The sequence below is a fragment of the Cinclus cinclus genome, chromosome 11 (assembly GCF_963662255.1).
Source record: "Cinclus cinclus chromosome 11, bCinCin1.1, whole genome shotgun sequence".
Taxonomy (NCBI): domain Eukaryota; kingdom Metazoa; phylum Chordata; class Aves; order Passeriformes; family Cinclidae; genus Cinclus; species Cinclus cinclus.
In genome coordinates this window covers 17701533-17762480 of record NC_085056.1, presented here as the reverse complement: position 1 = coordinate 17762480, position 60948 = coordinate 17701533, and the positions used below count along the sequence as shown (strand labels likewise).

Sequence of the window (60948 nt, the reverse complement as noted above, 5' to 3'; positions counted from 1 at the left end):
AGGCACCACCAAGTTGTAGTTTATCAGTGTGGATCTGCTGGAGGGCAGGAAGGTTCTGCAGAGGGATCTGGACTGGCTGGATCCATGGACTGAGGGACAGCAAGGTGCAGTGCTGGGTCCTATCTTTGGGTCACAAACCCATGCAGTGCTACAGGCTGGGGGAAGAGTGGCTGGGATGCTGGTCAACAGCAGCTGAACCTGAGCCCAGGAGTGCCCAGGCAGCCAAAGGCACCTGGCTTGTATCAAAAATAGTGTCACTGGACCAAGGCAATGATTGTCCCTCTGTGCTGGGCACTGGTGAGGCTGCACATTGAGTGCTGTGTCCAGTTCTGGGCCTTTCACAGCCAGAGAGACATTTTGGTGCTGGAGCCTGTCCAGAGAAAGGCAGCAGAACTGGGGAAGGGTCTAGAGAGTAAGTCCTGTGAGGAACAGCTGAGGGAGCTGGGAAGGGGCTCAGCCTGGAGAAAAGGAGGCTCGGGGGGAATTTGTGGCTCTGCACAAGTCCCTGACAGGAGGGGACAGCCGGGGGGGTCGGGCTCTGCTGCAGGGAACAGGGACAGGAGCAGAGGGAACGGCCTCGGGCTGGCCAGGGTACATTCAGGCTGGAGATCAGGAGTAATTCCCTCACTGGAAGGACTGTCAGATATTGGAAGGGGCTGCCCAGGTAGACAGTGGAATCCCCATCCCTGGAGGTGCTGAAGCAACTGGACATGGCACTCAGTGCTCTAGTCTGGTTGGCAACGTAGTGTTTGGTCAAAGGTGGGATCTTGGAGGACTTTTCCGACTTTAATCATTTTGGGAGAATCATTAAAGACATGGGAGATAGTTCTCTGTGAACTTCTCCAGCTTGGCTCCATCTCACAAGCAGCAGTCACACTGCACCTGCTGCAATGTGAGTCCCTCTCAAAACTGCTGGGACCTGGCTTTCTCCTTCCTTGGGCTGCAGTCCTCCAAGGACAGGCTGCTCCAGCCTGGGAGCAGGGCCCTCTGTCCCCCGGGTCACCCAATGGGTCACAGCCTCCTCCAGGCATCCACCTGCTCCAGCATGGGATGGGCACCTTCCCCACGGGCTGGGATGGACTTCTGCATCCCCACGGACCTCTGCATCCCCATGGACCTCTGCATCAACATGGACCTCTGCATCTCCATGGATCTCTGCATCCCCATGGACCTCTGCATCTCCACGGACCTCTGCATCTCCACGGACCTCTGCATCTCCATGGATCTCTGCATCCCCATGGATCTCTGCATCCCCATGGACCTCTGCATCTCCACGGATCTCTGCATCCCCATGGACCTCTGCATCTCCACGGATCTCTGCATCCCCATGGACCTCTGCATCTCCACGGACCTCTGCATCCCCATGGACCTCTGCATCTCCATGGATCTCTGCATCCCCATGGATCTCTGCATCCCCATGGACCTCTGCATCTCCATGGACCTCTGCATCCCCATGGACCTCTGCATCAACATGGACCTCTGCATCTCCATGGACCTCTGCATCAACATGGACCTCTGCATCTCCATGGACCTCTGCATCTCCATGGATCTCTGCATCCCCATGGATCTCTGCATCCCCATGGACCTCTGCATCAACATGGACCTCTGCATCTCCATGGATCTCTGCATCCCCATGGATCTCTGCATCCCCATGGACCTCTGCATCCCCATGGATCTCAGCATCCCCATGGATCTCTGCATCCCCATGGACCTCTGCATCTCCATGGACCTCTGCATCCCCATGGATCTCTGCATCCCCATGGATCTCTGCATCCCCATGGACCTCTGCATCCCCATGGACCTCTGCATCTCCATGGATCTCTGCATCCCCATGGACCTCTGCATCTCCATGGACCTCTGCATCAACATGGACCTCTGCATCTCCATGGACCTCTGCATCTCCATGGATCTCTGCATCCCCATGGATCTCTGCATCCCCATGGACCTCTGCATCAACATGGACCTCTGCATCTCCATGGATCTCTGCATCCCCATGGATCTCTGCATCCCCATGGACCTCTGCATCCCCATGGATCTCAGCATCCCCATGGATCTCTGCATCCCCATGGACCTCTGCATCTCCATGGACCTCTGCATCCCCATGGATCTCTGCATCCCCATGGATCTCTGCATCCCCATGGACCTCTGCATCCCCATGGACCTCTGCATCTCCATGGATCTCTGCATCCCCATGGACCTCTGCATCTCCATGGACCTCTGCATCTCCATGGATCTCTGCATCCCCATGGATCTCTGCATCCCCATGGACCTCTGCATCTCCATGGACCTCTGCATCAACATGGACCTCTGCATCCCCATGGACCTCTGCATCCCCATGGATCTCTGCATCCCCATGGACCTCTGCATCCCCATGGATCTCTGCATCCCCATGGATCTCTGCATCTCCATGGATCTCTGCATCTCCATGGATCTCTGCATCCCCATGGATCTCTGCATCCCCATGGACCTCTGCATCTCCATGGACCTCTGCATCTCCATGGATCTCTGCATCCCCATGGATCTCTGCATCCCCATGGACCTCTGCATCTCCATGGATCTCTGCATCCCCATGGACCTCTGCATCTCCATGGATCTCTGCATCCCCATGGATTTCTGCATCTCCGTAGATCTCTGCATCCCCCAGGGGCTGTGGGTGGATTTCTGCATCCCCATGGATCCCCACCCATTGTCCTGCTTCCAGGTAGCAGGTGGGAGAAAAATTCACTGAAATTCACAAACCCAGAATATGTGGGAAAAGTAAGGAAGAAGAAAAACAAAACCTTGTAATTCTTCATTTTTCTGTTAACAGCAAGAATAGAAATAAGTGACTTTTAGCAGCCTTTGTACCACATGAAAGAATGAGATCAAGTTCACGGAAGAAAAAAACATCAAAAGCACAATCTGACCTGTACATCTGCCTTAAGGTAACTCAAAATGCTTAAACTGGCAGAGGCTGCAGAGCTTCTGTCACGTACCTCCATGAAGAACTTGCTTCATAAATTCCAGTGTACTCAGTGGACAGTATATGGACATTGTAAACCTTTAAAGCTTGTACCTCCTGCAGCAGTCAGCAAAACAAAGGTCTGATGTCTTCTCTCCAGCTGGCACGATTTGCATAGAAATCACTTCTCACATACCAGAGCTCATACTGGAATCAAGCTTCCTGTTCACAAGCCTGAATTCAAAGCTTTCAGGATGTCTTCTATCCACAATAACTGAAGAGCCACAAAACCTTTTTGTGATTCTAACTACTGGTTCTTGTGAAGGTGGCACACTTGTTCTCATTTCTTTCCCATACTCGGCACAGTTTTCATCACACTACAGAAAAGCCAGAATGACTACAAAATACCTTTACAGGAGGATTTACTGGGCCACTACTGCCAGCTGATGTTTTATTAAAGGTGTGCAACTTCATAAGAATTTGAAAATCATGGCTTTGCCTTGTTTCATAGATAATGTGCAAAATTAGACGAACAACACTAAAGAAATTATTTTACTGTCTTATTATAGTACAATAACTCTATCCATGCCAATTTATCCTTTTTCTGTTACCCACCTGACAACAGCAACTTGCTATTTTCCCTTGACCACTGCTGACAGAGCATCCTGACTCTGTAATATTGCACCTGCCTTCCAGTTACAGTACCTTCCAGTCGGTAAATTGAAACCATGAAGTAGTTTCAGCTTTCTTTCATAAGACAAGACAAAAACATTTTCCATTTCTGCCAAGGAAAGAAGAAAGAAAAATTCAGGATTTGTGGAACTGTAGTCACATAAAGTTTCATTGATGAATTTACAGAGCATATTCCATCCATAATAACCGAATATAATTTTGCCAGAATTCGGAATAAATAACGTGATTATATATTCATAAAGCAAACATTGCTATCACCTTTTCAAAACCAAAACAGGACAATTTGGAGTGAAAGGAATGAGGCACTGGTCTTTACAAACAAACTGGATCTGCTGGTAAATAGAGCTAGATACTGAGAGATAAAAGAAACAATGGGAAGGATTCCACTGATTGATAAATGGAATGAGAGAGATTTTCCTCTGCACACAAACTGTGGGTCTGCTGCTAAGTCAAATTGGGTATTGAGAGATGAAAGAAACAATGGGAAGAACCACAAATTCCATAAGGAATTCCGCTAATTGACACAGGGAAAAGACAAAGGTGGGGGGTTAGACATTAGGAGGGAATCTTAGGTATTAAGTGTTTTGGGAAGTCTGCACCTCTCGAGTACCTCAGCCAGTGGGGAAAGAGAGAGGGAAATGCAGCCGGGAAATCAGGATTAAAAGGAAACTGTGTCCTCCAAAAATCTGAGAGACCCCAGGGGAAAACCCCCATGGCCTCTCCGTTTATTAAAATGAAGTTACCGAACTCTTCTGTCTCCTTTTTGGACATCAGCCTCTGGTGTTTGTGGGTTAATTTTCCTGAGAGCTGTAAATCCCAGGAGTTCCAATGCATTTGCCAACTACAGCTACCATAGCAGCGTTACTTCTCGCTCCATTATCAGAACAGAGCGCTTCCTGCTCTGAGTTTGGGTTGTGTAAATGGCAGGGAGAGTGGCACTCAGCAGTCACATCAAGGTAAGTGGGGACCAATGTTCTGTGAACTGACAGAGCATTGCTGTCTGCTTACCTTAGCTTTTTTTTCCCAGTTTCTAGAAAGTTTCCCCCGACCATTAAGAAGTCATTTAATCCCAGATGTTTTCTTTTCTTCTATTTTCAAACCAGAAGGATGCTGCTTTTCAGGCCAGGAGATTGCTTTTCACCAGCTCAGAAGGTAGAACCTCCTAAGACTTCTTCACCGGGAAAAATTCATGCCACTATCCTGGCACATTGCCTCAGGAGTTCTAAGATCATTTCCCTTGGGACTACAAGTCCTTCCTTGGGCAGGCACGGCTCTTCCATTTAGGAGAGTTCTAATCACTGATCCTTCTCTGCAAATCTAGTGTAAATATGGCAAAAACTCCCTGATGTCAATCAGCTTGAATCTAGAAAAGCAGATGCACTTTGAAGGCTTCTTTATGTTCAAAAATGTGTGGTTTCTCAGGGAGTAAGATCTCCAGATTTTCTTAGTCCTGAATTATTTTCTTCTGTACTAAATTTATTTCAACATACCTGTATAAGCACATGTTCAGATATGAAATATAGAAATAAATATATTTTAGCTATTAGAATTGTTTTATACATTAAATATTTGGCTTTGGTAAATAAAATCCCTTTAAATACATAAATTATTTTAGAACATCCTTAGGAAGAGATTTCTTGATTTTTTTTTTTATTTTTGGTGACTTTTTGGATAGAATGACATACCCAGCATTTACGAGTTTATTAAGAGTATCTAATTAAGCTCTGCTTAAAAAATACAGAAATAAATCTGTCATTGGACTAAAGACTGCACTATTCAGACAGGTCTGGTACAAAACCTTTTGCAGACCTGAATATCTTTTCAAAAGCCTGAGTTGTCACACAAGAGAAACAATTACGCTGTAATCAAGAACTAAGTAGGGAAAAAAGATGGGTATTGCAAAGATCTTGCAAACCAGTAGCAGAACCCAGCATCATCATAGCTATTAAATAATACAAATTCTTTATATTCCACTTGCAGCATACCTGCAATTACTTAGAAAAAAAATATTTAAAGGATGGCAGTACTGAGATCAAATCTTAGAACATATCTAGTAATGGTCAGATTCGAAGAAGACCAAATGCAAGGAAACACACTGGTCCTCTCATTAAAATGAAATAACCTGTGTGCAGGGAGGTTAGAATGGAAAGTAGCCACTCCGAGATCCTGCTAAGCTGTAATTAAAAGCTGCAAGTTAGGATGATCCTTATCATTTGCTTTAGTGTTGGTCAAAGCAGAAATGCATGCCTGGAAGCAATAAAACCAACCCTAACAAACATTAACCTTTATTCACTGTAACTAATGATAATAAAATGTGTATTTATGTACTGTGTCCTTGTTATTTCCCGAATTAAAGTTGAAAATTACTTTTTACAATTTAATTGGAAAATAGCATTTGAAAAAGTTCAAACTACAGTGTTTAGACAGGACCAGCCCTCCAAGTATTTACCTCTGTAGTCCCTTGGAGTTTGAACTCATCCATGTCTTCATCTGTGTAGCTATTTGAGAGGGAAGGATTCTTTTCCCACGGCTGTAAAATGTCATTTCTCTTGTCTATGAAGAAAATAATATTAGAATCCTTGAAATCATTGTTTATTTTTTTTTCCTTCAGTGGCTGAGGAAAAGAAGGATTGCTAGTAAAATTAAAGATCTTTTAATAGGTTTACAGCATCCCAAGAAGAGTAACCCCTAAAACAAACTGGTCAATAAATGAAGATACTTTTCTATTTTTATAAAGAAACACAGACTAGTTAAGGTGAAATCAGTGCAGAGACTTAAGACACGTATTGAACAGGTGAGAACTCTCCAGACAGACGTTCCAAGTTGACTAAAGAGACCAGTTGCTTAGGCAAAAACTCAAGCAACATATTTTCAGTGTTGCTTTTATGGCATCTGAAGAAACAAAATGGAGCACAGGTCTGAAGGAGAAAGAAAAAAACAACTGACACATACATCTACACAAATAAATCAAAGATTGCCTGCACTAAATCTAAGAAAAATTCCTCAGCCATACTTTGCTTAACAGAATATTAAAGATTACATACTCCTTCATTCATTTTGGATTTTTTTTTGGTTGTTCTGTAAGTTCCAAGGTAGAGACAATGTGAAAGATGTGCCTGCTTCATTTCAAGGGATAATCTATAATAAGATCCCCCCTTTCTTTTTTTTCTTTGCACGTTATCTATTTCAATAGTCTCTGTGGCATTTCAGGAACAGCACAGGTATGATAAGATTACAAAACTTCATTTCAAAATTATTGGAATAAGGAACACAGAAGTACATTACACAATATCTGATCCCAAATGAGGTATGTGAAATTGAAGAATATGAAAACGTTGGTTAATTTTGTCATACATCACAATTACCATGAAAAATATTTTTAAAGTCCTTGTAAAACTTGCAGAAAAAGGAATAAATTGTTCATACCTGCCTTTTCACGTGGTGGTAGCAAGACTATAATTTTAACATGTTTTATTCTCTTTATCTGTAGGTAAAAAATCCAAAACAACACAACAACAACAAAAAGAAGAAGACAAAAGACCCCAGAACCCCTTTCTGTCTGGCCATACTTACTGTGGCAATTTTTCAATAAGAAGTTATTTAAGATGGAAGAACTTCTCTTGTATCTTAACCCTATTTCTGTGAGAATTAAACAAGAAAAACAAAGAGAGGAAAAATCCAGTGACTAAAAAAGTCCAGTTTTGATTTTGTTTTCCGTACCAACCTGACTTTGCAAGCTCAATCTTGGAGAAAAACGTTCCCAGCCCAGTCTGGCTCAACCATCAGAAAACATGGCAAATATAAACTAACAAGTGTGTCACATGTTCTGAAGAGTCCATTTTCTGTCACGGATTTACATCATCATTGCAGAGGGAGTTCCTGTTGATCAATCCTGCAGGCTTAAGAAGTTTCTTTAAAAGTGGGGAAAGCAATTGTCAAGTAGTGCTTATTTTGTTGATGTTTTGTTGATATTCAGGCACAACAGTTTGGTCTTATTTCCAGCCCTGTACTGCATGTTTATGAGCCATTACCTCACCAAGGCAACAAATGTTAAATGTTAATATCAGGAACCAGTACCTGAACATCTTTTAACAAAAGATATTTATTGAAATACTCAGCCGCATTTCGAGGGGATTGGTCAGGACTCACTGATTTGAATGTCATACAGCAAAAGAGTTGTACAACTCCATTTCTAAAAACAATTAAGTGATTAACATGATTAAGGGTATTTTTGCAAGTGTTTCAGGGATGACTAGCTCAAATAAAAGCAGTTACTTTATTACAGAATTCAGGATAATCATACTTTTTTCCCCCTGGATATACGACTGCATAGAAACAGAGAATGGCATTTTTCACTGAAGCAAGATCTTTAAATATTTACAAAAATGGAAAATATTTCTAACTGCAAGCAAAGGGAACACAAGCTGCCCACTCAGCTGCCTCAGGTTAATGAAAAACAAAGGAAATATTTTTGCTCATGCTTCTCTACCTTCTTAAGATAAAAACAGCAACTATTATTAATAGAATTCAAATAATATCTGAGCACATGGTTTTGATGTGCCCATAATGTGACAATTACTTCAAGGTTATCTTTCCAAAGCATTTCTAAATTAGCAACTGCTTGCTGTAAAGATCATCAGAACAGGATCCCCAAATTATGGTTTACTCTCACTATGTAATGACACTGCTTAGGCACTGGACAAACATTCTCACAAATGGAACAAAGATGGATTTTCTTGTTTTTAAGGATAAACTAATTGGACTATCAGTTTACCTGTGGTTCCTAACTCAAAACTTCTTGGCAGAGAATAGGTGTAATGATTAACTTTTATAACCTCTGTACTTAGGCTGCTGCTTCTTCTGCATATTCTGGTTTCAGACATGGGCATGCCTTGCTTGTGACTGGCTGGGAAACCTAACAAGAGAAATAACACTTGACAAGGATTCCTGGAGCCGATTAACACCAAAGAAATATAAACAAATAAGGTAAGTGGGAGCAAGAATTGCTAAAGATAACCACTGAAGCAGCTGAAATAAATGACTTTAAAGAAGGTGCTGGGCACAAAGCTACAATGAAATTCAGCCACCCAAGCCCTGCAATTTTCATGTGTGCACTTTTCTATCATAAGTTTAATATTAAAAGCTGTATTCATTATGGTTCTTTAAAAAATCCTTAATTCAAAAGATATACTTGATGTCTTTATAGCCTAAATGTTTCTGAAGACCAGCAATACTGAGATATGTGCTCTGTCAATTTAAAATGCTGCAGTTTTTGTACCCAGTTACTACTTAATTTAAAAATAAACAAACCCAACTTATGTTGCCTAAACGTGATGCCTTCCAGAGTTACCATCTGTATAAAAGCATAAGGATCTTCAGCATTGAAACCCAAGGTTTTAGAAGAGAAAAGACTTTTGACTGAATCTACTTTAGAGACTCAGGACCTAACCCCATCAATTTCCTTCAGTGTCTCAGACTGCATTTTTAGCCCAATACTAGGGAAAACAAGCAAAATCGTAAGTCTGAATTTAAATCTGAAAACAAGCTCTTCACATTCCAGATCTAAAAAAAGACAAAACGTTGGGTGGAAGAGGTTCACCCCGAATCAACCCAGAGAAGATTGGTGACTCTTTCAAAGAGCTGCTGAATAGCTAATGGCAGTAACCCACACTCTGCTTAGCAGATAATTCCATCTCCAAGGAGCTGATGAGAGGCCAATTGAATGAAGAATGGAAAGCAGGTCTCCTAGATAAGAAGAAAACAGCCTAGCTTTTGGGAGGAAGATAACATCTCCGGATTTTTGGAGGAGTTCAAAGGAAGGACTGGCTGCAGAAGCTGGATTGTTCCAGTAAAGGCATCCTGGAAACCGAATGTAATCCGGGGCTGGAGACGCAGACATTCCCTCGCCAGGTGGGTGTAAAGAAAATCCACAGCAAGTCAGAGGATGAGGTGAAGCTGACAAAACTTCTCCTCTGCCTGTTCTCCTCTGAGCAGTTATTTCGATGGAATATGAGCCAGTGCTTGCATGGTTTTGTTTTCTGGTAATATTTACCTATTCTACTTTGTACCCACATGCATCGGCCAAAGCCAAGCGACATTAATATGCTAGAGTAAGATTTTGTTTTTATTTCCTTAGAAGTTTCAACAAGAATAACAAATGGGTGAAGAAAGCTTGAGGAAAAGAAGAGGAGATGACAAAGGAAGAGAGGACGGACAATCCATTCAGAGCCATGAACCCCAAACGATGAACCTCCAAAAGCAGGCAAACCTTCTTCTTCCCCCCCTTTGGTCCCCGTGGGAGGGGTTGGCACAGGGAGGCAGGAGGGGACATTTGTGCACCTGCATCAGCCTACAAGAACCACTGCTGTGTCCCAGTTTAGCAAAAGTGTGCTAATATCTCAACAATGTGGCTGGTTCGCATTTTCAGAAACTGCTAATTGATATAAACAGACTAAAACTCCAAAAATATGTCTTTGAAGTTATCAGACATAAAAATAATTCAAACACTTTCTCTGAGTTGATCAACTGAGGCATTTCATCAATTTTTTTTTTTTTTTTCACATGTACTTTCCAGAAGTTGTAGTGGGTTGTCTAGGTCATTGTTTCTGAAAATTTGTTAGTGTTTGTAGCCAGAAAATAGGCACTGGAACTTGAAAAGAAGTGAAAATCTGTCTCCTCCAGAAAATTACAGATGCTTTAGAAAAAAGTTGTGGCACTTCCTCTCAGGACGGAGTGACATTTCTTTTAAAATTAATTTAAGTAGCCTGGAAAAAGATTATCTGTGTGGTTTTAGTTTGGTGCCAAGACTGGAAAAATACTGATGTTTTTATAGTAGCCATAGCTATCAGAAAATATTGAGTAGCCCATGCCACTTGTTTTAGTAATACGTGCCTCAGTTTCAGTGGTTTTATGTAATATTGTAGGTCACTATAAATTTAGGAGAACATGATCTTATCACCACCTAGATGCATCAACACAATTCCTAGGCACAAATAGTTAAAGCAAGGAGAGGAAAACAGCTGTTCAAGAAAATAAACCAAAAACCCAACCCTAACCGAACTCCATCCATGAAAGACAATTTCTGAAATTTTAGAAAATTCAGAATTCATCAAGTGCTTGTAAAAGAATGTTATAGCTTAATCAGAGAGGAAAGGGCAAGTTCACCCATTCAAGGTGATATTTGAGACTCACATAATCCAGAGGACAGTTTAATGAAGGAACTAGGCAGGCAAACCACAAGTAAGTGTGCTTTTAAAAACTGCAGGAGTACACCACAGGCTAGATACAGATTTTGGAAAGAAGAGTGAAACTTTGCAAAATTGTTTAATATATTTCTTTCTAGAACTTATATATTGAAAGCCAATAAAAATAAGTCAGTAGTGGTAATTACTGTTGTTCTGCAATATTGAGAAGAAAATGGTGAATTACTAGAAATTGCTTACAAAACCATCTCATTTTATTTCAAGGTGGGCCTCGTTAGTGGAATCTGTATGATTGTTGGTACAATTATTGGCTCAGGTATTTTCGTCTCTCCAAAATCGGTGCTTGCCAATGTTGAAGCTGTGGGTCCTTGTTTAGTAGTCTGGGCAGCCTGTGGAGTTCTGGCAACACTAGGTAAAAGACTCGACAAAAAATCTGAATCTTTGCCTTAAATCTTTATATCTGCTGTTTCTGTGCACTACTCTCATTTCACAAATTAGCTAATAGCACCTACACCAAAATCAGCTAAATCCTGTTGTATATATGCATGGCAGTACTCAACCATAAATTTGAAATGGGGTGTTTATAGAAGACAAACTAAGCTTTAAAACTGTAGATCACACTCAATTTATTTTGAAAGAAAGTTTTAGCTTTTCCTGCTTCATCCACTGACACCCACTGCAGTAAGGAGAACAGTCTTATACTTAAATAGCTGTCAATATGTGAAATTCACTGCTAGTGAGCTAGGTACTTTCTGTTATCTTTCTACTTCTAATTCTAATTCTTTTATCTGAAAGTTTAGCACTAAGCACCTCAAAATATTTAAAGAAGTAAAACAAATAAATTTTTGAGCATTGTATCAAGTAGGGCAGCATACAAGCAAAACCTTGAGATGCCACATACAGTGATAGAAAAGGAAGTATCACTGTAATTTAATGTTGACTTAGCAGAAGTTTTATTTCAAAATTGTTCAGGAAGTCTGTTTTTTTGTGCAGAAAGTCAAGTTTCTTAAAGGTACGTCAGCCAGTTCAGTTCTCACTTAAATGTTTCATATAGTGCTCATTTCTTAAACAGAAATCAAATTAAATCATAAGGTTTGCTTGTACTGGTTTTGGTGAAGTCATAAATATCAATGTAATCAAAGCAATTTTAAGACTGCATCTGAATAATTTCAGGGTATTTTTTTCAATTGCTTACGAGTAATTAAAGTTTTATTTTGCTTCTAGCAGTAAAATATGCAGAAATACGAAGAGAATAATGGTGCACTATACAGATCAATTCCCTTAACTTTTCCACCTATTAAGAAGTGTTCAAGCAGTCCTGGGTTCAAAAGTGTACGAACTAAACCTGCTTTTCTTGTTATTCAGGTGCACTTTGTTTTGCTGAGCTTGGTACAATGATCACAAAGTCTGGGGGAGAATATCCTTACCTTATGGAGGCATTTGGTCCAATTCCAGCATTTTTGTTTTCTTGGACAAGCTTGCTGGTTACAAAACCCAGTTCATTTGCAATCATCTGTCTCAGCTTCGCGGAGTATGCATCAGCTCCTTTTTATCCAGGCTGTGATCCCCCCCAGGCTGTCATCAAGTGCCTTGCAGCAGCTGCTATTGGTAAGAGTCACACTTTTTAAGACAGAGCAGATCCAAAACTGCACAGCCACTCGTGTCTGGCCCCGTCAATAAGTGCAGTTCAGTACCCTGGAACTTCCTTAGGTTCAACTTCACAAAACCACCAGAAATCTTTAAGACAGCCCAGTGAGTCCTCCCCACAATAACTAATTAAACAGCATCAAAATGATAGGTCTAAAAATGCTTTTTTTCCTTGTCCAAGGGTTTTTTTTAAATTCCTCATTAAGAGAGATACAGCTGTATTATGAATGCTTATCTCTAGCAGAAAATATTTAACAGCAAAAATACTATTAAATACTATATTTATTAAATACTATATAAAATAGCAGAAATACTATTTCTTTATTTATCAGAATGCTGTGCTACTTCAAAATATTTTTTATTAAAGCTACTATCAAAATCTAATTAATAAATCTTGTTTTTCCTCACTGTTTTAAAAGTTATCTAAACACAGTAAGTAAAAACTGTATATAATATAAACAAAAAGCATGACACACAAGCAGTGCAATAAATAAGGGGAGGGGCAACTTTTCTTTAAATTCTGACAGTGCAAAATTTAAAATTTTATTTCTTTTAGTGGTAATTACAATTGTGAATTCACTGAGTGTGAAGCTGGGAAGTTACCTTCAGAATTTTCTCACAGCTGCTAAAATGATCATTGTCACAATCATTATTGTAAGTGGAATTGTTCTCCTTGCACAAGGTAATAAATTATATGTTATTTGAAAAAACTATTTTAACTTTTGCTATGATCATTTAAAAAATTCCCCACTGACAGAAGGGACACAGCAATAAGGCACAGCCCTGAATCTCTTTATTCAGGGTTTTAGTTATGCATCTCTTGGAAACTGTGGTATTTTCTTTTAGAAATGGGGGATGGGTAGAAAATGCAGCACTAAGCATTAATTAATACAAAAGGGTACTAATTAATTTTTATAAGTGAAAAGTTTCAGAACATGAAACATGTTGGAATGTTTTTTTTTTATCTGATGGGGATTACAAGAATTAATTTCAACACTGATCAGTAATCTTCTTCTTATTTGCAGGGAAAACTGAAAATTTCAAGGATTCTTTTAAGGACAGTAAAATTTCTGTTAGCTCTATCAGTTTGGCATTTTATAATGGACTCTGGGCATATGATGGATGGTAAGGAATCTTTATTAGCCTTAACAGTTACAGTTTAACAGCCTTTAACTGGTTTACTCTTGCCCTGTAGAACTCTCTGAAGAAGTTAACAACTGACTTTTATTAAGAATGTCTGAATGAATTCTGGAGAAAGAACACTAGTTTGGTCAAAAACCCCTCTTTTAATTGCTGTTTGTTAGGGAAAGAAAATATATTAGATCCTCAAAGCACTACTACTGCTGCTTCGCTGCTGAAGGTGCTCAGATACTGTAGTAATGAGGAGAATATAGCACAGCTTAATTCCATAGTAATGAGGAGAATATAGCACAGCTTAATTCCATAGTAATGAGGAGAATATAGCACAGCTTAATTCCATAGTAATGAGGAGAATAGAGCACAGTTTAACTCCATAGTAATGAGGGGAATATAGCACAGCTTAATTCCATAGTAATGAGGAGAATATAGCACAGCTTAATTCCATAGTAATGAGGAGAATAGAGCACAGCTTAATTCCATAGTAATGAGGAGAATAGAGCACAGTTTAATTCCATAGTAATGAGGAGAATATAGCACAGCTTAATTCCATAGTAATGAGGAGAATATAGCACAGCTTAATTCCATAGTAATGAGGAGAATAGAGCACATCTTAATTCCATTGTAATGAGGAGAATATAGCACAGCTTAATTCCATAGTAATGAGGAGAATAGAGCACAGCTTAATTCCATAGTAATGAGGAGAATAGAGCACAGCTTAATTCCATAGTAATGAGGAGAATAGAGCACAGTTTAATTCCATAGTAATGAGGAGAATATAGCACAGCTTAATTCCATAGTAATGAGGAGAATATAGCACAGCTTAATTCCATAGTAATGAGGAGAATAGAGCACAGTTTAATTCCATAGTAATGAGGAGAATATAGCACAGCTTAATTCCATAGTAATGAGGAGAATATAGCACAGCTTAATTCCATAGTAATGAGGAGAATAGAGCACAGTTTAATTCCATAGTAATGAGGAGAATATAGCACAGCTTAATTCCATAGTAATGAGGAGAATATAGCACAGTTTAATTCCATTGTAATGAGGAGAATATAGCACAGCTTAATTCCATTGTAATGAGGGGAATAGAGCACAGCTTAATTCCATAGTAATGAGGAGAATAGAGCACAGCTTAATTCCATAGTAATGAGGAGAATATAGCACAGCTTAATTCCATAGTAATGAGGAGAATAGAGCACAGCTTAATTCCATAGTAATGAGGAGAATATAGCACAGCTTAATTCCATAGTAATGAGGGGAATAGAGCACAGTTTAATTCCATTGTAATGAGGAGAATAGAGCACAGTTTAATTCCATTGTAATGAGGGGAATAGAGCACAGTTTAATTCCATTGTAATGAGGAGTATATAGCACAGCTTAATTCCATAGTAATGAGGAGAATAGAGCATATCTTAATTCCATTGTAATGAGGAGAATAGAGCACAGTTTAATTCCATAGTAATGAGGAGAATATAGCACAGCTTAATTCCATAGTAATGAGGGGAATAGAGCACATCTTAATTCCATTGTAATGAGGAGAATAGAGCACATCTTAATTCCATAGTAATGAGGGGAATAGAGCACAGTTTAATTCCATTGTAATGAGGAGAATAGAGCACAGTTTAATTCCATTGTAATGAGGGGAATAGAGCACAGTTTAATTCCATTGTAATGAGGAGAATAGAGCACAGTTTAATTCCATTGGAATGAGGAGAATAGAGCACAGTTTAATTCCATTGGAATGAGGGGAACAGAGCACAGTTTAATTCCATTGGAATGAGGGGAATAGAGCACAGCTTAATTCCATTGGAATGAGGGGAATAGAGCATAGTTTAATTCCATTGGAATGAGGGGAATAGAGCACAGTTTAATTCCATTGGAATGAGGGGAATAGAGCACAGTTTAATTCCATAGTAATGAGGAGAATAGAGCACAGTTTAATTCCATTGGAATGAGGGGAATAGAGCACATCTTAATTCCATTGTAATGAGGAGAATAGAGCACAGTTTAATTCCATTGGAATGAGGGGAATAGAGCACATCTTAATTCCATTGTAATGAGGAGAATAGAGCACAGTTTAATTCCATTGGAATGAGGAGAATAGAGCACAGTTTAATTCCATTGGAATGAGGGGAATAGAGCACAGCTTAATTCCATTGTGTCAGACAAAAAAGCTTTCCCTGCAGATTACCCCATCAAATTCCATTTCTTTTGAAATATGTGGTGGTGTTTGATTAGTACAGGAGGGCATAAAAAAAGGAACATTTTATCAGAAATTATAAGGTCCAATTTACAGATTTTTTCTTAGGCAATGTCAGTTGGCATAGTGGTCTCTGATGGCACAAATCCATTGTTATTCCTAAATGTACAAACTGCAAACGTCTACTTGCAGGTCTGTAATTTGGAAGCAAAAAAAAAATATAATATTGATCTACCACGCAGCAATTCCCATTTAAAAGCTTTTGAAACGGAATTTATTTAAAATAGATTATTTTTTTAGGTTCTGTTTCCAAGCTTGAGTGTCTCAACTCAGGCATGTAAGTCTGCTAATTCATGCATTCATGTGGACTTTTTAAGAGGGCAAAGAAGCTGTTCCCTAAATAATTATTTATGTATGTAACCACCTGGCACTAACATTTCAAAATTTGCCTTGAACTGTAAACACTAACTCTTCAGATTTTCAGAGTGGATGAATATAAAAACCTTGCTCCAATTGGTCTACATGCCCTAACAGAAATGGGTATTTAGAAATTATAATTCGGATAGGTATAATAGTTCAAAAGGTTTCCATGCCTGTTTTCTGGACAGTGGGACTTACAGAACCACTATGAAACACCAGCACACTTGCTTCACTCTTTGCCCTCAGCACACTTGTGCTTTTATTTGCAAAGGCTCACATACTGCAAAGCTTGAAGTTGAAAGGGTATCTTGTAAATCTAAGATGTCTGCCAAATTTCTCTTTGGTTATTCTGGGATATTTTATCCAAGATTTAGTCTCAGAGATACTAGAGGTAATGCAGAAAGAGATGGTGAATCAAAAGGCTGGCTTTTGGATAAGAAGCTCACATGAGTTTTTCCCTGCAGTCTTCCTACTTAAAAGATTGATTTTACTTTTCATTTTTATTTTTTTTTAACTGAAAAGATTAAAAATAATAACGCAATAAATAACACCTCACCTTATAAAATAGTAGTATTTAAACACCAGAGCGCTAAAATACTCTATGAATGTTTTTCCTTCCAGGAATCAACTCAATTACATCACAGAGGAACTTAAAAACCCTTACAGGTAAATCTGTGTAAGAAAGCAATGTTTTTACTGGCAAGAAATCAAACTCTCTGTATTATTCTGTAAGCAAGCATCTATTTTTATTTGCTTTTTAAAAGCACTAATATTTTATTATTCAAGGTTTGAGCACAAACAAAGCTAATTAGCCTGTATTACAGGCTTTGTATCTTTGCATGATTTGTATTTTTCCTTTTTTATAATCCTGCTTTCCATAGCTCTACAGTAAAAAAATAAATAAATACATACATACACCTAAAGAGCATATCAGGAAAAGTAAGAATCCACATTTTACTATGAGAACTGGACAACAGTGATACAGCAATGCTGATGGGGGTCTTACTTTTCCATTCTTTAGAAATCTACCACTGTCTATAATTATTGGAATCCCCTTGGTTACAGTTTGTTACGTTCTGATAAACATTTCCTATTTCACCGTAATGACTTCGACAGAACTTCTGCAGTCCCAGGCAGTTGCTGTGGTAAGCTACTTAAATTTGTAATAAAACATTTGAAGAAGGCTGTGTGCATTGAAATCACGTAAGTCATTAAGTTCCATTAATTTTTTGTATGATAAAATTAATTTTAGTCTAAGGTGTTAGTGCCATTCTCCCCCCCTCTCCCCCCCAATTATCTACTATCATTTCTTAATGTAAAATTTCAGTAATGACTAATTTAAAGAGTGGTTCTATCATAGCCAAATGGGAATAAAAGAGAGAAGCAAAAGTAAGGCAATCTTCAGCAAACATTTTGTAAACATTTCAGGTCAGAGGGTGACTGCTTTCCATAGGCATCAAAAGGATGGAAAGAGAAATAACATCTGACAGTTGCTTTGCCATTTTCAGTGTTTCCAGTATTTCTGAGAAAGAAGCACATGTGAAATGACAGTAGATCAAAGTTAGTTATTATGGAGATAACAGCAAATAGTCCATCACTCACTTCCACCTTATTCTTTCTGGGCTTTTTTCCTTAACAAATTTGAAGATATGATTTTTACATTTTTGCAAGGCATAATCTTACAGGTAAAATTATAAATCCTGTAAGTTTCTGAAACCATAAAAAATACATTTGCCCCATCAGTTCCACTCCGTAAATTTTCTGTGTCTCTAAAACAACTATTGAGGTCCTGCAACAATTTTCCTAATGCTAATTTTTGGGGAAAACAAAGAGTATGTGACAAGCATTTAAATATATAGTCTAGCACAGTGAAGAAGTACAGTAATGTTGAAATGTTTATTTTTTTTCTTTAATAAAAGCTTTTAAAATTTAGATATTCTGTGCATTTCAGCAGCTTAACTGCTCCAGAAGTTACAGAAAAGTATGTATGAAGTTAAATCTTGTACAAGAACTAGTCCTCTTCAAGAGACCTTTAAACTTAAACAATCTGAACAACACACATCAATTAGCACCGAACTGATCAGACTAAATTAACAAAATCCCAGAACTGCACTGAGCAGAGGCAGCACAACAAAAGGAGTGCAGTGTGCAGAGAGGTCTGTACAGCTGTACCTCCCCTTGAGCATCCTGCTTCTGGACAAAGAAACATCACTGATGCCAGACTTGTGCAAAACCAAAGCTCTTTATGCTTGGCTTACTGAAAAACCAAACCCCTACCAAAAACCTAAACCTACTTGTCAAAGACGCTTAAATTCAAATTAATTTGCTGTTGGTCAACGTACCTACATGAGATCTAGAGCAACAACAAACACACCACACCACGGGAGAGAACTCCAATGTAGTGAAAGACCAGAGGGAGTTTGTCCAGACTTTTTGCCCCCAGTCTCAGGCTGTCACTCCTAAAATTCCTCCTTCCAGAGAGGCTGAAAGCAGCTTGTTGAGTGGAGAGTGCTCTGCAGCAATGCCATCTTCAGTCTGTCCTTGCAGACACATCCCAAACCAGGTGTCTTTAACAGAAGTTAATTTCTGTGTAGTTTTTTACGTCTGTCTTCCAATGTTTCCTACCGATGTTGCATCTTAAACATCATGGAAGTAATGCTCCACTCCATCTTATAGTGGTCAATGAATTAATTTATTTGGCAGAGCATGCTTGAGTAGCTACACAAAGTATACAACATGGCTTTGCTGGTAACATAGCTCAGATACCCATTTACTTTGCTTACAGAGAAGCTCTAACATTACTGAATATACTAAATGGTAGTCAAGATGACAAAAGTGATTAATTTTAATCCCATATCCCAGACATTTGGAGATAGAGTCCTTTATCCAGCCTCTTGGATAGTTCCTCTCTTTGTGGTGTTTTCGACACTTGGATCTGCCAATGGCACCTGTTTTACTGCAGGCAGGTAAGTCCCCTTCTAAACATCTTCAAATGAAAGGTTTTGAAGGGTGGAAAAATTTTTATACATGCATCTACAGACATAAGGACATTCTTCTGATCCACATTATACAAAACATAAATTAAAATTGCCTGTAAATCTAGCTGGATTGTTTAATTTTCAAAATAAACATGGCTATGCAGGTTTGAAAAATTAGAGAACATGGTCTCTTGTTAATTCAATGAAGGTATACCATTATAGCACAAAAGGTTTATTTCATTTCTCATCAGTTTTAAAGCTGAGAATTAAACAGTTAAAAGTTACCAGTAAAAGCATGACTATACCAGCAAAGGTAACTGAGAAGCTATTCCTTTCTATTAGCTATTCAGGGCTTCCATTTACCATTTAAAATATTTTAAAATTTCAAAAGCATCTGAATACAATGCGGCTGTAAGGACTATTTTTTGACAAAAGGTTGTCAATATAGCTTTTTTTGCTATGAAACACATTAAAATGGACACAATAGGTAACATTTCCCAAAATAACTTTCAATTATATGTGCAAAATAATGATTCTGGAATTAGTTTCAAGTGTACTATTTTAATACTGGTTTAGAATTTGTTTTAGCTCACTGCTTCAATACCACTTATTTAATTTCCCTAATTTTTAACGGCTACAATACTCTTTAAATCCCAATACTGATGAAATTTGCTGGATGTCTATTTTTTAGTAACACTATTTAAGGTCTAGGTGCCACACTAACTACATTGCCTTGCTTTTGTTTTGTCAGACTTGTTTATGTTGCAGGTCGTGAAGGGCACATGCTAAAGGTCCTATCTTACATTAGTGTTAAGCGCTTAACACCAGCACCTGCTATCATATTTTATGTAAGTATATATTCTAAGCACAGAAAAATTACCACCTCTCACCAAAAAATTCTCCAGTAATGCATACTTCCACAGCTTCTTACGAGCAGTTTTGACACATACCTTGAACTATCTAGACAAGAAAATTGCTAAATACATTTTGGAAAAAAAGACTATGTAAAATCCCCAACTTCTCTAATTTGAGCATATTTATTCTGGAACTGGATTTTAAAAATCAAAATGGTTAAGAATCAATGGCATGAGAACAAAATCTTCAATGAATAGTTAGTATTAGGGAATCCTTTCACAGGATGCTTGCAAGCAAGCTATCACTACCCTGTTTGTTTTAGGAATATTTCCTCCATGTAGAAAATTTACATCTCACTAAAAAATTCCAGTCAGTTAATTTAAGAATAAATCCAGAACATGTTGTTATTTTTAATTTACCCATTTATCTTCAAGGCAAAACAAGACATATTCAACCCTGTCAGGAAAATTAATCCACAAACATCAGAGGTTTATGTCCAAAGAGGAGACAGAGGAGTTCTGTAAACCTACTGGAATAAAGGGAGAGGTTGTGGGCACTTCCCCTGGGGTCTCTCAAATTATTAGAGGACACAGACTCCTTTTTATCCTAATTTCCTGGCCACATTTCCCTCTGTCTTTCCCCACTGCTGAGGTACTTGAGAGGTACAGATTTCCCAAAATGCTTAAGACAGACCTCCTTTCCAATGTGTGCACCTTCTGCCCCCCTTTTTTCTTTTTCCTTGTGTCTCTGTTCTTTTTCTCTAAATCCAGAGATTTAGCACAGTCTTAAGTGAGTAACAGTCTGAGTCAATTAGTGGAATTCCTATGGAATTTATGGTTAACCCCATTGCTTCTTTAATGTCTCTGTATTTGGCTTTATCTACCATCAGGCACACAGTTTGTTTCTAAAGACACATCCTTCTCATCCCTTTCAATCCCTCCTTAATTTCTCAGTAATTGTCTTTACAAACTTTAGTTAACATTGACTTAACTTTGTGTTCCTGGGTCCTTTTCGGTTTTGCAATTATTTGCAGCGACATAATTTTCTTTCCTTTGGTAGCCATTTCTGCATTTGTAGGCACGGCTACTACTGCATCCCCTTGATCACATGTGGAATAAGTTGCACTAAGCAAGGGATCATGCATGGTGAAAAGATTGGAGTTGCTACAGCAAATAAGAGGGAAAAAACCCACTATTTTAACCTCTAGTTCACCAGGTAAACATGAAAATATGTCCCATTCACATCCTTTCCACATTTGGAGTGGCACATGAGCTAACTTTCTTATTCCTTTTGTTATTTGTTTTACCACTTTTCCATTGTCATTTATTTGCAAACAGCAGTTTGAGTCATTAAATTTGCCACACGCTCCCCCTTCTGCTCATAGATAATCTAATATCATCTGATGTTTAAATACTTAATTCCTCATCTGAGCGCATTGGTCAGCAAGAAGGTCAAGAGCTGTAGCTGTCTGGTTGGTTATTATTTCAAAGACAGCTTGTAAATTAACTACCAGGTATAAATTATAAATAGGTTCTTCGGCACCGGATATAAATTAATTTGGATTCCCAGGGGCTGGTCCATAGTGCTGTATGATTTGCTCAGGGGGCCATTCATCTTTACCCCACTTTTAGGTGCTCCCTTCAGTCAGGGATGCATCAACTGACTGCTTCTCTCTAAGCAGATGATCATATCACTTGATTCTTAACTGATTTCCCTGAAGTTGTGGTAGCAAAAAGAACAATGGCTTAATATATCCTACATAACATTTTAACCAGTTTGGAGATAACCTGCAATAAGCTGTTGGCCACAAATCCAATAATGCCCTTTCAAAGCCCAGGTCCTATTGGCAAAGGGGTCTTCCCAATTTTCCTCATCAATTGGTGGATGAAGATACAGCTCATTTCCTGGGCCTAATAGTCCTCCAACAATAGCTGCCCCACCATAAGAATCACACTATTTGCACTTCCAAGCTCCCACATGAGGTTTTCACCTGCAGTTACATCCCAGATCTGTTTTGTTAGATCTGGACCAGAACCTATTAAAAAAGGTTCGAGTTCCATTCCAGTGTTGCCACTACCACTCATAGTCAGGGACAACATGTGTCCTACTTGTGGAATTATCTCAGGGGCAGCTTAAAAATAAGGGGTGACAAAAACTTATCCTTCCCCACTGCTTTACAGCCTTCAAAAATCCTTCTGGTAATTATGGAAGGAACACCTTACCCAGCTGCCATTAGTGAGCTTAACATGTATTTGATTCCATCTGCCTTGATATCTGGAACAATCATAAAGGGGGCAGCTGGGGGTCCAGCAATATAAACCCAAAAATATAAACCCAGTCACAAACACTTTTTCCCCATGTATATGCCTGCTGTTCTATTTAGACAATAAATGCCTCTTTCAGAAGAATGAAGCATGGACTTCCTTCCTCACCCCAAAATCCTGTTCCATAATGGACCTCACTCAGGGTGCTGACCCACCATTTAGGTTGGACTGGGCTGGCCTCTCATGGCCACTCTTCAGATCCTGCTGACCCTCCCCAGACCCAACAATTGCTAAAGTGAAAGGTTTTTGCTACTTCTCCTAGGACTAAAAAACCCAATTCTCCCACCTCTGGCCCAAACGTAACTGACAATATGAAGATTATTAACAGAAATATTCCAATAGCGTGTTCTAATGACCTAGTCCAATTTTCACCTTGTCTTCTGCACCACCTGTGGTGAGTGAAGGCACAGAAACCACTCAAAGATAAAGCAAACACCGACAGCAAGAAGCAGCCCCGCCGTGGGTGGAGATTCCAAAGGAGGGAAGGCCACACAGACTGTTCCAGCAGGCAGCTTGTGGGGAGGCACCTGGGGCTTCCCCTGCTGCTCCAGGGCACTCCTGTGGAGGGTCAGTCACAGCCTGCCACCCTTCTCCTCCAGCTGAGATGTCCACATCCCTGGGGCCTTAGAGACCTTGACCCGAGTGTGGTGGGTCCAGCCCTGTTCAGCTGTTTCTGTGGCCAGCAAGCCCTGGAAAGGTCCTCATCACTTCACCACCACTGGTGCTTCTTCCACTCCTTAACTCGGATCCAGTCTCCAGGCTGGATGTTGTGAACAGCAAAGTCCAAAGGCAGGGGCTGTGCCAGCTGAGCTTCCTGCCAAAGAGATTTCACAGGAGACAGGATTCTAACCACATACTGTTTCAAACATACATCACTTACTTCCACCCCCCGCTAGGCTGAGAATTACAAGGGTAAGGAATTCCAAACATCAATTCAAAGGGAGATAATTGAATATCTCCTCTGGGTCTGGCCCTTATTCTTGCTCAAGTCAGTGGCAGGAGCCGTACCCTTGGCATTTTAGTTTCTATTACCGGCTTCAAAAAGTGTTTCTTGATTTCTCTATTAATATTTTCAACCCAGCCCGAGCTCTGGGGGTGCCAGGGAGTATGGAGGTTCCATTGTATCCCTAAAGCAGTCATCTTCACTCCTTGAAGAATTTTTCTGCAAAACAAGCTCCCCTATTTGAGTCTATTGCTTCCTCAATCCCGTATCTTGGAATCATTTGTCCCAAAGCCACCTTAATTACTGATGCTGTAGTTGCTGAAGCAGTTGGAAATGCTTCTGGCCACCCTCTTAGCTGAAATACTGTTATCACAAGAGATTTAAACTCTGGGCATTTCAGTAAAATCCACCTGGCATCTCCGGAAGGGACCTACAGCCCAAGGCCTCTCTCCCCTGGCAATTTTCTTTGTAGCCCTATTACTGGTTTTAGCACAAATCAAAACCCTCAGCAGCTCACTTTGCCAGAGTGAAAAGACCCACAGCAGCACACATTTTGGGAAGGCTTCTGGAAGTCCTCAGTGACTCCCTTCATGGACCTGTTTTAACAATTTTAAGGCCAGAGCTTTTGGTATCCACTGCTTACCATCCCTAGTAAAACAATTATCCCCTCTTTCCTTACCATCCCTAGTAAAAGAATTATCCCCTCTTTCATCTGCCCCACTCCTTTTAATTATCTGCAGCTCCTCTGGCAGAAAAGCATTTCTCTGGCAGTGCTGGGGTTACTGGGAGCAAGGGGAAGATCTGAGAGATTTCTGGCAATTTACTGCCTCCTATTGCCTCCTCTGAGCACCCTGCCTGGTGTCCCTACCTTGTATTATTGCCATCCCTTTTGGTAAATTCACCACCTCCGATAGGCAACTAATTAAGCTCTCATGAGCTAATGTTCTCCCTTGCAGATTAATAAACCTCTTTCTTCCTGTAATTTCCCAAATGCATGTATCACCCCATATGCATATTTAGAATCAGTAAAAACATTCACTATCTTGTCCTGATATAATTCACAGGCTCTCACAAGTGCATACAGCTCTGCTCATGTCTGAGCTGACCAGGTGGGCAGCTATCTCTCCTTTTAATTCCTTTCCATTATTGATGGTGTATCCTGTAAATGGCTTCCCTTCTACCACCCTTGCAGACCCATCAATAAACACAATTTCTCCCTTAGGCCAGGGAGTGTCTCATAAATTTTCCCTAACCTATCACCTGAATGCAGTCATGGGTTTCTTCCCAGCCCCCCTCTCCAGGGCAGTTCAAACAGGAGGCTGGGTTAAACCCTTCCCCACTTTAAAATTCTTAATCCTCCTGTTCCATTAAACAAGATTCATGCTGTAATAACTGAGCACTGGTCATACACTTAGAGGCTCTCTCCGTTAACAAAACTTTCACCTGATGTGAAAATTTAACAGTCAGATACTCTCCCATTTCAGTTTTTGGGCTTCAGTTGCCATCAAGGCTGTGGCTGCACAGTTCTGCAGACAATGGGGCCAGCCTCTGACCACTGGGATCTGGCAGCTTAGAAAAATAAACAACAGGCTGCCGTGTTACATGTGCTCTTGTACCAGAATTCCTTCAGCATGGCCTTCTTTAACATCCACATATAGCTCAAATTCCTTTTCTGAGTCTGGAAGAGCTGAGGCTAGGGCATGAACCAATTTGTCTCCTAATTTTCTAAAGCTTTGCTCTCCTTCTGGTGTCCGTATCACAACATTAGGACTGTCTTGGGTTGAAAAGTCATATAAAGCTCTGGTTAAACCAGAAAAATCCTTAATCCATGCTCTGCAGTATCCCACCAACCCTAAAAACTGCTGTTACTCTTTCTTTATCTGCGGTAATGGTACTTGTAAAATTCCTTGTATGCTTTCTGGATCAACACACTTCAACCCACCAGTCAAAATGCATCTCAAATATTTAACCTTTTTCTCTACCATTTACATTAAAAACCTATAAATATATTTTTGAATCTTCAAGATATTCAGTCAACAATGAAACAGATTAATGCATAAAAATTACAAGCATTTTGATTTAAAATGGAATTAAGATTGCACACAAAAATAACCACACTTTGGCAGGATGCAGCCACAATCTTTAAAGGTGCTGTAATACACTTACACCCAAATATTTACTGTGCATGCAAAAGCATTCACAGTTCATATTCTGGAACACTACACATGCAGTTGTATAGAAACAGAAGTAAAATTCAGCCTTCTATAATAGACTACACTAATTTTTGTTTTTGTTTTTAGGGGGCCATTGCTATTATTTATATTATTCCTGGTGACATTGATACGCTCATAAATTACTTTAGTTTTGCAGTCTGGATATTTTATGGTTTAACTGTACTTGCACTAATTGTTATGAGGTTTACAAGGAAGAATCTCAGGAGACCTATCAAGGTAAGTTCTGTATGGCTTTTCCTCCATTCCATAGATGCTGTAGCATGAATTCACACCGAGTATCTGGATATTTAAGCAGCAGCCTTGGGCAGTTTCCTTGTTTTTTACTCCCTTTCCCTGAAATGTAGCCATATAATAGCAGTTCTGCACTACGACTAAGCTCATAAGGACTGGGAAAAGATTACAGAATGTTGATTTTCACTTGCACAGACAACAGGGCACAAGCCAAATTTTCACAGAGGGGTAATTGCTGTCAGCAGACTACCACTGAAAGAATATCCAAAATAAGAGCCCAGGTCATTGCATGTAAGTCAGTTCCCACATTTATTAAAATGCAAACTTGTACGTTGCAATTTGAAATATTCACTAAGAAATCTTAGTGAATTATTTGGCAGAAGAGTTTTCCCTGTCCATATTTCTCTTACTCCTTCAATTGCCCCATCTAATTCCTGAAAATTTTAAAGTAAAAATTGCATAAGGGAATCAAAATATTCTTTCATAAAGGCGACTTCTTTAAGAACAGCTAAAGGATGAAGAAGTGATTTTATTCTTTGTATCTTGCAGATACCCATCATCATTCCTGTCATAGTGACACTGGTCTCAATTTTACTGGTATTGGCACCAATCATCAGTGCACCTGAACTGGCCTATTTGTACTGTACTTTATTTATACTTAGTGGACTTATAGTTTATGCACTTTTTGTTCATTTAAAATTCGACTGGCCACAAAAAATATCAAGTAAGTATACCTCAGGTAGCCAGCTCCAAACTCAACAGAACATTTGCTAAACTTGAGAATAATTAGTGTAATAAAGCTCACTGTCTGATCAATCACTTCTAAAGCATATGAGCAGAATGTGGAGGGGAGCAAATTCCCTAGTATGTAATAGGCTTTACTGAAGACTGTATTTTACTCCTTCCTGTTGAAAAGAAGTTATGTCTGACTTGAGGAAAAATTAAATTTAATTCACAACCCTCCCCCCCCCCCATATCACTATAGTAGCACAAAGCAACAGAACTAATTAATCTGTTAAGTTAGTTTTTCAATTATCTGTACTTCAAAACATTGCTTTAGTGATTAATTAAGAAATAGCAGACATAAATTCTTACGCCACCAAACACTAAAGAAAATTTTAACAGCATAAAGATAAAAAAATAATCCCAGGGGGGTACAGTGAAAGCTGAAGGAATCCAGCATGATCATTTCTGGCCTGATTGCTTAGTCCCTAAAGAAACTCAGATATTATCTCAGGTAAAACAGGACACACAGGTATTTCTAAGAGACTAATAGGAATTAACTGAATACAACAGCATTCGCTCTACAGACAGTCAAAAGTCAATCATCTGTCTCTCTTGTCTCCAGGACTATTAATTATAATTTATTAATTACAATTGATTATAATTTCAATTATGTAATTGGAATCACTGTACTCTAATGTAAGTTTGGAAGTGCAGAATGCTGTAGTTTGTATCTTACAACTGTTTATTCCCCACCCTTTACTTTTCATTTTGAAATAGAAACACAGATTAAAAAACCCAACTATGTAGAAGGATAATTTTCTCACTCAGAAAAACAGTTTGAATTGAAATATTGTTCTCTTGTAAAGCCTCTAACAATAAGTCTTTTCCTCAGATCCCATCACTATGCACCTCCAGATGCTTTTGGAAGTTGTTCCAGAAGAGGAAGTTACTGAATGAAATATTTTATACCCACTGAATGAAATATTTTATACCCACCAGGCTAAGTGCTGTACTGGTTGAAGCGGATTCAGTTTAGTTTGGCACACATATATTCTTGCTAAATTGTTATGTTTGTACTGGTGTATTAGTTTTGCAACACTTCAGTACTTCAAAGCATTAAATATATATAATAAAAGAATTCTAAGACTACAGCATCCAGCAAAGCTGGTTTCATTGTTAATAAGTTATGGTGTCTTGTTTTCTGAATTAAAATTTTCAGCAAAGATGTGTTTTAATGTCTTTACAAACAATTCCAAGGGTGAAGGTATGGGTGTTAACATCTTTGAAATGGGTATTAATGTCTCTACCAACTTGAAGGCACAGGGTTGTTACAGAACCCCCCAGTCTGACTCCTAAAACACAGAAGGGTCTGCAGAAGCCTGATTTCTGAACTTTGGGGGAATAGGGGGATTGGGGGAATAGGGGGAAGGCTGCACCTTCCGAGCACCTCAGCCAGTGGGCAAAGGAAGGAGGCAATGTGCAGCCACGAGTTTGGGATGAAAGGAGGCTGCACCCTCCAAAACCTGGAGAGAGAAAACCCATGGGTGTGTGCCCGGGTGGATTCTCTCCCATTACTCAAATAAAGTTGCAGGATTCCTCCTCCTGTCTCTTTTATGGACGCTGGCTTTTTCATAGCATGATTTTCCATACAAAATCACTCAAAAAATCTTTTCAGTTATGAAGATGGCAAGACTTAGCACCAACAGTGTCGAGATGCTTCTGATGACACTATGGAAAGAACAACACAGGTTTTACAGCATCGCAGAAAGGAAAAAAAAAAATCACCAGATTAACACAATTAACACCAGAAAATCACAATTGACGCCAGACTAGCTCTATCCTCAGGTTCTTAGACCAAATATTAACTATCAAAACCTCAGTCTTTGAAATTGGATATTGGATCCTATAACTTCAGTCTCACAGAGAGACATTCAGGGTCTGCTACCTTAAAGAAAAAGGTCCTAGAACGAAAAAAGGCAGTGCTAGCCATCACTTTCACTATGCAGCTTGAAGCTGTACAACACACATTGGTGTTACGTTTTTTGATTTCAGCTGCATACACCTTGACATTTTTGCTCTCTCACTGAGCTCAGATCCATAATCCTAATCTGGAAACAAAACAGGAATAAAAGCTGCCGAGTTTCACATTCACTTTGAAGGACATCAACACCTGGTGGATTTATAGAACTTGGGTAGAGGGAAAGAAAAGAAATGTTACTCACAGCATTTAATGTAGCAGAAATTCTACTGTATCAATGACCACCTGAAAAAATTAAATGTTTTAAATAAGGCCAGCAAGGTTTGAATGCAAACTTACGCTTTATCTTACATGATCATCTTTTTTGTGAACAAGAGGATGGCAAAGCAACCAACTTCTGTCCCAACCTTGCTCTAATCTAAATCAAATTTCCAAATAAGCATCAGATGCAAAGAGCAGTTTCTTAAAGGCCTGAATTTCCAGGAACTCATTCTGCTATTGCCATCTTGTGGATGACCTGCAGCATGCTGCAGGTGCTGCTCATTTGGCATCTCTCCCATCCTGCTTTGGTGAGGAATGTTTCCTGATATTCCGCATTGCCATGGTAATCCATTACCTGAAAGTTACAGAGTGCTTTACGTCAAAATAATTGAGTTTATTGATTTCAATTAACCCATTAAAGAAAATTAAACATGTCTTGATAAATTGTGAGTTACTTTGTCCAAGTAAGATATTGAACAGTGGTAGTATGTGAACTGAACTTTAAAAATTATAAGATGTGCCATAAAAGTGGTTTTAATTAGCTTTGTATAGTTCCCTTTTGTTTGAGGATTGTATTGTGCTGAAGAAGAACGAGCCATTGTTTAAGGCACAAGGCTTATGTGAATCACAAGACTATTCAAAGTCACAAAGCCTTGAAGAGAAAAGTTTTAAATGTAATGTACAACAGATTGTGCAAAACTCAGAGGTCCTGGTGCTCGATGGGTGGAGCTATTATGCATAAAAAAGCTTTCCTGCAATATTTTGGACTTGTTATTTTTGTTATTTTTTCCCCCCAAAAACAAGGGTTCCAAAGCCTAGGGAATATTGATATAATGATGGAGTTCCTAAGTTTAAAAAAGATTTGGGTGCCTAAAGTGTCAAAGGCTTTGCTTTCACCTTTACCCTGAGTCTAGAACTAAACAGAAGAGTTTAACTAATGGCAAAACAGGCTTCAGAGCAGAGCTTTTCACTCCCCCACTGGGACAAGAGCTGCAGTGGAAATATCACAGTTACCTTTTAGTATCTTTAGAATATTTTTCCTAGCTACAAGCATCCTCCAGTGCTCCCTTCCTGCCTTATTCCAACTGCTGGGCAAGCTGCCTCCAACCTGCAAACCCAAATGCCTGGTGATGATGAATCCAGTCTTCTTGGCCACTTTGTTATGGTTGACGCATGGAATTTTACCTCCCTGTTTTGACCCTTGAACAGCTTTTTTATCTTGTACCTCCATATTTCTTGAACTCTTTTCTCCTACTTAAAATCTATTTTCAGTATCACTTCAATGTAAGAAAAGTTTAAGGATCTTTGAAGAGAGTTTGTAGCTGGATTTAGTTTAACTCTTCTGCTTGTTGAGAAAGCAACTCCTAGATTTCATAACTGGAAAAAAAGTCACATTCCATTGAAAAGTACTCCTTCAGTAGGCTTTCCCTAGGTTTTGGTTTCTTGTACTCAATACAATTGCTGTGATTATAACTATGATGGAAACTTGTCATGGTTTGACACTGGCCAAATGCCACAAGAGTCATTTGCTTACCCACTTCTGCTACAGCTGGGCAAAGGAAGGGGAAAAAAATTAACAAAGGGCTCATCAGTTGAGATGAGGACTGGGAGAAAAACAATCTAAAGGTAAAACAGGTTCAAATATAAAGGTATAAAGTAAATTTATTATTTACAGAGTCAGAGGAGGTTAATGAGAACAAGCCTCTATAACAACTTTTTCCGTGCAGCCCCTCCCTCCTTCCCACCAACAGGGCAGAGGAGTTTGGGTCAGTTCATCACTCGAGATATTTTTCTGTTTGCTCTGGGAGAGTCTTTTTTTTTTTTTTTTTTTTTTTTGCTAAGCCATGGGATCCCTCCCATGGCCAAACAGTCGTCCCCAAGCTGTTGTGGTGTGGGTTGCTCATGCACAGGGTGCAGTTCTCTAAACACAGAACTTCTCTGGTTTGGAAGCAAGGGCTCTGTCTCTTGTTATAAATGACCCAGACTCCAAGTGGGAATGACTTATAAAAGTTTTCTTAAGAACAATAAAAAAATTCACAAAGCAAAAGGGACAGCTGGAACTGTGGCCAAATGCCAGAGGCTTGTGCACAAAATGGTGGCTCTGCCTTTTTTACCCCTGGTGCTGTGTCATCTTTATGCATATTTATTTTGATTTTACATAGTCTCACCCCACGTCACTCTTTCCAGGGCTGATGTAGCTTTGTCACTGTGGTCATCAGGGTTATCACTGAATGAAATTCTGCTCCTTTTAGGCTTGTGTCTCCGAGGTATGGCTAGCAGCAGTTTGTCCAATGTAAACTCATAAACACAGTTGCAACATACAAAACCATCCTTGTGAAAACCAACCTCACAAATAACAACATCAACTGCTTTATAACACATTTTCTTAATATTGACAACATATAATATTTAATATCCATTCCTATAATACCCTGTGAAAGCCAATTCCCATTAATTTGTTTCCCTCTGTCTCTGGAAGCAGGGGCACCTCAGAGATTGGCTCTGCCAGACATGGTGGAAGCTTCTAGCAGCTTCTCACAGAAACTGCCCCTGTGGTCCCCCACCACCACCAAAAACCAGGCTGTGCCACAGCAACACAAAGCCTGGGAGTTTTGCACCACAGCAGATTTTTGAATCATCGAAGGACATGTGCTTTGTCAATGTGGACCCCATTGGTACAAAATGAAAGGGGATATTAAAACAGAGCAGTTTTATAAATGTTAAAGCCATGACCTCGGCAGAAATACACCGATAAAAAGATTCAAAAGACAAAAGACTTTAGAAAAAACTCAAGGAGTAAAGTAGAAAATACATAAAGACATGACATAAAATAGAAAAGACAACCTCTTTTCAGGCACCATACTATATATTTTGTCAGCCATTTTCTGATCAGAGGAAAAGATTGTCATTAAAAATAAATTATAAAAGTATTTTTTTTCATATGGTTTTCCCTACGCAGTAATTTCTGAATTACCCACTGTGAGTACATGATTAGTCAGAGCCTATTTACACAAACTCTGTGAGCTTTCAGAACACGATTCAGGGAAAGGAGGGCTGAGGGAAAATCCTTTTAAATCAACACACATTGTGGAGTACCTCAACACTGCTGTCAGAATTAGAGTACTCAGAATTTTGCTAAGTGGAAGGAACCTCCCAAAAGTTCTTCTGCACTTGGACAGAGAGGCAAACCATGTGGTACCTGACAGCAACACTTCTATAATCATGGATATATGATGGTCCATGTTACTTCAAGTACTCTGTACCTCTCTCCCAGTCTAGTTTTGTACCTTGCACCCACGGATCTGAAAAATTTCTGATGGAGAGGGCCCCTGGAGAGGAGCAACAGGCACGAAGGTGGACACTGAGAGTTCTAAGCAATGAAGATCCTGGAGCTCAAGGTTTAGGAATACAGGTGTGAACCACACTGGAACCTGCCAGCTTCAGTGGTCAATTCATGTGGCCATCTCCAGGCTCACCACATTTTGTCAGCTGGCACCATAAAGCATCTCCCTTAGGGCCTGGGGCTCTTCCCAGCCCACTGACATTATAATTATAATTAATGTTCACAAAGCTTCACTTACCCTTCAGACCTGCTGTTACCTCTCCCTGACTCAGTGCAACATGCCTAGACACAAATTAGTGAATGTGAAATGGTTCTGGGAGAGAATTTTTTTTTTTTTCGAAACTGATATGTTGGGTTAAAAAAAATATTTAAATTTTGTTGGGAAATATTAATTTGGTATTCTTCACATAAAGATATTTAGAGGCTTCTTCTTTAGAAGAAACCTTCCTTCTTTAGAGGAAACACAGGCAAGTTGTCTGAGGCATTAACTTACATGAACATTCACCTTCACAATATTTTGCATGATGTATTTTACTCATGTCAAAAATTATCTTCTGAAAAGAAATTATTAAAGGACGCTGTGGTAGACACTTTAAAAGTTGTTTTGCACCTCCCTCTGCAAAAGTTGTTATAGTTCATTAGGATTATGGTTTACTAGGAGAAAGGAGCAAAGATTTATCCCTGGCAGTGCCCAAGGCCAGGCTGGATGGGGCTTGGAGCAGCCTGGGACAGTGGAAGATGTCCCTGCCCTTGGACACTGGATGGGCTTTAAGGTCCCTTCCAACCCAAACCATCCTGTGATTCTGGGATCTCTCTTTGCAATAGATCTTGAAATATGGCAAGCAGCATTTTGGTGCTTTTTTGTTATATATATACAGTTAATTACAGTCTGGTTAAGCTGAGCTCTGTGCTGTTTGTTTCCCTCCCTTCAGGGTGATGGCTTTGCTGCCTGGGGCCCCATTTAAATCCACTTAAACCTGTGCAGGGAAATGGGCACAGGCCCCTTGAAGAGGACAAACCTTCTGGACTTATTACAACTGGTTAATGTCCAGGGAGCACAACAGAAAAAAAGGCTTATGCAAACATATGTACAATTTATACTGTCCAGCATTCCATAATTAAGATGTAAAAAATACAAATGCGCATTTATTACCTTTAATGTATTTCTCTGGCTGTATGATTTATTGCCCAGACATTAATCACTTGATTGAATCCTATTTTCTACTCCCTGTCTCTTCACTCCCAGTATCTCTAGCACACTATTTCTGTATTTTTTTAGGGATTTAGGTTATATCAAGTGATAGCCGTGTGCATTTAACAGAAACACCAGTGATTTCAACTGCAGGACTCTCTGCATGAATGAACTATAAACTGAGTTTTAGAACCCTGAACAAGATGTCTAAAGTAATTTTAAATAGCTCCCACTTACATTGCTTAAAAGACCTGAGGAGCTGTTTATTTTCTGAGGACATTTTGAAGTTCTGATATTTCAGGGATTCAGAATACAGTTTTCATATAAACCCTGAATTTCATTAGAGATTAGTGGAACAATTGAAAGGCCTTACAATAGAGAAGTAATTGATCTGTTCTATTCAAACAAAGAACACTTCTGTACAGTTTAATAAAAAGCATCTGTCATAAAGATTATGTCCTACACATTGTGGGAATTCTGTCACCACAGACAACGTAGATTAATTGTAATAAACAGAAACTGTCACTAAAGTTCTCAGCTTATGCCATCTAATACTGTGTGGATAAATTTCATTTTCTGATATTATGAAACAATAAGAATATAATAAATCAACTACCTAAGTCCTTTGAGAATTTTTGCATAATTTACCAAACCAAATTGATTTTAGCAGTAAAGCTACTAATTTACATGGGGAAAAATGGTTTTCCTAGTGTGATGAATTTAATTTCTATTTCCCTGTTTGCATGAATTCACTCAAGCAATTCATCACTGCTAGAATTAAACTACAACCAGCCATGTTCTAGTTGAGCAGGCACATAACCTACACATGGATGACAATAAAGTGTCTTTCAAAGGTAGGGCGTGAAATTTAGTGAAAATCGTGGGAAAGGCCACTCTACCTGTCAAAAATATAAACAATAAGATGCCTCACAGAAATATAAAGTATTTGGAGAATTTTATCCATAGATTGGTTGTCAACTTTTCATTTGCAAGATCTAATCTTTCTGATAATTTACAAGGTTTTGTTCTATAATGGGATATTTTCTTATAAGGAATAAAATTGTAAAAGAGAGTTTGTAAAATGAGTAGGTTGAAATTAGGACAGTATGAACTCTCTCTTCAGATTTTTAATATGACTCATCCATCCAAACACAACATACAGAATTTGGGAATAAATTATATTTTGCTGTCAGATCAAGTTGGTTCAGCTTGGGACTGAAAAGTAAAATAATACTTCTAGCAACCCAAGTGTGCAAGGAATGAATTTGCAGGTTTATGTCCATAGTCCAGCATAAGCTAATCCAGTGGCTGCTGGAAACCCAGAGTGAGTGAGTTTATGGATGTGGAAAGCAGTGCAAGGTTGTGTTTTCCATGCCTGCTCTCTGTGGTGAGTGCAGCTCTCAGGCAGGAGGCTCCTTCCCTGAGGTCCCTTTAGTCAGGATTCAGTCAGCATCGTGCAAAGATTTCATCCTTCCAACAGGGCAGGGCAGCAGAAAAACTATCCAGAGCTGTTCCTTGCTCAGTCAAGAAAGCCTTAAAATACTCACATGCCTTTTTTTCAGATATCAAACCAAATTGAAAGCTGCAGGAATGCAGGACAGAAAGCACAGTAGCCAAAAATGGATCAATCCCCCTTTTCCCCATCATGGGCAGCATCATATCCAGTGTTCACTAACAGCCATAGGAAGCTAAACAATAAAGGACGTTTCCCTTTTTGCCTGTAGAGCTGAAGGCAATTGATTATATTTTAAGGCATAGTAAAGATTGGATTGTGCCTGTAGATGTTCCAGGAATAACATAATACACAATAAAAAGATCCAGATTCTTACAGGAATGGACACAGTGACCAGACTGGCTGCTTTTCAGCTTTTCACCTCCCTCCCTCCTTAGGATAAGAAGCAGAACACTTAATTATCATGACCCAGAAGTGGTTTATCAGGCCACTGACCTTCTATTTAAAAATTGATGCCCATGTTAAATTACAGTGATGCAGAACTTGCTCGCTAGGTAATGACACAATGCGTTTGAAAAGAGAGCTGTCACTTACTTTGTTTAGCACACAGAATATGGAAATTAATTTCACAGAAAGTAACTTGCTCCTCTGAGGGAAAATGACACTGAAGGTATTTATAGACTATTTGATTAGTTCCTTTCAGCAGCATCAAATAGGATGATGCTGGAGCAGTCTGTATTTACTTAATACTGAACCTATAAAGAATCTATCATTTACATATTCTCCTCAAAAGCACCAGCTGTACTTTCTTAAATAAAGCCATAAATGGCACTGACAAGGCTTCATTCTTTTAATGAAAAAGAAGACACTCTGTGGTACAGACTGTGCCTGTACTTCACTCTCCAGACTTTATATGCTCAAAACTCTATGAATGTTCTCAGTTGGAATAAGAAGGAGGCAAGTTGAAACTCCACTTGAAAATGAATTTGTTTGCTTGTGGAGTCTATGTACATTCACCAACATTTGATTTACATATGTTATGGATAATTATTCCAAATATAAGAGTTAATATGCAAAAGAAAGCATTAAAGACAGCAGAGTAATTTTTACCACCAGCCGTCAGTGCTACTTCACCCTTGCAAGGTTCACATCTGTGCACTGCACTGCAGGCATTGCTTGGAATCTACTACTTAATGGGAAATTTTCCTTTGTGTATGTTTTAGTAGTACCAACAGCAAGCTGGAGTCGTTCCCTGTATTTTTTTTTTGAAGAGTGTGTCCCTGTTTCCCATGTAACTGGATGTAAATTCTTTCTGAAGTCAGCATTTTGTTCTTTGCTTATGGCAACAGAGTCCTGGAGCTCTTGGATGCCTTTATAGCACACCAAAAATTATTCTTGTTTAGGCACATTGTTAAGTCTCCTGAGAATATTTGCCATATTTCCCAAACAACTCATTCCAACTCTTTTCCTTCTTTATATTTTTATTTCTTTGGTTTTCCTGACAAACAGTGAGAGATGTTACTGTGTCACTGTCAGATTCCCCCCTCCCTCCTTTTTTTTCCCTTTTCCTTCTGACTTGTAAGATCACATCTTGCTTCCTCTATGGAAGCTTCCAACATAGAGAATGTTTCTGCTGGACTTTCATGGCTATCTCAAATATCCCAAGCCCTTCTAGAATAGGAGGCATCAATGTCCTGAACACAGTGTAATGCTTTCATTGTACATTAGACTATTTCCTGTATTTTCTTAAAAAAATTAAAAATGAAAAAAGAGAGGGAAAGGACAGGAGCAAGGATGGAGAAGTTACTTTGCTAAGGAAGCTCAATAAAACCTCAAGAGCCTTCTAGAACGACTCCTTTTAAACCCAGCCTTTAATGTCTTTGATAATGCAGGCTGCCTCTTGTGTGATGTAATAATTTCCTCCCATGTAGTGATTTGGAATTACATCATCTGTGGCATGGAGCTGTATGGCAAGCAAGACACCAAAAGCAGAAGTTCTTTATCAAGAAATTGAGCTTTACTTTGATTTAAAAAGAGATTCTGGAGCCATTAGTCTAGCACATCAACTCTTAGAAAGCAGATACTTGCAAAACAGGGCCAAATGGCCACAAAACTCTAAACTTTTTGTATAGTACCTTGTTTTGACAGCTCCATAAACATATAAAAAAGTCAGAGCAATACAACAGCAACAAAAAAACCCCACATCTTTGTGGATGTGGTCCCCACATCTTTAGGCATATGGTTTGTGGGGTTTTTTTACATTTAATTTTAACACACTGCAGAAGAAAGTTGGACCTTTGAGAAGAAATAATTTCCTGCCTTCTGCATGGCAGTTCCCACCCCATCATGGTATATTAAGCACACATTATCAATAAAGACTGCTTGAATCATTCACAAAAGCATTGGAAAATGCTCAAGACTGAAGTAAAGTTTTCTAAATCATGAACTGTTAACACTCATGTTCTTTGCTACAACTTGAATGCCTGCTAAATGGATGCATTCTTGCCACAGCTTTCATCACCAGCTCCTGCAGTAATCCTTCTGTTTAATGATCCTGATTTAAAAATCGTTACAGTTAACAACTCCTGATATTTTACTTTCAGCATTTTGGCATTCAGAACTGCTTAAATGAAACAGTTCAATCTTCTACGTGACAATTATAGTTCTCATTATACTAACCTGCAGGATTTCCATTCTGCTACATTTTGATATATTATGGCCCTGCTCATCTATGATCATTAGCATTGTATTAAAAATACACTTAATCTTTGTCAGACAACTCATCAAATATTGAATTATTTGTTTGGAAATATAACTTTCTTCTTGGGAATTACTTTTCCCATGATGGACATGGGCTAGAATTTAGCTTCAATCTAAGGATCTGACTGGACCATGGTGCTATTGCAAGTGTGTACAAAAATGCACTAAAGTTGCCAAGTGTTAGACTAATTAATTGATACTACTCATTAATCTATGTATTATTAGATAAAAAAATAATTAAAATAGAAAGGACTTGGATAAAATGGTGTTCTTGAAGCCTGTCAAAGCATCAACACTTTCCTGTTTTCCTGATTTTATAGTGAAAAGGGGAGGAGATGAAAAAGAATAATTTGCCACTCAGTCATCAGGAAAGGACACAGCATTCTGTTTTCTGTGTAATTGCAGCATCTATTTTTCTATCCAGCAGTTCAGTTGAATTTGACAAATGGGCAATGGTCTCACAGAAAATAAACTACCAGGAATGCTGTGAAAACATGGAGCTACACAGTTCCAAACAGATACAGTTCAATTTGTTCTTTTCTGCCTCTTGCTGATTAATAGGTAGGGAACAGAAATGAATAAGAGTACTAAGAAAGAGTTGTGTATGATGGAGAGGAAAATAAAAGGCATAATTCAGAAGATGAAAATTAAAAGGGGGCTGGAAGAAGGAGAAGAGAGAAAGACTTTTCAAAGAAAAGTCTAAGTCAACTTTGACTTTTTCTTTTAATTGGGGACTGTTTGAATCACAGAACCACTAGGTTGAAAGAGACCTTCAGGATCATCAGGTGTATCAAACAATGGTAAGGAAAATTTCCAAGTACGGGAACAGGACAAGGGATAACAGAAGTACAGAATGTCTTTAATACAAAAACTTCTTTTTTGTACAAAAAGCAGGAAGAGTGCTCAGGGATTGGCAGGGGCTGCCCAGGGAGCTTTGGAGTGCCCATCCCTGGAGGTGTCCCAGGAAGGGCTGCAGGTGGCACCCAGAGCTCTGGGCTGGGGACAAGGTGGGGATGGGGCACGGCTGGGGCTCCATGGGCTGAGAGGCATTTTCCAACATCAGTGACTCTGGGATTCTGTGACGGTGAAGACTTAAGTGACCACGTGGAACTGGTAAGGCCTTGGGAATTCCATGCACTGAATTCCATGCACAGCTACTGTAGATGTAGAAAGGGCTCTCTAGGTGTGTGTGTGTGTGTGTGTGTTACGGGTTTCTGAAACACATCCAACCTCTGGTCTTTTGCACTGAGGCTGTCCCAGACCCTTGTGGTCTCTCCCACTTCTCATGGATCTCATTTATTTGCCTAAAAGGATCTTGGAAAAGGACCATCAGCTTTTGTGTTAAGCTCCAGTGGCCCCAAAGAGAGTAACATCATGAAATCCTTCTAGTTTTGATTTTCTGGAGAGCTCTGTACCTGCTCTTTGTAACTCAGGGTAGCCAACCCTACATTTAGAAGCTGTCAGTGCAGTCCTACGACACATTAGCATTTTATGTGATTGAATATGGGAATTAGAGACAAGTTAGTTTTGCTGGTACCTTGTTCCTGGACATGCTCCAAGGAATAGAGCTTATGCATAGCAGGGCTATACAAAGTGCCAACTGTTTCATAACCACCCTCCATAAGCAATTTCAGCCTCATCCAAAAAATGTAACTTACGCTGGTAAAAAAAAATCACAGTTGTCAATTCTAATTATTCATCTCAAAGGGAACCTTGGCTTCATATTAATTTTCTTTTCATCAGTGAATCAGTCCAGTTAAATCTTCTAATTATCATTTACTTCAAAAAATGAAATGTTATTATCAGTTCTTTCAATTCCAAAGGAACAGCGTATATAGACTTTAATATAATTTGAGTATATGATCCAATATGTATGTAAGTATTTCATTAGGGTTTGTTTAGGGCATACCATACATTTTTATGCTAAGGAAATTGAAAAAAAGAAATTGAATAAATAAATTAATTAATTACAGAGACTGTGTCATTGCAGGCTGACTACAAGGTTAAAATTCCGGCTGAGAGCCCATGGAAGACCAAATGGCATTCCTTGGATTCTACTTTCAGTAATTCATACTACATGTCATATGTCTGTAACCCACCCTGGTAACAACCTCAGCTGATTCCAGCTGCTGTGGATAAATAATCAAACCAAATCCCCAGTGTGTTCCTCATTTATAATTAAAGCAAAGCCAGGATTTGAGTGTCACGGGATTTTAACCTGATCCCATTAACTCAAGCAGTGGTAAAGAATATTTTCACGTGAGCAAGGAGAACCTGGTACTTCTAGAACAGCACCGTGAAGGTAGCCACAACTAACTGGCTACAAACAAAACTTAAATAGATAGGCAGAAGGAAAATTAAAAACTGAGCTTGATTTGGGTTGGTTTTGTTCAATCTGCCTCACAAGGATGTGTCACAATACAACAGATTAAATTTGTATCTCATCTTTCTACTTAGATAAAGTGAATATTATCAGGTTTATGTGTTCCTTGCTCTCTGGCCCTGCAGCGGATGCTCTTCTGTGATCTGGAAAAAGTTCTGAGGCAGCCTGGTCAGAATGACCTGGGGAAACTCAGAACACGAGTTCACAGAGATTTATTTTAAATTCTTATATCACATTTTAAAGCTTCTTTGCAAGCCAAAATAGAGCAACAGCACTGTGTACTCAGTAACCTTGTCGTCTCTTCCTAAATACAGAATATTATTTTGACTCACTGTATAAAGAATCACAACCTACTCCCAGTTCTGAAGGGTTAATTTTTCAGCAAAAAGTTCATTAACTGTGAAGCTGATTTTTTCTTTTCTCCTGTAGCTACAAAGGGCTCTCCCTACAGTGATGGCAGCTTTGCTGTTTCATCTTTGTCTGCCCCCAAAACTCTTACTTGGCCAGCAGAGCTTGAGAAGATTATTTGTAGGGTTGAGCTGCCAGCAGATCAATAACTCTCTTTAGGGACACGGAGAGGAGGAGGCTGAAACATCAACAGAGTACCACTGGAGAAATCCCACCTAACCACAGATTTTCTCAGATTTCAGCACTTGTCACACTTCTTGATGCATAACTCACCTGGAAAGATTGCATGCCAGGGATAGGATTGTCCCACAAAGGTTTATTCACCAAAGGGTTTTCAAAATAAAAGCTGCTGTTATCTTTGAAGGAATCAAGAAAAAAAACCCCACACAATCCACAAGTCCCAAGTTCTGCATTGTGTACAATATTTGTGTATCAGAGAATGAATTGCCCAAGGCAAAATTAAGAGATTGTGAACAGAAGTTTATTCAGTAGGTGAAAAATGCAACAGAGAAGAGTGGAATGGGAAATGCAGATGTGTATTCCACTTGGAGAGATTTATAGGAATGGCTTGAGACGGCAGGTTTTATGAAGAAGTGGTGGTTTGGTAGAATTAAAATCAGTAGCTGGGGATGAAATTATCTGCCTGTGTTTGGCAGATCTTGAAATCAGGTTACTTCTTCTTCCTGTTTTCTGCTGGGTTTTGAGAACCTGCCTGAGAAGGGTAAGCACTGACTAGACTTTTTACCAGGTTTTTCATCCTCCAGATCTAGAAGGGGGAATATAGTTTCTTCCAAAAAAGTCTCCTAATGCCTTATGTTTGTGCAGGCATTATTTCCCCCAATCTCTGTGCTAAGAGAAGAAGTGTTGTGTTGGCTTTATTTTTTATGGTTTTATTATTATTACTACCATCTGGAAAAAACGAAGCCACCACTGACAGAATCAGTAGGGTACACAAAAAGTGGCAAACAGCTACAACAGTCGTTTTTACAGGTTAATCCTGATGTCTGACAGAACAGCCCAAGTCATACAAAGATGTATTTTAAAAGAGCTGAGTATCCATGGGCAGGGGATACAAGACATGCAAACAGAAAGAGAACAACCTGGGAAAGACAGTCTTGCCTGGTCTTAATGTTAATGTCACACTGATTGATCAATTCATAGTTCAATCCTAAAGGAAACAAATATTTTTACTCCTCTGTCAAGGAATATTTCTCATGGATTGGGTGTCCACATGTTTAAAATCATGCTTAGAGAGTGGAACAGGCTCAGGTAGAGACATGTTATATAAGTCTTGGAAAAAAATCCTTGTAGTGAAAGATTGAAAGACTTCAATCTGTTCAGCTTTTCAAAAGGAAGACCGAAAACAATTAAAAATTGTTGTACAAGCACATTTATGAGGAGAAAATATCAGTTACAAAAGAGCTCTGCTACTAAGCAAAGAACAGTAGAACGTGAAAAGTGAAAGCTGGCATATAAAATCTGTTTACAAAAAGGTGCTCAGGGGCTGCCCAGGGAGCTTTGGAGTGCCCATCCCTGGAGGTGTCCCAGGAAGGGCTGCAGGTGGCACCCAGAGCTCTGGGCTGGGGACAAGGTGGGGATGGGACTCCCTGGGCTGGGAGGCATTTTCCAACATCAGTGACTCTGGGATTCTGCGATGCACAACTCGGACACAAAGATTTCCCAGCTCTGACTGGTCTCATAATGAGAAAGGAAATTTCTCAGAGTACCTTGACCTTTATAGTCATGAAAAAGGATCCTTGTGCTAAAATTTTGCTCTGCCTTTAGCAAACAGAAGAAAGCATATAATGTACCTGCTTTCCCTAAAAATAGGCTTGGAAAAAATTAATATCTGGAAACGGTTAAATATGCACATTTGTCCTTCATTGAGGAGCAAATAACAGACTGCTTAGCTTTAAACACATGGCCTTGAGTTCTCCTGATTCTGTGGGAGGGAAAGCCTTAAATCAGATTCACATGGATGGAAGAATCTGAGTATAGAAATGAATACAGGATCAACGTTATGCACTGAAATCACACATCCTGAAGTGTCTCTTATGCACTTGTTGACCAAAGAAAAGATTAATTGTTTCACTTGTAGAAATTTCACTGGTGCCTGAATTTCAGAAAGGTAAATATTTTAGAAAGAAAAAAAAATCACTTGCATTAAACACTGGATACTTCTAAAGCCATTGGTAAAAGCCTCATCAATATTCAGGTGAAAATAGAATACTTTTCTAAAAAGCAAAGAAACCCCCTCATGCATCAGTCACAGTTTGACAAGAAAAGGCAGTTCTTACTTCAGAAATTTTCCCAATCTTAAATGAAAATATTTCAAAAAATACAGAAAATTAGAAAATGGAGCAAGAAATCTCTATGGATTGGTCAAAATGCTGAGAGGCAATCAAAACAATGCTGATAAGCAATACATCATGTTTGACCCTGATAACCTCTGATCAAAATTTAAATGGTTCTCTGTAGCAATCATTATATTGTAATTATTTTCTCAAAAGACTCATGATTATTTAAATGGCATAGAATTAATCATTAAATGATATTCCCAGAATGAAAATATTATTATCATAATAATAGTAATCTTCTTAGAAATATCAGTAAAATAGAGAGTTTGTGCCAAATCAAAATAATTTAAAAATTAATACATCTGATGCTGAAAACTTTTACCTGCACAGCATGGAAGAGCTATGTAAATGGCTACATCTAAGAATTTTAAAGAAAAATATCTGATTGGTACTCTTCACCTTAATATTACCAAGACCATCTTGAGAACTCTTTTTTTATTTTCTTTTTTTTTCTTTTTTTTTTTTTCCCTTTTGGACTCTGCTGGTTTTAGCTACAATCTAAAGAACAGAAATTTGGCAAATCTATTTCCAAGGGCCTGGAGTGCCAGGACAAGGGGGAACACATTAAAACTGACAGAAAGCAGGTTTAGATCAGATCTTAGGAAGGAATTGTTCCCTGGCAGGGTGGGCAGGCCCTGGCACAGGGTGGAATTCCCAGAGCAGCTGTGGCTGCCCCTGGATCCCTGGCAGTGCCCAAGGCCAGGTTGGACACTGGGACACTGGGAGGTGTCCCTGCCGTGGTAGGGGTGGGGCTGGGTGGGTTTTAAGGTCCCTTCCAGCCCAAACCTATTCTATTCTATTCTATTCTATTCTATTCTATTCTATTCTATTCTATTCTATTCTATTCTATTCTATTCTATTCTATTCTATTCTATTCTATTCTATTCTATTCATCCCTATCCCTATCCCTATATTCCTATATCCCTATCCCTATCCCTATATTCCTATATCCCTATCCCTATCCCTATATCCCTATCCCTATCCCTATCCCTATCCCTATCCCTATCCCTATATCCCTATCCCACCTACATGACATCCATAATGAGAGAAAAACTGTTGCTATAAGGCTGTGCAAAACTCAAAGTATAACATATTTACAGTATAACATTCCAAACAAGAGCTGCATGTTGTTTCCTGGGCTCTGGGCACCATTTTCACCTTGCACAGACATGAGAACACTTCCTACAGAAGGGTGTTTTCCTTTCAAGACATCATTCTGCCCATATATATTTATAATTCTCCAGGTTTGGATTTTTGTTAATGTGCATGTTTCTTCTGCTTGGAAATCTGTGCAATGAAATTGCTCAGAGTCTAGATGTGAATATCAGCATAAATCATAGTGAGTGTGGATGTGTCCTAACACAACAAGCAAGTTGAATCCTCCAGTAAATCCACTCACTCCCTCACCTCTTCAAGGTCCCCCTAAACCAGCTGCCACCATCACAGCACCTCTATATGTGACACTGCAGTCAGCAGCTTTCTCTGGGAAACTGCATCTGTCACTTCAGCCAAAAATCCATTTTCTTGCCACTTCTTGACTTCATATCCCCAGGCAATGCTGCAAACAGGGCAGTCTGGACTGGGACCTGCTGGTGTCCCACAGCCTGGACTGGCTGGAAATGGAGCAGCTCAAAGAACAGAGCAGAACTGATCCCGAGAATGCAGTAGGGTAAACACATACAAACATAAATCTACTCTGTGTTCACTGCACAGCAATATAGAAGATTTAAAAAAAAAATGCCAAATTCTATCTGATGAAACCAGTGGAAGATACCTTTGAAGTTAAAGGGAAATGTTCCCTGAGGTCAGAGCATGCTGCTGAGGACACTTAGCACCTTTTGAAGAGCACCTGATGCTGACTATTACCAACACATGGTCTAGACAGACTACAGAACTTCACTCCTTCACGTTTCCCACTCCTTTGAGTGGCCCTTCTGGTACAGTCCCTTCTAGTTCCAAAATGCCAGGAACTTTCCTCATTTAAGGTCTTTTCAGACAAAACTTACTAAAAACCACTTTATATTTCAAGTGCCTTTGAAGATATGAGAAATGTGTTGAGAACTGGATACAGAAAGACTTTACTTCCTTGTTGAGGCTGGTGCCTAATCAATATTTGAAAAGTTTCTTTCCACGTAAGTTTTAAAGTTTTCTATGTAAGTTTTATTGATTTCTTTCAAAGACAGGCTGGATAGGGCTTGGAGCAACCTGGTCTAGTGGAAAGTGTCCCTGCCTATGGCAGGGGGTGAAATGGGATCATCTTTAAGGTCCCTTACAGCCCAAATCACTGTGTGATTCTATAATGCAAGATGAAGGAATTTAGCTTTTTCTGGGGGAGATAATATTAATTTCAGGTCACATTTAAAATAATACTTGCAAAATATGGAATTAAAACTTTCAATGTGTAAAATTACAGATCCATGCCAACTTGCATGAATACCATAGTCCATTTACAGACCTACATTTTTAATCTTTTCAAGTTCATTTAAAAAGGACCTTTTGGATAACCCACAGCTTCAGAAATGGCAAGAGCATTTAGAAAAGTTTATGTGACAGTCAAAAAAATAATAAATGAGGTTTAGTTTGGCCAAGTACTGGTCCTGTTATTAGAACAAAGAACTCCCAAAGTTTGGAGAGACTTGGATATGTGTGTGTGGTCTTTATAATAAACAAAGTGACTTGGAATCATCCAAAACATTAAGATGAGGTCTCAAAGGAAATTTCCAGAAATAGAAACAACCAATTTTTATTCACTGAGCTACTTATTTTCCATGAGGCAAACTAATAACTCAGTTAAATCAAAGACCCATGAAGAGTTGCTTGACAAGCTGGTGTCAAGAGAGAGAATTCCTGACCTAGAGATGGGAGGAGTGCTCTCTGCAGGCATTAAATGAACATTTTTCATGGGAAGGTCGTGACCCTGGTACACAGGCAAAATTACACCACACAGAGTCTAGGTTAGCTTGCCTCTTCTTCCCCTGGATGTCTCAAAGATTCATTATAAAGGCATTTTTCTCACAGGAAATCTGAAAACTGAAGCTTGCTCAGTAAATTTCTTGCCTTCTGTGATTGCTTGGCTCTCATTGCAATTGAGGTAACTAGCATTTCACACTTACTGTTTTTTAAGGATACTCTTAAAATCCCTATCAACAATCATTTTGTGGCTTTGCTAATTGCTGTTCTAATAGCTGCATTTCACCTTGGGGGTGGCTGGATTTCTGTAATGCTGGAACCAGTCTTTCCTTGGTGCACTCACAAAGCAAAACCCCCTCAAAACTGTCAAAACGAGAGAGACATAAAGTCAGAGGCAGGTTTTAATCTTTATAAAATAGATTTTCTAAGTACTTTAATTCTTGCTATTCTACAAAGCACAAGACCAGCCCAATTACAACAGTTTAATGTTCAGCAGACCTGGAATACAGTCTGCTTCAGGAATTTCTTGTGATTCACCTAATTGGGATTTGGAGTGCTTAATCCCATTTCTACTATCCCGATACTCCTCTAAGCTATGTTCTCTATTTTATTTGCTTCCCAGGAATGCAAAGCATTCTTAGCTGTTTTATAGAAACTCTTGCTGCTCCATGGTCTCACAAAACAGCCAGAAAACCCCTTTGACAAAACCCTGCTGTGTACAAGGAAAGCATTTACTTCCAGATGATCACACCCACGGGAAGACATGAGGTACTTTCTTCAGTATATTTGCCTTCCTCTGTCCAGTCATTCTGTTATGTTAGGTGTTATTTTTGACAATATTCTCATGTTCAGGCCATGGGAATTTGTACTTTGCTCGTTTCTGAAAACAGAAGTTGCATGAAGGCTTGAGGGAGCCTGAGCCATGCTAAGGTGACCATTTGACCTCTGATTTATGCTGTGAGTAGCATGAACATTCATGCCCTTTCCAGGTATTCCATTAGTCTTATTTTCATATTCTGCTTCCATAAATTTTTGCAATAGCTTTTCTGCAGATGAAACACTATGCAGCCTCTGTTGAGAAAATAATAGGAGGTTTGCAAACCATGGCCAGTGGGAACACCATCAACCCACGTATCAGCTCAGCAATGTTTTTACTGAAATTGTCTGCAGCTGGGTGATTGGAGTGCAGTTTATTTTCACAAGCCATCATTTCAGGCAGTTTCAGATGGCTTTTTATGGACATTAGTGACATTGCCCTGCGTTAATTGCAGGTACTATATTTATTTTATTTCTGTGCTGCTATTCACATGTAGGGAGCTGTTGGAGGGTCACCACAGGATCACACCCTGGACAGGGCTGGGAGGGACCTCTGGAGATTCTCTAATCCACCCTCCTGCCCAGACCAGGGTCAGACAGAGCAGGCTGCTCACAGCTGCCTTCAAGTCAGGTTTTTGGTATTTCCAAGGATGGAGAACCCAAAATCCCTTTGGACAACCTGTTCCAGGTTTGGCTGTCCTCACAGTGAAAGGATTTTTTCTTACATTTCCATGGAATTTCCTGCATTTGAGATTGCTGAGATTACCTCCTCTCCTTTCAATCCATACCACTGAGAAGGCTTTGGCTCCATCTTCCTTCCTACCCCTGTCAGGTATCTATACATTCCTGCAATGTTCACAAGTGCCATCAGCAAAGGAGAAACTGGAAGGAAAAAATAACTGGAATTTCAGTTGCTTTAGCCTTTTCCAGCTTCATTGATTTGTTCTACTTCTTATGGAACAGTTTTACATAGCAGTACTGCCTGCAGACCTGAAACAGGCTGAAGGCTCCTCTGGGCTGGAGGAGAATAACAATTCTTCCTCTTCTATTCTGTGGAATAAGCAGAATTGTAGCACAGACTGAGTTAACCTCTGAGAATGAAGGCAGAGTTCCACTCTTTATGCCTTTATGGCAATGAGAAGTTCCTATACTCCTTGTCACCAGGCTGACAGAATACACAAATAAGAGGAGCCTCAATTTCCACTCTGCACAAGGAAGATTTTGACAATAAAATAACACCTTCTTCTATGAATTTTCAAATTTTCTATCAGAATAATATATTTAAATTGAATTTTTAATGAGTTAAAATAGCAAAAAGGCAAAGAAATGTTTGGTACCAGAAAATAAGTAATAGAGAAGGAACTTCAGGTATTTTACCAGCTTGCTCACTGTCTTCCATCCCCACAGTGTGATGAGGGAGAAAATAGGAAGAACTGAAGTGGGAAAATTTGTGGGTCAAAATAAAGACAAGGAAATTACTTATCAAGTATTACTGAGAGCAAACCATACTCTCAGCCCAAAGCTTCTCCTGTGCAGGTGAACAATGCCAGCTCTGCCAGCCTTTCCTCCCAGCACAGCTGCTCCATCCTCTGCTCATCCTGCTGCCTCCTCTGGGCTCTCTCCAGCAGCTCCAAATCTTATTCAAGAACAGGAAGGATCTTGGTGGATTAAAACAGGAATATTCACCTCTTGCTACAAAGGCAGTCTGGCCAAGTTGTGTCATTTACAGAACTCTGAGCTACTTAACAAAAAAAATTTTCCTTTCCTCTTCTGACAAGTCTCTACCTGTACTATCTACTTAAGTTTTTTGCAGAAGTGCAGCAGCTCAGGGTCATTAGAAGAAGCAGGGCAAGACCAATAATGACCTCGCAGCTGTATTGTACAGGCTGTGAGGAAAGCAGAGAGTTTGTGTCTGAAACCCTGACAATTTCACATAATGAATTAAAGTTCTAGTGCAAGTCTGCCTTTTAAAAGACTGGAAAAAAAAATCCCTTTTTTGGCATATGACACTAAAATGTGAATTTCAGCATTTCTTCAAAGGCATTCACACATATAACAGGAAATAATTCTGTGCATATTTAGTGAGCATTTACAAAAAGAGTCACCACTTCTGTTCTTTGTGTCATCATAATATTCATTACAATGAATTTTAGTCTAGACAATTTTTTTCTCATTATTAAAATGTTTATTCATAAAAAAATTAGTTTCACATTTAGGAACTTTGTATAATTCATTTGCATTAAATAACAGTTTCAGTGGCTTTAAAAAGGAAACAACTCTACTTATTTTCTGTATACACATCTCTTATAAAGGGCCTTGAATATTTAGGTAGCTATCATTTCTACCACCTTGGATTTCAGTGTAATTTATCAGGCTTTGGAAAAGTATTTCTGTAATGCCTCGATTAAACAAGCATTCCATTGCTAGATTAATCAGAGCTTTCATAATATATCCACAGAATATTTATTTGAATTAGGACTGGTTTTAACTGATACCTTCATGATCAAGGACCGCAATAGGTATTTAATAAAACAATCAAATACTTGACTGCTGTTCTCTGTGCTTAGACATTATTGCAGCTCCTGCTGACTAGGTTAGAAGTGGTGCTAAGGAAGATTCAGAATAATGGAACAACATGTAAAGTCATGGGAGAATGTATGAATAGAAAACCCACACAGTTACCACACAATCTGTTCTTGTATTTGCCCATTAACACAGATTTACTGTGTCTTTACACAAATGAGTGCAAGTGTGCTTGATTCTAAAGGCTTGGACCAAAGATTCTTGACATCAACAGAAAACTCTCAAAGAGCTTTTCAGCAGAGCTGATATCATCTGTGAGATAAATCTCCCACACAAAAAGATATTCAGCATCAGATCTTCTAATTTAGACTCCAACTATTATCCTTCAAACCAGGGTTTATGCTAAAAGCAATCTGATAATTAACTCAGCTGGACACATGACTCTTTCCAGAGTACCAATGTTCTCTGCCTGCTCAGAACAAGGCTTGAGTCCAGGAGCTTTAGCCCTGTAACACTGGTGGCAGGTAGGGACACCAGGGATGAAGTCACAGACTGTTCCTATGGGGAAGAAACACACCCTGTTGAAAAAATAAACATCCCCCAGAGTAAGGGTGCTTTTGAAAAATTTAAATGTACACTCACAAAGAAGAACTACTGGTTTGAATCAGTCCACACCTTCATTCTTTGTGCTAGTTTTGTATAAGAAGGCTTCACACCCCAATTAAAGTTCTTTTTTAGACCAAAGACAGTGCTTTTGTTAATCTGTAGTAACGGGACATTACAGCCCTGTTTAAACCAGAATAGCACTCAGAGTTGTGATGTGTCCTCTGCTGTCTCAGTGATCCAGGGCAATATGAAATGTTGCTGGGAAATAAATTCTGACAGCCAGTGCTGTAGATCCATTCTGACTGTCAGCCCCAGATTTCCCACAGGCTCTGAAGCACAGCCACACTGGGCACCCATTTTTACTGCCCCAAAGCAAAGGACAGCCTTTTCTTACTCTTTCTAATACTTACACGGGTTCAGATCACAGAACTCTGCAGTTCTACTTTATTCAAGTGCTTCCTTCTCTTCTTTAGGAAAAATTGCCCTGCATGCCATGTAATTGCACTATCAGTGTGAGTGAGGAACTGGATTGAACTATGAATAGGGTACAGTCATCCCAAATATTTTCCCAGTTAATGATCTGCATTAAAATAAACCTGCAACTTCATCCATTAGATCTCCGCTCTACAGAAGAAGGGAAATGCAATCAAAACAAAAAAGGAAAAAAATTAGTTTTGACCTCAGGGCATCATTGTTTTAGCTATGGCATCATCTAAAATCAGGAAACTATCAACATTCTAGGAGTGTAAATGACCTTAAATGGTGTGTAACATCATAGATTTAGGTGTCAATCTTGCTTCATGTTTTTATTCCAAAGGCCTTATTTTCAGCCACTGCAATTCACCTTTGAGTGCCTTAGGTGAAGTGTTCTCAATGTGAAGGCATTTACCTTTGACCAGAGGGAAATACTCACCCACTGCTGTCAGATTTCTCTCATCTTAAACACCACTCTGAAGGGAGACTGCTCTCCATTCAAACTCTCCTATCCACTTCCCTTTGGCTTTCTTAGCTATCTTTGAGGAAGACAATTAGCTTATTTTTTAGTAATTCATTATATAAATGTATTGCACTGACCTTTTTCTCCTCCTCCCCTCTCCTCCAAAAAAATAGTGCTGGATATTACTGTCTGCTTTGTTTTTTCCAATGTACTCACTGTAAATCTTAAATTCATTGATACCTTCTCCAAGCAGTGGCAAATTGGGACATACTTCTCTATTATTTTCTGTCACTTTTTGATACAGATAAATATCTCAAGACCTTAAAACTGATGGTCCTAAAAAACCAGATGGGGATCTTTCTGCTAATGGCAGGGGTGTTTGCTCTCACAAAGGCATGAGACACCCAGATTTTGGCCAGAAGCTGCCGTGTACCCAGGGGCTGACTTAAGGGAACTTCTCATTCCACTCTGAAGGTGCTGCTGGCAGAACCTGAGCTGGGACCAAGGTCCCTCCAGAGCTGCTCCCCCCACACCCACACCAGGTTTCCTCACCAGCTCAGCCCCAAGATTCCTATGGCAGGGTCTCAGATGTCCTGATCCTCAAAATAATTTAATTTTGGTGCAACAACTTAATAACAAAACCACAGCCTGAGCTGATACCTTTGTGTAGGTCAGTGCTGGCTGATCCTTAAATGCCAGTTCTGCTGCCACCTTGTCCATCTGCTAGCTGCTCCTGCCTTTCCCTCTCTTCCAGCAGAGTATGGCACAATGCACAAATGGCAGTGCCCAGACAAATACCTGAGGAGCCTGGCCCCAGACTGCTCCACATCTGCCTTTATCCAGAAAGGAGAACAAGACACTCTTGTTAGCACAGAGCACAATCAAGCACATGATATCAAAAGCTGGTGTCCTGGACATGGGTAGCACAGGTTAACCAGATTAATTCTGAGTTTGAAGTGAATTTTAAATTAGAGTGAGTATATATAGAGGAAAAATCTCGAAGTCTGGCCTAGATCCAATGAAACTACATATTGTTTCAGTATATCTATTAGATATTGTTTTCAATATCTTCCTGCAGCATTTTACAGAATCACAGAACGTGAGTTGGATATAAGAATAACCTAGAAGGACCCACCAGGATCATTGACCCATCCCTGTCCCTGCAGACCCCCAGCAGTCCCCCTGTGATCCCTGGAGTGCTTCCCAAACCCTCGGGGCTGGGACCATTCCTGGGGAGCCTGGGCAGTGCCAGCACCCTCTGGGGGAGCAGAGCCTTTCCCTGCTCTGCAGGCTGAGCCTGCCCTGGCCCAGCTCCTGCTGCTCCCTGGGTGCTGAACCTAGTTACACAGAGCAGATATCTGTGAACCTGAGCACACCAAGAGCCCTCCACCATTCCTCATTCAGCTTCCCCTCCAGACCTTTCCCCATCCTCCTCCAATCTGGGACTTAGCCTGACCATCATTCCAGGTCAGGCACCCATCACCAAACAGGACTTGTATCCCAACCCTAAACCTTGGGAGGCATTTGCTTAAGTTGTGGTGACCCCAGGAAAAAGTTCCAAAGGAGTTATGGGATTGCCTATGTTTGTACCTCATACATATTCCTAACCCTCCTTTCCCAGTTAATTATCACCACTCCTGGTTCCCAGAATGTTCCCCCTTCCTTGTATCCCCACTGGCCCTCAATTGATGCAGTGTTCCACCCAGCCCACCCCACTGGACCCTGCCCTCCCTTACCCACCTCTGCACCACCTTCCCCTATACCCATCAGACCCTAACCTCAGCTCCACCCCCTCTCTGGCCCCATATTTATACCCTGGACCTCCCTTCATTCTTGTCTTTGACCACTGGCTCCTAAAGAGACCTTGTCTCCTTGGTTTTTGTATTTTTGGACCTCATCCCACATTTACTTTCTTATTAAAGTTTTATGTTACTAAGTCGTGGTTGTTGTACCGCTCTTGTTTTATTTTTGCCACTTTTGCCCTAATATCTGCGAACCCTAAAAAGATTGTCAGGGACCACCCTCGACCCTAATACTCTTCCTCTAAGCCAGTCCAAGATGTGGCAGTAGCTGGTGGTCCCTTGCCAGTTGCCCTCTTCAATTTGCATTATTTAGGTGCAGGTGTAACTGGGGGACTCTCCACAACAGCTGGGTGACATCTGGCAAATTTGCATCCAGTTCCTGCTGCAGGAGAAGCTGTTGGCAGGGAACAGTAGGTTAGCAGGCTGCCAAAAGCACTGATGGTGAAAGGAACATATCGACCTCCTCTTCCTCACCGGAGCCCAAACACAAAGCTCAGGGACCAAAAAGAAGCAGAATCTCCCCTCAGCAGAGGTCTGGCACCTTCAGACAAGCTCCAAGTCTGCTTGCACGGAGTTGCTTCAGAGCCCAGGAGTTCTCAGGTGTGCAGGAGGAATGAAACAGGATTTCAGGAAACCGTTCTGCAGTGGGCAGTGAGAAGGGCTGGCAGTGCTTTTTCAAAGGCATTTCATATTGACACTACAGTTTCTCTCTGATGTATTAATCCACACACCAGGAACTGAGAAACGAGACCTCAATTCCAGTTTGGATCATCTGGCCTGAGCTTCCACATGGATAAGAAGTGCTGTGATAGCTCTCTATAGCAGCTTAATTTCAAAATCGCTGAAGCCTGAAAGCCTCAAATGAGTTTCCCCTTTCTGAAACAGAAAATAAAACTTCAAGGTCCAATTGTTGAAAAGCTTCCCTAAATCTCCTGGGAATCACAGTTCAGTTTTATACAGCAATAACAGCCATCATAGCCATAATGCTTAATTAGAATAAAGCCTTAGTCATAGAAGATCTAATGCTTTATGTACAACCCTTCTTACTGTTAATCTTAAAAATGTATATATATTTTAAAATTGCTCTATTACATACAGAGTAATAAATGTCCTAAAGCACACAGAACATTGATAGTAAATATTGCATTTGAGGGGTGGAGGACAAAAATTTGAAGCGACTCTCCCCGTGACTGTTTCAAAGACAAGTCATAAGTAGAAATTGGAAGGTACCAACACTGTCCAACAGCAAAAAAAAAGTGATTGGCAAGGTCAGACTATGTCTAGAAGCAGCATTTAAACACTGGTTTTACTGAAACTTGAAAAAATTGCTAAGACAGGGGACAACAGAGTATTAAGAAATTAAAAAAGACTTAAGTAGAAAAAGGTTTTTCTCACAGGGAGCATGAAACCAAAATTGGTTCTGCAATTGACCCGAGATATTTGAATTGACAGAATTAAACCTACTGTGTCCTCAGGAAAATCATGTAGTATAGTTTTCCAATATTAGTGTATTGTCCAATTATCCTTCTAAAGATGCATAAATCACCATTTTACCCAAATGCTTTCCAAAAATCTGGTTATCAGCAACACTCCCACACGGTGCTGGCTCAGGTCAAAGCCCCATTTATTTTAATTGCTCAACTGTCCTTGTTCCAACTGGATGTTTAAAAAGAGTAAATATAAAAGAGCAAACAAAAAAAGAAAGAGTATAATAAAAAAAGAATGAGTAGTTGAAAAGTTCTCTCTCAACAATTTACATTGAGGGGGTTTCCCTAGCCAGGTGTGGTTTTATTTTCACAGCTCTTGATGGATTTCTTTTCCACATTCCAGAGTCACATCAAAATCCAAATAAATTATTAGCTGCTGTACGTCCTGCAGCAAAGGATTTCAGTGCTTAACAAGGTTATTGTTAAATTTTATTATATTTTAAATTAATGCGTGAGTACTGACGAGGAATGTTCAGCTCTGTCCCCTCAGTCTGTCTGCATTCAGTCTGTACTTGAAAAAAGAAAATTAATCCCCTTTCTTTTAGAAATTAAGGTTACCCAACTTTGCATGTGCTCAAAAATCTGTTACTTCTGTGCAAGACCAGGTTCAAGAGTAAGCAAAATACAGCATTTTTGACTTTACCAGAGGGTAACACCTGAAAAAGGCGAAATGACTGATTTTCAGACTGATTTATGCTTTGGCCTTCAGTTTTGAGAAATTCCTGTTATGCCCTGACTTGCCTGAAGATGGTACTGGCATCACACAGACCTTCCTGCCAGCTCCAAAGCACCGCAGCACAACTCGAGCACCTCATCTTGTCATCCTCAGTGCAGAGCTGAAACCATCTCAGGCAGCTGCTCTGAATATTTTAATCCTGCTTCTTCTCTAATTTACTGTAATTTAAATATAAAATAATAAGTTCTTCATGGCGCATTATTGTGCAAATAGCATTTAATGAAGCTATTTTTCTGCAGCTCTAACTTAGCTTTCCAGAGTGAGCATTGCTACAGGTGGGAAAATAATGGGTGTTTCAGTTCTGTATCCAAACCTTCAAATATGAGGAGTGGCTTGGTGGGTTTTTAACAGAACTTGAGGATGGAAAAGGAGAGAGAAAATGGAGAGGGGAAAACCAGCCCTGCCTTGGGGCTACCTGCAATGCATCACTTCCCACAAAATAAACTATGTAATGCAAAAAACCTGCACAAAACCACTGAAAAACACTGGTTTGAGGGAGAAATTAAGAAATACTTAAATTGAAAGGGTTATTTTTTCATGCAGTATTTCACTTTGAAACAGATGATGAAACACTAACCACCTGCTTATTTCTGGAGAGGTTTACTAATTTTTTAATAAAAATCCTAAATACTTCTTATTTAGAAGCAGGAAAACTGAGAGGAGTGATGAAGATGACTGGATCTATTTTATATGTATGTATGATGCAGGTTATATATAAATTACAGATGAAAGACATAACTTAGAGTCAACTGATGTCACTGAGCTTAAATGGCTTTGAATTTACATTTTTCAGATTTCATGTTTTCAGTCTCTATATAAACTTTATAATTTTAACCTTTATTTTTTATGTAATTGATTGATATGGCAACAAAATATGAGCTTGTTTTAAGGCAAAAGAAATCCACAAAAAGAAAAAATCCTGAATGTCCTAATCTCCCAATAATGAAATGTAAAAGATTTTTGTTTAAAAAATAATAATAAAAAAAAATTCTAAGTGCCAGGAAGCATCCTGGAGTCTAATGGGAAATCTCTTTTTAATGCTGCTGGAGACAAATGATACAAGGCCTTGAGTGACAGTCTCTGTTCACCTTGTGCTGAAAACAGAGTGTGAGGCAATATTCTAATGTCTACTCAAATGACTGAACAGATTTGTTTGGATCAAGATGCTTTTTGTGCTGTAAAATGACTCACTTTGTTCACACACACATGATGCTGAATGGAAAAGACAAACAAACCAACGATGCAACATATTGGGATGGGGCAGATAAGGCAAAATTTATCCACATTTTATAAGTTTCTACTCAGGTGGCAATGAAAATTCACCTTGGAAAGAACAACTATTAGAACAGAGAGCAGACTTGACTAATCTGATTCTATGGATTACTAACTTCACTGACTTCAAGGACTTCACTGGACACTGAATAACTCACATTTAATGGCCAAATTTTTCTAATAAAAAGCCAAAAACACACAATAAATTTTCACAACGATTCATAAATGTATGATAAAGACTTAAGAATATTTCCTTGTAAAGACAAGAGCCAGGGAATGGCTCCCAGTGCCAGAGGGCAGGAATGGATGGGATACTGGGAATTAGGAATTGTTCCCTGGCAGGGTGGGCAGGCCCTGGCACAGGGTGGAATTCCCAGAGCAGCTGTGGCTGCCCCTGGATCCCTGGCAGTGCCCAAGGCCAGGTTGGACACTGGGACACTGGGAGGTGTCCCTGCCCATGGGAAGGGTGGGACTGGGTGGGTTTTAATTTCCTTTTCAACCCAAACCATTCTGGGATTCCATGATTTTCAGAAGTCCTGAGAGAGCTGTTGCAGAGTCTGAATGTGGATCTTCCAAATTAAGAGTACAATCAGGAAAAGACATAACTTGCAGGACTTCAAGGGTTGATTTTTGATACCATCACACAGAAACACATATAAAACCTTCCCCTTCTGATGTGACCCCACAGATAAGAGATAAACCCTATAAAATTAATTGAGCTACCCATAAAACTTGGAGGAAGGGTCAAAATTATATTATTTCTCCCAGGTCAGTAGTGAAACACGCCATCACAAAAATCTGCTAGAAAACAGACCTTGACCTTTCCCCTAATCCAGCTCTCTGCATCAATTTCCACTTCAGTTCTATTTTCATAAAGATTAAACAAAAGAACTGGATGGCAACTGCATCTGCTGCCAAACTTGGAGTCAACACAAGTCTGAGATTACCCCTTAGCTACTGAATAATTAACATCCTGCTCTATATCATACTTATTATATCTGAAGCATTTCATGCTTCCGTGGAAATAAATTTCTGGATTTTTGTCCATATTCTCTATTTTCCAGTTCTTCCATGCTGAAGGAAGCAAATATTTTTCATTTGAATGAAGGACAATGCCAAAATGGCAACATCATGGTTTCACTTACAGTTAAAGAAGTTCCGAGTACCCAAGTGACATCCTGAATATTAAGGGTTTTTTTAAAAAAAGTTCTCTTGGACCAATTATTAATTGCCCTGATTTAAATACTTCCTAATGATCTTTTATGTCCTATTGGAAGAATCATTTTACCACCAGAATCTTCCATCTTTCTTTAATTTTATGTGATCTGAAATCTTTCCTTCAGCAGAGAACACATTATCTCTATCACTTGCCTATTTTCTTCTTATTTGTGAACTTATATCTTTTGATGATATTTTTGTGTGCTTGCATGCCCTTTGAAATTTGGATTCTTGGTCACTGAGATTGTGATGCAGCTTCAGCTGAGCTGCATTTCATATTTTTCTGAAAGACAGGTAACAGAATATAATGGTTCAGTGTGAACCACAAAGATTATTTGCTATTCTTTGCAACATGTGCCCAAAAAGTCTTCTAAAAATACTTGTTTCTTTAAAAGATTATTTGAGAGGTTTTGTTACTGCTGCATTCATTTCCCTTAATAGGGATTTCATCTTTTCAGACCATGTGTGCTTTAAATGGTTTTATTCAGGATGCATTTCTCTGACTTATTGATGGCTCTAAATTAACAGTACAATAACTAGAAATAGCTCTGATCTCCCTTGCTTTGGTGATTTGTGTGGAGGCTCTGCACAGAGGACAGCATAGCAAGGAGAGTTCTTGTTACATACAGAGACCCTTCCCCTTCCCCTTCCCCTTCCCCTTCCCCTTCCCCTTCCCCTTCCCCTTCCCCTTCCCCTTCCCCTTCCCCTTCCCCTTCCCCTTCCCCTTCCCCTTCCCCTTCCCCTTCCCCTTCCCCTTCCCCTTCCCCTTCCCCGAAATGCCTGGAGCCAAACAAAACCCACTTCATTTGCTGGATTCCTTTTGGCACAGGGACCATTGTGAGTTACTCCCTCCACAGCTGCTACACATGACCACACTGCCACAGATCTGTCCTATTTAGGATTTCAGTGCCAAAAAGAAATGATGACTTTGCAGGGGAAAACCACAATGCAAGACTCAGGTGAATGGATGCAGCAGGACACTGCACACTTAATACACTTAATTACACTGCAGAGTCAGAGCACTCATGGAGGCTGAGAACCAGAACAAGGAGATTCTGAGACCCGCTGTCACGGAAGTGCCAGAGAAGAACACAGATAATTGACATAATTCCTACCTTCTGACCACATTTAAGGTGTGTGGTGCTCTTATTAAGCTCAGACTTTTACCTATTCCTTATTTCTTCAGTGAAAGAAGGTAATAAATTCCTTTTTCAGTAAAGCAGGTGAGTCCATGGGCTCTAAGCAAGATACAGCAGACTTGTGCAGAACCAATAATGTTGGAAAATGCCTCCCAGCCCAGGGAGTCCCATCCCCACCTTGTCCCCAGCCCAGAGCTCTGGGTGCCACCTGCAGCCCTTCCTGGGACACCTCCAGGGATGGGCACTCCAAAGCTCCCTGGGCAGCCCCTGCCAATCCCTGACCATCTTTTCAGTGAAAAAAAGGAAGTATGAAGCCTCTCACAACAAAGAATGTACATTTTCCCAGCTCTCAAATTTCTCTAACTGTTAAATCTGTTTTGCCTTGACTGATTTCAGTCCTATTCCCTAACATTCATTTCTGTTCCCTGCAATTTCATAGGTGCTCTGTAATTGCCAGTTTCTAACTTCATTCTGGCCATCATGGGATTGAAAGTTTTTGTGTATACATTTCTTGCTATGCTCTAAGTCCAGCACAATTTGCACCTGCTTGTGCAGTTGACTGAGCTAGGAAATCTACTTTCTGTTCTCTTACCTGGAAACCAAAGCCAGCCTCTCAGACATGCAAGATGAATCTAAACTAAAGTTTTAGAGTTCTGCTTTCATATCTCCTTAGAAATCCATCCTAAAAATGATTTTGCTCATGGAAGCCTGACTGTAAGCTTCTTATGGCTGTAATTCCTGGTTTCAGCCAAGCCAACAGAAGCATTTGTCAGTGATTTTTATTTTAACCAAGGTGTGTAAATTCTAATGGCCAGTTAATTGGCAGCCAGGTTTGTATTTCAGCATTCTTTTTGATATACTGAAAATATCCAAGACTACAGGATTCCTCTCCATGTTTTTTAAGGCAATGTAGTTTATCTACATGGTTTATGTAATCCAGGGATGCATTCTAAAAATTCTGCAATTACCAAAAATTGTTTAAAAGAAAGCTATAGCCTACATTTCTTTTACCTTATTACTAAAAATAACAGTAATGTTTTCACTTACAGCAGTGCAGAATTTTTGCAGCTTTAATTTTTAAGCTCATCCAGCTCTCACTCTTTACCTTTGTATGTGTTGCATTGTAATATTATTATTCTTGGCTCCGTTTATAGCTTCATGAAAACTATACAACCTACTTTAGTATTCTTTAGTCCTTAACAAGTGAGTCTGGGAATTGAGGGGTAATCACTAATGGTTATCTGCCTTTCCTATTTAAAAACAATAATGATGTTCACTCATCCTGAACAAGGACTTTAATTAATCATTGTAGTAATGCAGACTGAAGTCCCAGTGTTACTATCACTGACACATAATAGTAATATTAAGTCCTGCTTAAATGCTTCTATTCTGTAAAGTAAATCTTTGCATCAAGACCCAATAATTTAGTAAAATTAAAATATAGCCCCATTATTCTAGTTCTCACAAATTTTTCAAGCAGGTATATTATTTTTAGGCACATATTGTTTTTATAATGTGAGAGCTGACAATTACGTTATTTAAAGTACATGTTTTCAGGCAGTGCCTAAATAAATATATTTTTGTATGTATTCTGTTTATTTATTTTCCTTATAGATATTTAATCCTTGTATTAAGAGACAAATTTCTCCTTCTATATGTATTTTCACTCAATTTTCAATGTATACCTAAATTCCAAACAAACCTTCAGGTTTGTTTCTTTGGGTTTAAGATTACCCTGTTTTAATGGGGATGGGAAGAACCCAACTTTGTGCATTACCTCCAAGACTGGTACCTTGATTGACTGAAATACAATCTTCACCTTCTATTTAGATATGGCTACTTCTACTTAATAGCCTAATTAGATTAAAAGCTACCCGGTGCATCTTTTTCCATGTGAATAATTCAAATGAAATGACTAATTAAATTCTGAAGGGAAGCACACAGCTATTTTCGCTGCTACCTTGGAGTTCCCATCACAGTGGCTACACACACATCTCCTTGTTCTGTCACATTCCAGAACATCCCCCAGCTTGGGAATGCTGCACAAGGAAGTGCTGCAAAGCTGAATTCTCTGCAGAGCAGGAATCACTTGTGCAGGGACTTAACAAACTCCAGTTTCCAAGGAAGACAGGATAAACCAAAAGGAAATGCATTTCTGCAGCAGCCTCAAATGTAAAGGGCCACATTTCATATACACTCTGCCCTATACAGCATCATACTCAGAAGGCAATGAATTATAGAGTGTTACTGGTGTGTTTTGACACCTCTGTAGCTGGACTCCACATATATTTATTTTTACAGGATTTGGTACTTTTTTTTTCCCTCAAGCCTTGCCACAGCTACTCAAGGAAAGCTTTGGCTAATATCAACTTTGCTTCCAATCCTAGATTTTCCACAGTTCTATGAAACATTCTGGTCCTGCCAGAATAAATGAGTGAGTCAGCAAGGCACAGAGATGGCAGTGCTAAAATGAAAAATAAAAATGAAATGAAATGAAATGAAATGAAATGAAATGAAATGAAATGAGAAAAGAAAGAAGGGAAGAAGGGAAGGGAAGGGAAGGGAAGGGAAGGGAAGGGAAGGGAAGGGAAGGGAAGGGAAGGGAAGGGAAGGGAAGGGAAGGGAAGGGAAGGGAAGGGAAGGGAAGGGAAGGGAAGGGAAAGAGAAAAGAAAAGAAAAGAAAAGAAAAGAAAAGAAAAGAAAAGAAAAGAAAAGAAAAGAAAAGAAAAGAAAAGAAAAGAAAAGAAAAGAAAAGAAAAGAAAAGAAAAGAAAAAAAAAGAAAAGAAAAGAAAAGAAAAGAAAAGAAAAGAAAAGAAAAGAAAAGAAAAG

The 60948-nt window shown here is 39.4% G+C and overlaps 2 protein-coding genes across 2 annotated transcripts; one reads left to right on the top strand and one right to left on the bottom strand.

Annotated features, from left to right (window-relative positions):
* Nucleotides 1-871: 871 nt before the first annotated feature.
* Nucleotides 872-2981, bottom strand: LOC134048143 (skin secretory protein xP2-like). Its single transcript, XM_062499741.1, has 3 exons — nucleotides 2976-2981; nucleotides 2468-2647; nucleotides 872-1585 (listed from the first exon to the last, which is right to left on the bottom strand). Exons 1-3 carry the CDS (start codon nucleotides 2979-2981, stop codon nucleotides 872-874), a joined length of 900 nt encoding a protein of 299 aa, XP_062355725.1.
* A 6810-nt stretch (nucleotides 2982-9791) lies between these two features.
* SLC7A9 (solute carrier family 7 member 9) lies at nucleotides 9792-27494 on the top strand. Its single transcript, XM_062500040.1, has 12 exons — nucleotides 9792-9896; nucleotides 11101-11248; nucleotides 12202-12444; nucleotides 13040-13165; nucleotides 13509-13608; nucleotides 16868-16912; nucleotides 17268-17391; nucleotides 19109-19212; nucleotides 19976-20072; nucleotides 25647-25796; nucleotides 26361-26535; nucleotides 27430-27494. The coding sequence occupies exons 1-12, from the start codon at nucleotides 9792-9794 to the stop codon at nucleotides 27492-27494; spliced, it is 1482 nt and encodes a 493-aa protein (XP_062356024.1).
* The last annotated feature ends 33454 nt before the right edge of the window (nucleotides 27495-60948 follow it).

Excerpts from the sequence above, each read along its gene's own strand:
- SLC7A9 (XM_062500040.1), top strand. The coding sequence starts at position 9,792 with ATGGGTGAAGAAAGCTTGAGGAAAAGAAGAGGAGATGACAAAGGAAGA. Across the intron at positions 9,897-11,100 it reads CGATGAACCTCCAAAAGCAG|GTGGGCCTCGTTAGTGGAAT; the intron begins GCAAACCTTCTT and ends TTTTATTTCAAG. Across the intron at positions 19,213-19,975 it reads ACCTGTTTTACTGCAGGCAG|ACTTGTTTATGTTGCAGGTC; the intron begins GTAAGTCCCCTT and ends TTGTTTTGTCAG.
- LOC134048143 (XM_062499741.1), bottom strand. Across the intron at positions 1,586-2,467 it reads AGGTCCATGGAGATGCAGAG|GTCCATGGGGATGCAGAGAT; the intron begins GTCCATGGGGAT and ends GTTGATGCAGAG.